Source organism: Oncorhynchus tshawytscha, linkage group LG22, assembly GCF_018296145.1.
Source record: "Oncorhynchus tshawytscha isolate Ot180627B linkage group LG22, Otsh_v2.0, whole genome shotgun sequence".
In the NCBI taxonomy this organism is placed as follows: Eukaryota; Metazoa; Chordata; class Actinopteri; order Salmoniformes; family Salmonidae; genus Oncorhynchus; species Oncorhynchus tshawytscha.
Window position 1 is genome coordinate 21175122 of NC_056450.1, and position 70509 is coordinate 21245630.

At 41.2% G+C, this 70509-nt stretch overlaps 6 protein-coding genes, 1 non-coding gene and 1 pseudogene across 7 annotated transcripts; 4 read left to right on the top strand and 4 right to left on the bottom strand.

Moving 5' to 3' along the window:
• Positions 1-1119: 1119 nt before the first annotated feature.
• On the bottom strand, positions 1120-7432 carry LOC112222045 (biglycan-like). Its single transcript, XM_024384606.2, has 8 exons — positions 7194-7432; positions 5260-5517; positions 4663-4775; positions 3380-3593; positions 3084-3194; positions 2845-2938; positions 1923-2061; positions 1120-1806 (listed from the first exon to the last, which is right to left on the bottom strand). Exons 2-8 carry the CDS (start codon positions 5507-5509, stop codon positions 1609-1611), a joined length of 1119 nt encoding a protein of 372 aa, XP_024240374.1. The 5' UTR covers positions 5510-5517; positions 7194-7432; the 3' UTR covers positions 1120-1608.
• Positions 7433-8246: 814 nt separating this feature from the next.
• LOC112222047 (extracellular matrix protein 2-like) lies at positions 8247-19502 on the bottom strand. The gene is made up of 10 exons (XM_024384607.2): positions 18816-19502; positions 18425-18550; positions 16505-16671; positions 15762-16305; positions 15360-15475; positions 12448-12583; positions 12032-12189; positions 10073-10212; positions 8943-9269; positions 8247-8475 (listed from the first exon to the last, which is right to left on the bottom strand). The coding sequence occupies exons 1-10, from the start codon at positions 18985-18987 to the stop codon at positions 8283-8285; spliced, it is 2079 nt and encodes a 692-aa protein (XP_024240375.1). The 5' UTR covers positions 18988-19502; the 3' UTR covers positions 8247-8282.
• A 9517-nt stretch (positions 19503-29019) lies between these two features.
• LOC112222048 (troponin C, slow skeletal and cardiac muscles) lies at positions 29020-32485 on the top strand. Its single transcript, XM_024384608.2, has 6 exons — positions 29020-29167; positions 30889-30919; positions 31025-31171; positions 31463-31577; positions 31721-31857; positions 32064-32485. Exons 1-6 carry the CDS (start codon positions 29144-29146, stop codon positions 32093-32095), a joined length of 486 nt encoding a protein of 161 aa, XP_024240376.1. The 5' UTR covers positions 29020-29143; the 3' UTR covers positions 32096-32485.
• Positions 32486-34127: 1642 nt separating this feature from the next.
• Positions 34128-39358, top strand: LOC112221546 (annotated as a pseudogene).
• Positions 39359-40364: 1006 nt separating this feature from the next.
• LOC112222049 (rho-related GTP-binding protein RhoA-C) lies at positions 40365-48164 on the bottom strand. Its single transcript, XM_024384609.1, has 5 exons — positions 48057-48164; positions 42592-42747; positions 42294-42414; positions 42056-42186; positions 40365-41728 (listed from the first exon to the last, which is right to left on the bottom strand). Exons 2-5 carry the CDS (start codon positions 42745-42747, stop codon positions 41555-41557), a joined length of 582 nt encoding a protein of 193 aa, XP_024240377.1. The 5' UTR covers positions 48057-48164; the 3' UTR covers positions 40365-41554.
• A 1441-nt stretch (positions 48165-49605) lies between these two features.
• Positions 49606-54517, bottom strand: LOC112222050 (NADH dehydrogenase [ubiquinone] 1 beta subcomplex subunit 11, mitochondrial). Its single transcript, XM_024384611.2, has 3 exons — positions 54257-54517; positions 53894-54024; positions 49606-49822 (listed from the first exon to the last, which is right to left on the bottom strand). The coding sequence occupies exons 1-3, from the start codon at positions 54440-54442 to the stop codon at positions 49693-49695; spliced, it is 447 nt and encodes a 148-aa protein (XP_024240379.1). The 5' UTR covers positions 54443-54517; the 3' UTR covers positions 49606-49692.
• A 1463-nt stretch (positions 54518-55980) lies between these two features.
• cfp (complement factor properdin) lies at positions 55981-59607 on the top strand. Its single transcript, XM_024384612.2, has 10 exons — positions 55981-56187; positions 56395-56533; positions 56614-56795; positions 56895-57065; positions 57181-57375; positions 57520-57693; positions 58434-58622; positions 58795-58906; positions 59144-59270; positions 59372-59607. The coding sequence occupies exons 1-9, from the start codon at positions 56133-56135 to the stop codon at positions 59268-59270; spliced, it is 1344 nt and encodes a 447-aa protein (XP_024240380.1). The 5' UTR covers positions 55981-56132; the 3' UTR covers positions 59372-59607.
• A 4707-nt stretch (positions 59608-64314) lies between these two features.
• Positions 64315-64387, top strand: trnaf-gaa. Its single transcript has one exon. It is a non-coding gene; the product is annotated as a tRNA-Phe (tRNA).
• Positions 64388-70509: the final 6122 nt, after the last annotated feature.

Here is a 70509-nt window from a genome sequence, read left to right on the forward strand (position 1 = left end):
AGCATCTCAAAGCCATACCAACCATAACCACTTTTTAAAAGAATGTCAAAAGCTGGCTAATGTGTGAACAATATAACCTTTTTTTTGTCTGTATCTACAGTATGTAATTGTATTTATGTAAAAAATAAGGACCACAATAGAAATAAGTCCCCGATTTTTTTTGTGCAATCCCGGTCACTTTTAAAAATCTTTGTACCGTGTAGATATATGAATGTTTTTAAACTGACAAATCAAATCAATCAATCCAAACTGCAGCGGCCATTTGATGAATGGAAAGAGGCATCTATTACAAAACACCAAAAAGTTGAATGACATTCGGAGATTGTCAAGTCAAGCCTTCGATACTGGGTAAGCATACAAGGTAGGGAGGGATGTATTTTCCATTAGTCGAGATTTACATAGCCTATTTATTGTGGTGTTGAAAACGCAAACCATGATATTGAAGCGCCCAAAGTCGGTATGCTTTGTTTATTGGTTGTGTGAAAAATGTGTTGCATATATTTTATATAATTATAAATATGCCATCAAAATGTTGAAAATCTGATGTCTCCCTAGCCTAGCTGATCATTGTCTGTAGCCGGCTCTGATCGTAATGTAGGCCTAATGAAACAGGGAGAGTGAGAAATAAGACCCCTCTTATGACTGTGATGGAACATTTTATTGGTTGTGCTTTTCTAATAACCAATTTCTGTGTTCATGCATGTGACTGATTGAACGAATCCTCATTATCAGTATCTGCAATTTGGCAGTAGGCCCAGAACCTTGTTTTGAGAAAGGGATATCTCAGTTTAAAGGTCTCAGCTTGGAGAGAAGAAGCCTTGTGAGGTATTGGTTTGGTCACATGAATGAACCAAACATTAATTATGAATTAATTATGAATGATGAATAAGCTAAATCATGCAAATATAACTTGTCTGTAAGTATATAAGTGATCTAATGGGACTGCCCCAGCGGAGCTCACTTCAGGCCGATATTTTATGCATCTAAGTTTGACTGTGACCTCTCCAGCATGCTGTTAATAAAACAAGGATTAATTTAAGATTGACTTTGAGTGTCCCTGTGTAGAATCTCCACGACATGACATTAATTTTGTTCAATTTCAATAAAGGGTATGCAAAATATATTCTAAATAATCTTCAATATTCTGCAAACACATCATGACAAAAACATTTTTTCAACAACATTTATAAGACAGATTCTTCTGAAGGTGCTTTCAACTGTCAGTTTGTATTGTTCTTCTATATCAAATATTTGAGATCAGTTGTCAGGTCAGAGTTAATTTGAGATAAAACACAAACAAAAAAACAAAATCACAGAGAATCCCAAATTGCTATGATCCAGCTGAATTGAAAGTAACAAATATTTCAAAAACAATTGTATTAAAATACATTTGATTGGTTGATTGAAATTATGTGGATGATGAATTTCTTTCCAATAAACAATATCATCCACTCCATGCATGCAAAACAAACTTCAGTTATGTTTTAGTCATTTATCTTTTACCATCAGGCTCTTTCTATCAATACATTGTTTTTTAACTGTGTAACAAAGTTATTTATTTTGTATCTGAGTTGCATGTATTACCCTACAGCTGGTGCCTCTCATGTACTACTTTTTGTGGTTGCCAAACTGTACAGCCATCCTGTTGCTGACACAGCGGAAGGTGGCCGGCACCACCTCCCAGTAGTTGATTGGGTTATCAAAGAGACTGATCCCGTTGTAGTAAGTCTTCTTGACACCAAAGCCGTTAGGGCAGAAATCATTCACGTCAACCTGGCTGATGTTGTTGGAGTGAAGGTAGACCACCTATTTAAAAACATTACATATATCAACTGTTATCATCATAAAAACATAAGTTAACAAGTGAAATCACCAAAGTCGATGTGATTGATGCTGCTTCACAAACCCCCTCCACACTTTACCTGCAGGTACTTCATTCCAGCAAGGCCTCCAGGGACATTGGGGATCCGGTTGTTATCTAGATGCAGCTCTCTCAGGTTTTGCAGGTAGTACAGGCTGCCATGCTCAATGTGACGAATGTGATTGTGGCCTAGACCCAACCTAACACACACACAAACACACACACACACACACACACATCGAAATCGAGTGATTGATGAAACAATGAAGGGTAAACCCACTAGAGGGTGCTACTATCACAATGATACCAGACGTTATTTATTTTGTGCAACTCGGACAATGACTCTTCCTTTATGCTGTTGTTACTTAAATGCTTTTTATTTATTTTTTGTATTTTATTCCCTTTTTCTCCCCAATTTCAATCTTGTCTTATCGCTGCAACTCCCCAACTGGCTCGGGAGACAAAGGTCGAGTCATGCGTCCTCCGAAACATGACCCGCCAAACTGAGCTTCTCAACACCCGCCCACTTAACCCGGAAGCCAGCCGCACCAATATATCAGAGGAAACAGTTCACCTGATGACAAAAGTCAGCCTGCAGGTGCCTGGCCTGCAGGCTGAGGTGCTTGAGTGCGATGAGCCAAGAAAAGCCCCCCAGCCAAACCGTCCCCTAGCCCAAACGACACTGGGCCAATTGTGCGCCGCCCTATGGGACTCCCGATCATGGCCGGTAGTGATACAGCCCGGGATCGAACCCAGGTCTGTAGTGACGCCTCTAGCACTGCGATGCAGTGCCTTAGACATCTGCGCCACCTGGTAGGCCGCTGTTTATTTTCTACATGTTTTTTTTTTTTTACATTTGAAGATAAGTAGTGAACATCTACAGCATTCATCTACAGCATTCATCTACAGCATTCATAAATTCATAATTTAAATACGTTTTAGAAACTCTCCGACATTGAACACCCTCTTGTAAAGCTACGTACCTGTGCAAACTCTCATATTGTCTTAGGTCTTCTAGTTCAATGGCTTGAATTTGATTGTGATCCAAATGCAACTCATGTAGACCCTCAGGGAGATCTAGATGGAGAGGGAAAACAGGTGCCGCTTGATTCAAAGGACTTTCAGTGGAAATATGTGGCAAGTAGCAATGAAACAAATATTGCCCTGCAGCTTCGCAGAACACTCCAAAGAAAATGATTATAAAGGTTGTCATGTTTTCTACCTTTAGGGATGCCTGTGAGTTTTGCCTCAGAAATGCGAAGGAAGGTAAGTTTAAGTCCATCAAAGGCTCCGGGCTCAAAACCACTGTTCTGAATAGGATTCCTCCCCATCTCTTAGGAAGAAAAATATGTGTTTTAAGTCAATGCCACAACCTGCTCCAGTACTCAAGCGGCTAGATTTACACTTCAAAGACATTAAGATGTTAGATGTGTTATGGTGTTTCCAAACAGAATAAATCTGGTGCTAACACAGTAAATCTGGCATAAGGTCTTTTATAACTATAGCTTGCCATCTCACCAATGCAGTTCATGCTGCCCAGGCCAGAGAAAGCCCCAGATGCCACCCTCTTGATATGGTTGTCGTGGATGCGCAGCTCCACCAGGGAAGAGGGCAGGTTCTTGGGCACGGCCGTCAGCTGGTTGTGGGAGAAGTAGAGCTTGTGCATCCTTTTGAGGGGCATGAAGGCCCGAGGGTGCACCCTGGAGATCTTGTTATTCACCAACACCAAAGCCTGAGAAAGGAGGCATAGGTCATGAGGAGACCAGCCACCCCTACCCAAAATAAATCTGTTATCTACAGTTAATTCTTGAATTGCGGTGGCATTTAGGCATGGAATTTTGGAAAATATAAACTTTTTATTTAAACGTATTTGTGTACATCTTTTCATTCTAAATCAGCCAATATGGCAGCTTAATTACTTTAAATATGTTTTACCATTAGGATACCATTGTGCCACCAATAGGAGTAGTAACACCAATGATGCTAACACCAATGAGACGTTTTTGTTTATTGAGGATTTTCTTAAATGGAGGCCACAGATCCTCAAATATAAGGTCATTAACCCTTTAAAAAACAATTTACTAAAATGATATGATTAATCATTTTGCTCACAGTGTTATTTCCCTTCATTTGAATCGAGTAACACCAGTGACACTTTTGATTTAGACACCCCAAATTATCAATGGAATCCTTAAATTTGTGACATAGTGAAAGGGTGTGATTAGCTAATAATTTTCTTTAATATATGTACCCCTTCCCCGGTAGCAGTTTGACATTATACGAGTAAAAAAGTATTTGAATAGCCTTCTTTGTTTGCATTGATCTATTCAATAGTATTAAATAATTTTGTTCACTTTCTATTTTTGAAAATAACAGATGGATATCTCTAAATTCCCCAAACATGTCACCACAACTCTGCACATCACTACTGGGACAAACCAATTTGCTTACCCTAAGTACTTTAAACAATGCATGAACATAAGGTTTTGCAGTATAAAGGACTTGCATTATGTTTAATATAAATATATTAGTTCAATATAAACAAAAACATGTATGATGTGTAACTCTTTGTCATTTGAAAGTGCTTTTCATGGTTGCAAATGCAAGGGACGCAAATGCCACCGCAATTCAAGAACAACCCCTATATTATACAATGTATCATTTGAAGACACGTCATTAAAAGTATGCCTCTTTTTTAGTTAGGATACGATGAAGAAAGCAAAGACAGATAAGTGATGTTTCCTTCTATTGAAATGCCAGAACTCTCTTCCACCATTTGTGTTTTGACTGTTGGTGCTCACATAGAGGTTACTGAGTCCCTTGAAGTCACCCTCTCTTATTTCAGTGATCTGGTTGCTTTGAAGGTCCAGGAGCCTGGTCTCTGGGGGGATGTCATATGGCACATAATGTAAACCTGCGGATAGAAACTACGAGATTAACTTACCTGCTTTATTTTATACACTTTACCACATTTTGTCAGTTCACAATGATAAGAAATCAGTTGCAATATAATATATTGTGTTATTGCTTCTTTACATTTTTATAAAAATCTATGAATCATGACAATATCAGACACACACAGTGTGTTCTCACTCTTAAGGTTATATGAGGATAAATCCACAAGTTAGAATTTATCATCATGCTGTAATTTGGTCAATGCTGAGTAATGCTCTGGGCTGTGGTTTGTACCCATACAGTATATTGTTGTTTATGTGTGAGCTCAGCTGTCACCATATAATTAAGAAGAAACCAGATGGCCATGACTCCACGTAGCACTAAAAAGCAACGTGCAGATGTGCGACTGCTGGCTACACATTAACAATTGTATGTTCAGCGTAAAGAATCATTTGGAGACAATATGATATTATAATATTGTGACATTGTATCTCTTCACCCACCCAAGTCAGAGCACTGCACAACATTCTGGTTACACTGACAGCCGAATGGGCACGTAGGCTGTTCTGGTTTATAGTATTCCTCAACCGCTGAGCCTTCCTCTTCATCGTTCATCATCATCATCATCAGCCCCTCTACATCGATGCTCTTCCCAAAGTCCAATAAGCCCTTCTGCTCAAAGGGCAGGGCCACAGAGGCGGTGGGACGAGGGGTGGCACACAGCAGGAGAAGGACAACAGAGAAGGGAAGCATGGCTAGGCCTTTAGTTGAAGAGAAATTACAAGGGGAAGACAAAATAGCACACAGTAATGAGCAGCAGTCAATTAAGTGCCACAGTTATGAATTCAGCAACTATCTAGCTATAATTCCTGTAGCCTACAATTGGAGAGTTGCCCACACACACACGCTATGCTGCCCTACAAATGCAAAACACAGTAACTACGTAACTTCAATGTTTCTGATACTCCATGATATATTCTGATCAACTGGCTTGTTCTTGTGTCAGGAAACTAAATACCACATTATTCAGATAATATACCTGGCCATTACAACAGATCAAATACTTTTGACCAAATTCGTAGTTACTGTGTTTTGCCTTTGTAGGGCAGTATAACTAGCATTGTGTTCCAGTTCACTCCTCCAGGACAGAGTAATCTCATTGTCAAAATTGCCACTCCAAAGCAAAAGCCAGTCCAAAAGCAATTGTAGCCAGTGACAAAGCATGAAATACACTCTGGGTTTCATACATCTATTTGTTAGGTTTCAATCCCAAGATGTGATCTATCGTATCTGTCATAGGCGTTCTCTCTTAAAAGCCAATCTTATTCTTCCCATCAATTTTGTGGTTGGTACAAGAGGCAGTAAAATCATGGACCATGGATACTATGTGGTCTTTGAGTCTGTAACTATGACATCTGCTCTCATTAATTATTTGCTTTTAGCTGAGGCTGTGGCTTCTTTGATTTATGCATTAAAATGGTAAAATCTCAGATCCAGTAACATATAGCAAAAGACAATTCCGGCATTACATATAAGTCTGTGTAATATAGTACAATATAGTACAATATAGTACAGTGTGTGTGATCTGTCAATATTTCTTAGCAGGATTGTAATGCAAACTATCAATAGATGCCCTAAGGTAATTTGGGATAATCTCAGATAAACCTTTAGCTAGAGGATTCTTGATGAAAATAAGAACATTGAAATGTTTTTTTATTCAAAGAGGGTTTTCCATGTGAGCAAAGAGCCGTTGCTGTGGAACTGGCATTTCCTTGCCTTTGCCACGTGTTGTGAAAGGCCTACTCCCTCCCTTAGCACTCCCACATCCTTTACCACAGTAAGGCCCCAGAAGCCACATAACTGGCTGGTCTCAGGCAAGGTTTTTTATAGACCCACTCTGTCATAGCACTCTTTCCCCCAAACATGATCTATATCAGCAGTGTCAAATCTCTAAATACATATACATGAGAATCTCTAAATACATTGAATGAGATGTATGATGTACACAATAATGACTTATTTGCTTAGTCGATAATTTTGTAATAGACTTGTTTCCCTGCAGCGAGGCCTTTAACTACAGTATGGGGTGGCTATGAGTTTTTAATGTTTGTGATATTATCCTCATCTTTGTTCTGTCACAAGATCCATTTATTAAATATGGCCAATAAAAGGAATATAGAATGTGTAGACAAGGTAGGGTTGTGTAGCCCCCAGAAGGCTTAAACAAATCATTGAAAGCTAAATAGTCCATTTCAAATGTCAAATATTACTTAAACAATCAATCTTTTTTTCACATGCAGAATGTTAAACCAACTGTGGAACTGTATAATAAAGCTGTAGATTATAGTCCTCTTATTGTAAACCATACTGAATATACTATTATCTGTAGGTCAAGAAACTCAAATAGAAGCTCAAATATATTTACTAGGACACTTACCGTTTCAGTTCTTGGAAAAACTAAAAATTATTTACAAAATAAATGAAAGATACAAATAAATGAATTCAACCTCAAAGTGATATACAGGATACGTGTTTTATTCCATGTGATGATCCTTTATCTGTGAGTCCGTCTGCCAGCAGAGTCAGAGCTCTGCACAGTACCTGTTAAAAACCACAGAAGTAGTTACCAAAAGGAAAAAAACAAGTATTTTAAGCCATAACCCAAAATTGGTCCAGTCCCCTTTTCATTGCTGCTTCATTGTGTGTTTATGCGTGTGTCTGACAGAAAGAGAGAGAGAGAGAGAGAGAAAGAGATTTTAGTTATTTTAAACTTATTTTGATTCAACGTTTGAGATCTATTTACAAACATTTTTATTTAAGCTACTGTATAAGGCCAACATAAAATAAAAAGTACTATCACAGCAGTAATAGGGCAAATACAGAATCCACTAAGAATAAAATACCCCGCTACACTCTACCCAGTGCTACATAGGCAGATTATTGGAGGTACTAAGACTATTTATAGTTACCATAGACAATGACCAGCAATTATCGAAGATTTTTTTATTTTCACAATTTTTCATTACACAAGTTTGTCACAAAGTTGAAACAGTTGTACAAACAACAAAACAGTGAGTTTAGTATAGAGGGCACCTGGACATCTTTGGCTCTCACTCCTGTCAAGTAGCTACCTGGGTTTCCCTTGGTAACCACACATTATTTTTCTTTCAATACATGCTACTGTATCAAGCAAGGTCAAAGTCACAAGTAAAACCTAGAACTGCTTTACAGAGTGAGGCTTTAAAACAGGAAAAACACACACAATCGTTCTCATTCATTGTGATAATAAAGCCCACTGACAAAGGGCTGGTTGCATAAACATTGCCCTAGAATTATGGTCAGACTTAGGATAGAAGTCTAATTTCATCTGTTGCTTAACGCTTGGGTGTCATAAGTCTGACTAAGCTAATCACAATAAGAGACGGACTCAGAGGAAATTATGTAATGAGAAAAGCAGACAAGGTGTAACCCAGGACAAACTGACGGGGGGGGTGAAAAGGAAGGAGGGAGGTGAGGAAGGGGGGTACTAGTAATCTTCATGGTGGTAATCTTCCTCGTAACTCTGGGGCCGTAGTATGATGCTGTGGTAGGTCTTGATGCAGGATAGGGCGGTGGGCGGGATGAGACGCCTGTCAATCAGGTTGTACTCCAGGTGAACGGAGACTAGGGGCGAGTCGTCACTCTGGCGCATGTCACACAGAGAGTTCAGAGGAACGTATCTGCAGGGAGGAAAGAAAAAGACGGACATTCAGTTACCACCGACAGAAAGACAGATACTCAGACAAGACAGAATAACCTTTGATCCGGCTAAAGGAAATAACGACTGAGAGAGAAACATAAATTACACGTTGAGATTCACAATAGCAATTTCAGATCTGAATGTGCCATTATGGTTAGTGGCAACTGTGCTCTTCTCAAAGTTGTTTCATCTCCAAATGGGAGGAAGAGGACTGTATCAAGCAAGATTAAAGACACAAGTAAAACCTAGAACTGCTTTATAGAGTGAAGTTAGTTACGTTAGATAATGTTGCCCCCGAGTTACCTGACAACGTTGCGGCTGAGTTACTTGATAACATTGTGGTTGATCTACCTGACAACATTGCGGTTGACCTACCTGATAGCATTGCGGTTGACCTACCTGATAACGTTTTGGTTGAGTTACCTGATAACGTTTTGGTTGAGTTACCTGATAACGTTGTGGTTGAGGCGGAGGAGCTGCAGGCTCTTGAGCTTCAGTAGCCCCCTGGGGATGGAGCGAAGCTGGTTGTGGTCCAGCAGGAGTTCAGTCAGGGAGTTGTAAAGGCCCAGGAAGGACACATCATCAATGCCGTCGTTGGCCAGCCTGTTGTGGGACAGGTGAAGGAGGTCCAGTCCTGGTTTAATGTGGCCAAACACGTAGCCAGGGATCCGCTCAATCTGGTTGTGGTGCAGGTGGAGCTGCTGTAGACCCACAGGGAGGAAGGAGGGAACATGCACCAGCGTATTGTGCGACAGGTCCAACGACTCCAACTTTCTGAAATGGTGGGGAAAATACAGGGAGATCTTTTGCTCAATATGTGAAAAGTTTCGAAGACATGAAGAGATAGAAGGTAATGTACTGTATTATGTCTCCAGTTAAAAGGGGACTTTTTCAATCTTAGGACTATATTTTGAGTCCACCTTTTCTTTAGAAGGCTGGTTCAATGTTTTCCCTTTTCTCCATCTTTGACCAGAGGGTTCCATCATATCCATCACATTTGTCTCACAACATTGTAGGAGTTTCAAACCACTAAGAGCCTTAGCACAAAGGCAGTTGGCCAGCAGTCCCTCCCTTTGGGCTTGACTCTCTACAACCTATCATAAAGCTGGACTGTGTCTGCTGCGCCGCTGTCTAGCCAGCCACATCAGCATGCCCCAAAACAATGTCCTCCGTGGCTTTGCCCTCTATTCTCTTGTTTTTCCTGTTCTCCTTTTTCTTCTAAGATGCAATTAAAATGATATTTTCCTCTCGTTATTGCCAGGAAACTGGGAGACTAACACATGTACAGAGTGTCAGATGAATTACACCATTTAAACTTTTGCTTAAGAATCCTGTATGCAATAATGTTGATGTTCATGCATTTTACAAAAACTTTTGTTACACAAAAATTATATTCAATGCATTCAAAAAATAAATACTGAGGTCACTTTTCTGCAAGATCAGAAATAGGAATAAAATGTGTTCCAACATTCCCTTCAAGGTGGAGCTCAAAACCAGAGTAACAGTAATCTTTACACTGGACAATAACCTCCTAAATGCTGCAAAAGCAAGAACGGAGAAAGGTTGTTGGGACTTACAACAAGTGTATCCAGGCCCTTGGGGCTATGCGGTCCTCCCGGATCCTATTATGACTGAGATCCAGAAACCTGAGGTTGATGGTCTTGTTGAGGATCCCCTCATGCACCTCTTCTATTCTGTTATCCGACAGGTGAAGTGCCTGAGAATACAAACCGCAAACCCTTTGAGTATTCGTGTTGTTAGGGGGGTGAGGGGGACCTACCTAGTCTACACACTACAGATTGGGAGTTAATAATATAAAGTACATTCGGAAAGTATTCATACCCCTTCACTTTTTCCACATTTTGTTACGTTATTAGCCTTATTCTAAAATGTATTAAATTGTTTTTCCCCCACATCAATTGACACAATACCCCATAATGATAAAGTAAAAACAGTTTTTTAGAAATTATAGATTTTTTTTTTTAAATACAAAAACAACAACATCTTGGGTATGATGCTACAAGTTTGGCACACCTGTATTTGAGGAGTTTCTCTGCAGAAGCTGTCAGGTTCAATGGGGAGGGTCGCTGCACAGCTATTTTCAGGTCTCTCCAGAGATGTTCAATCGGGTATAAGTCCGGGCTCTGGCTGGGCCACTCAAGGACATTCAGAGACTTGTCCCGAAGCCACTCCTGCATTGTCTTGGCTGTGTGCGTAGGTTTGTTGTCCTGTTGGAAGGTGAACCTTCGCTCCAGTCTGAGGTCCTGAGCACTCTGGAGCAGGTTTTCATCAAGGATCTCTGTACTTTGCTCCGTTCATCTTCCACTCGATCCTGACTAATCTTCCAGTCTCTCCTGCTGAAAAACATCCCCACAGCATGATGCTGCCACCACCATGCTTCACCATAGGGATGGTGTAAGGTTTCCACCAGACGTGATGCTTGGCATTCAGGACAAAGAGTTCAGTCTTGGTTTCATCAGACCAAAGAATCTTGTATCTCATGGTCTGAGAGTCCTTTAGGTGCCTTTTGGCAAACTCCAAGAGGGCTGTCGTGCCTTTTACTGAGGAATGGCTTCCGCCTGGCCACTCTACCATAAAGGCCTGGTTGGTGGAGTGCTGCAGAGATAGTTGTCCTTCTGGAAGGTTCTCCCATCTCCACCGAGGAACTCTGGAGCTCTGTCAGAGTGACCATCGGTCACTTCGCTGACCAAGGCCCTTCTCTCCCGATTGTTCAGTTTGTACGGCGACCAGCTCTAGGAAGAGTCTTGGTGGAAAAAAACGTATTCCATTTAAGAATGATGGCGTCCACTGTGTTCTTGGGGACTTTCAATGCTGCAGACATTTTTTGGTACCCTTTCCCAGATCTGTGCCTCGACGCAATCCTTTCTCGGAGCTCTACGGACAATTCCTTCAACCTTAGTTTTAGTTTTTAGGCTTAGTTATTGCTTAGTTTTTGCTCTGACATGCATTGTCAACTGTGGGACCTTATATAGACAGGTATGTGCTTTTCCAAATCATGTCTAATCAATTGAATTTACCACAGGTGGACTCCAATCAAGTTGTAAAAACATCTAAAGGATGATAAATGGAAACAAGATGCACCTAAGCTCAATTTCGAGTCTCATAGAAAAGGGTCTGAATACTTACGTAAATAAGGTATTTCAGTTTTTTAAATGTGTATAAATATGCAAAAAAATCTAAAAACCTGTTTTCACGTTGTCATTATGGGGTATTGTGTAGATTGATGAGGGAAAATTAATTTAATCATTTTTAGAGTAAGGCTGTAACGTAACAAAATGTGAAAAAGTCAGAATGCACTGTATGTGCACCTAGCTCGCAATTACCAAAAATAATTTGTTTAGTCAAACATCTGAAACCTCTCATAGTCTGTGGACTATCCCAAAACTTATTTCAAATAAGGTGATGTTTCAAATGTCTGAGAGCTATGCTCCTTTGTATGACTGAGACTACTGCATATCAGTGGCTCCTGCATGCTCACTACAGTGACATCACAGGCACCTCGTCCAATCACTGACCTGCAGGGTCACAGGAAGCCCAGAGGGGATGGCCCGGAACTTGTTGTCCTCCAGTCGCAAATAGATGAGTTTCTTGAGGGGCCGGAAGGTCAACGGTGACACATTCCCATCGTGGAATTGGTTGTCCTCAAGCTCCAGTGTCAGCAATTTGGACAAACCTGAGGAGAGACACATTTTCAAATCCCAACATGACAATATCAACATATAATATCAACATACAATAATCCAATGTAATTTGACTTGTTTTGCTGATTTTCGTTGCTAAATGAGCTACGCCAACAATGCTAATGTGCTAATCTGAACATCCTATCTGAGGTCACTTGAAATAGTACTGTAGGTGCTCAGATGCAAGCTAAGCTTGAACAAATAAAACTTTGTACATATACTCTCTCTCTGTAAACTCCACCTTCCTATACCTTTAAAGCTGCTAGGTGTGAGGCCCAGGATCTTGTTGTCATTTATCTTAAGCTCCACCAGGGACGGCGGTAGAATCGAAGGGACTTTGGTCAGATTGTTGCCATCTAAATTCAACCTCCTCAGCTGGGTCAGGTTCTGAAACAAGCCAAGAATCTCCACACATTAGAACATTAGAATGCTAAGCGTGATTTAACCAGTGTCTCTCTCTCTCTCTCACGTCCAAGCTCAAGAACTGCAATGTTACCTTACGCCTATGACATTATACCAGTATAACCTGCGTAACTACCAGTTGAATAATCAACGCAAGTATTATACCCTGTAACAGGCCAGTAGGCTTAGTACACAATAGTATTTTTCAATGGTGCAATAATATGATTTTTCCCAGCAATGGCAGTTCTCCCAGTGGTGATTTGATTGAATTCCACTCTTTGTCTTATTCATGAAGTGCTTTTCGTGATGTGTTTTGTTATCAAGTCTGTCCAACTCTGAGATGTACTGCAAGCGAAGTAGTTAATAAACACTAATGCTCTCTCAAGGGAATTTTTAGTATGTTGAGCTCCTGACATCAGGAACTCTGACACCTTAGTGGGAACAAGTACATTTAAAAAAAATATATTTTATTTACCTAGGCAAGTAAGTTAATTACAAATTCTTATTTACAATGATGGTCTACCCCGACCAAACCCTAATGACGCTGGGCCAATTGTGCGCCACCCTATGGGCCGGTTGTGCGCCACCTTACGGCCGGTTGTGATACAGCCTGGAATTGAACCAGCGTCTGTAGTAATGCCTCTAGCACTGAGATGCAGTGCCTTAGACCGCTCCGCCACTAAAGAGACCGCTGCGCCACTTAGGATGCCTTGCCAAAAATGACTGATCTGTTTTTAGTTGTGGCTTGTCTGTTGACCGACAATATTCCCAGGGTCATTGCAACAACTAATTGACATTCGCCTCGATGGGGCCAGTTAAAACTTCTGTTCTTATGCGCTACCCGGGAGACAGCAAAAGTTCTAGCAGTCCAATTACAAGATGGATCATTTTGTTTAAACATTAGGCACTACCTATAACTTAAATGACTGTGACATGCACATACCTGTACTATTCTGTAACACCACACTGTGACATAATATTACAGTGGGGCAAAAAACTATTTAGTCAGCCACCAATTGTGCAAGTTCTCCCACTTCAAAAGATGAGAGAGGCCTGTAATTTTCATCATAGGTACACTTCAACTATGACAGACAAAATGAGAAAAAAATTCCAGAAAATCACATTGTAGGATTTTTAATGAATTTATTTGCAAATTATGCTGGAAAATAAGTATTTGGTCACCTACAAACAAGCAAGATTTCTGGCTCTCACAGACCTGTAACTTCTTCTTTAAGAGGCTCCTCTGTCCTCCACTCGTTATCTGTACTAATGGCACCTGTTTGAACTTATCAGTATAAAAGACACCTGTCCACAACCTCAAACAGTCACACTCCAAACTCCACTATGGCCAAGACCAAAGAGCTGTCAAAGGACACCAGAAACAAAATTGTAGACCTGCACCAGGCTGGGAAGACTGAATCTGCAATAGGTAAGGAGCTTGGTTTGAAGAAATCAACTGTGGGAGCAATTATTAGGAAATGGAAGACATACAAGACCACTGATAATCTTCCTCGATCTGGGGCTCCACGCAAGATCTCACCCTGTGGGGTCAAAATGATCACAAGAACGGTGAGTAAAAATCCCAGAAACACACGGGGGGACCTAGTGAATGACCTGCAGAGAGCTGGGACCAAAGTAACAAAGCCTACCATCAGTAACACACTACGCCGCCAGGGACTCAAATCCTGCAGTGCCAGACGTGTCCCCCTGCTTAAGCCAGTACATGTCCAGGCCCGTCTGAAGTTTGCTAGAGAGCATTTGGATGATCCAGAAGAAGATTGGGAGAATGTCATATGGTCAGATGAAACCAAAATATAACTTTTTGGTAAAAACTCAACTCGTCGTGTTTGGAGGACAAAGAATGCTGAGTTGCATCCAAAGAACACCATACCTACTGTGAAGCATGGGGGTGGAAACATCATGCTTTGGGGCTGTTTTTCTGCAAAGGGACCAGGACAACTGATCCGTGTAAAGGAAAGAATGAATGGGGCCATGTATCGTGAGATTTTGTGTGAAAACCTCCTTCCATCAGCAAGGGCATTGAAGATGAAACGTGTCTGGGTCTTTCAGCATGACAATGATCCCAAACACACCGCCCGGGCAAAGAAGGAGTGGCTTCGTAAGAAGCATTTCAAGGTCCTGGAGTGGCCTAGCCAGTCTCTAGATCTCAACCCCATAGAAAATCTTTGGAGGGAGTTGAAAGTCCGTGTTGCCCAGCAACAGCCCCAAAACATCACTGCTCTAGAGGAGATCTGCATGGAGGAATGGGCCAAAATATCAGCAACAGTGTGTGAAAACCTTGTGAGGACATACAGAAAACGTTTGACCTCTGTCATTGCCAACAAAGGGTATATAACAAAGTATTGAGATCAACTTTTGTAGGTGACCAAATACTTATTTTCCACCATAATTTGCAAATAAATTCATTAAAAATCCTACAATGTGATTTTCTGGATTCTTTTTTCTCATTTTGTCTGTCATAGTTCAAGTGTACCTATGATGAAAATTACAGGCCTCTCATCTTTTTAAGTAGGAGAACTTGCACAATTGGTGGCTGACTAAATACTTTTTTGCCCCACTGTACATGTTTAAATTCTATCATTACAGGCTGAGAAGAATCCAGGTAATGCAGCATGATAATGGTCAATAGAGCCCTGAAGTAACTTGAGGCTGAGATGTGTAGGTGGGTCTGGGAGCGCAGTAGAGGTCCAACTGGAACTAAAGCCAAATGTGTTGACATGAATGATGCTCTCAGACTCACCTGGAACAGGTCAGGGCTGATGGAGGAGTCGTCCAGCTTGTTCTTGCTCAGGTCCAGCCACTCCAGGTTGGGCAGCCCAGCCAGCGCCCGGGGAGGGATCTTATTGATCTTATTGTCTGATAAAAGAATAGAACACAAGCTGACCCAGTTTCCTCAAACAGAGAAAGGCCTGGGTTCACATGCCATTGCACCTGCCTTAATGTTTATGCAGTACAAAATATGTTTATATATGCAACTGTGTTAACACCGCAAAGGACATTTGATTGCATTGACGCACACAACGTAAAACCTTTGCCTTCCCAAAATTCCAACTTATTAAACATAGTTACCTATTTTAGTAAGCCTGAACTCAGATTCTTGTCCCCCCTCTTGACTCTGCTAATTGTCCCTGTATATCCTCACCTGCCAGATAGAGGGTCTTGACCCCCTGGTCTGAGAGGATGGGGATGTGGACCATGCCAGTGCTGCCACAGGCGATCAGAGACTCCGAGAGCAGGCAGCCAGCAGGGAGAGACTCCATGATGCTGTGTCTCCTGGGGAATGTGACCACAGCACGTCCCGGCCCCCTCACCATGGGTCTCCTAGTGGTGGTAGTAGCCAGTCGGCCAGTCGCCATGGTGACTGGTCTCCCCATTGGTGCCAACCTCATGGTGGGTTTTCCGGTGGCCCTGATGATATAATCATCATCGTCGTCATTGTCGTCATGCTCGCTGTGGTCATGGTCATCGTGATCGTCATCATCGTAGGGAAGGTATGGAAGGCCGTCTTTGTTTATCTTCGGGTCACGCCTCTTGGCCACAGGGACCTCGGTCTTCCTGACTTTTGTTTTCACAACCATTTCCTGTTTCTTCACAGCCACTTTTTGTTTCTTCACAGCCACTTCCTGTTTCTTCACTGCTACTTCTTGTTTTTTGTTCTGGGTGGCCATGGATTTCACAACAGCAACCTATACAATATAGACATCACACACAAAATATATTAAATGATATATATTAAATTCCTCCAAAAATCCCTGTCAGTCAATACTCAGTCATAGGCAAAACATTAATACAATAGTCAAAGCATTGTTAGTTCATCTGCTGTGCAGTTCCTATAGAATTGCCCTCTTCATTTTCCCATGGGCACCATTTCCCATGGGCACCCACCACTTTCACTGGAGTAACATGCCGCTCCTCCTTCTTCTGACGTCCTGCTCCTCCTTCTTCTGATGTCCTTTGGAGACTCTTCTTCTGCTTTGGAATCCCCTCTTTCTTCTCTGCATTAGAGGAGGGTTTCTTGGCTTTGGGAGCCACTGTCTGCTGGTTATTTGAACCTGAGGAAGAGGGCAATATATGTTACATTCATATTTATACAGTATATAACAGTAACAGTCAAAAGTTTGGACATACAGGGTTTCTCTTTATTTTTTACTATTTTCTACATTGTAGAATAGTAAAGACACCAAAACGATGAAATAACACTTGAAATCATTTAGAAACCAAAAAAATGTTAAACAAATCAAAATATATTTTATATTTGCCTTGATGACAGCTTTGCACACTCTTGGCATTCTCTCAACCAGCTTCATGGGGTAGTCAACTGGAAATCATTTCAATTAACAAATGTGCCTTATTAAAAGTTAATTTTGTCACAGTTTCTGTGTTATTTGATTGTTGTTTCCTTAGGTTACCGCTGGAGGGCACCCTTACCCTGTTTTCTAGTTTCCAGGTTACCCTGATTGTTACTTATTGGATTCCCCTGTGTTTAATTACCTTCTCTGTTCACTTGGTTGCCTTGTTATTTAGGTTCCTCAGGTAGTCTGTATCTTTGCTTAGGTTTAATGTTTAATTTGTATGCACTTGTACTGCTGCCTTGTTTCTGTTAAGACTCTAAGCAAATGTTCTGGATTTACCCTTACCTATGCTTGCTGTGTTTCTCTGCGCCTGGGTTCGAGTTCGTACTAGCATCAGACCAAGTCCATATTATGGCAAGAACAACTCAAATAAGCAAAGAGAAATGACAGTCCATCATTACTTTAAGACATGAAGGACAGTCAATACAGAAACGTTCAAGAACTTTACAAGTTTCTCAACTGTTCAGAGGAGACCGCGTGAATCAGGCCTTCATGGTCGAATTGCTGCAAAGAAACCACTAATAAAGGACACCAATAACAAGAAGAGACTTGCTTGGGCCAAGAAACACGGGCAATGGACATTAGACTGGTGGAAATCTGTCCTTTGGTCTGATGTGTCCAAATTTGAGATTTTTGATTCCAACCGCATTGTCTTTGTGAGATGCAGAGTAGGTGAACGGATGACCTCCACATGGGCAGTTCCCACCGTGAAGCATGGATGTGTGATGGTGTGGGGGTGCTTTGCTGGTGACACTGGCTGTGATTTATTTAGAATTCAAGGCACACTTAACCAGCATGGCTATCACAGCATTTTGCAGCGATACTTCATCACATCTGGTTTACGCTTAGTGGGACTATCATTTGTTTTTCAACAGGACAATGACCCAACACACCTCCAGGCTGTGTAAGGGCTATTTGACCAAGAAGGAGATTGATGGAGTGCTGCATCAGATGACCTGGCCTCCAGAATCACCTGACCTCAACCAAATTGAGATGATTTGGGATGTGAAGGAAAAGCAGCCAACAAGTGCTCAGTATATGTGGGAACTCCTTCAAAACTGTTCAAAAAGCATTCCAGGTGAAGCTGGTAGAGAGAATGCCAAGAGTATGCAAAGCTGTCATCAAGGCAAAGGCTGGCTACTTTGAAGCATCTCAAATATATTTTGATTTGTTTAACACTTTTTTGGTTACTACATGATTCCATGTGTTATTTCATAGTTTTGATGTCTTCACTATTTATTCTACAATGTAGAAAATGGTCAAAATAAAGAAACCGTTGAATGAGCAGGAGTGTCCAAACTTTTGACTGGTACTGTATGTACACAATTCCATGCCCTGATCAGTCTGTACACTTAGTCAGCATGGACATTTCAACTAAAAAGCTGCCATTAAATATAATAACCACAAATAAGATTACAATCCTTCCATAACAATCTACAACTTGAATGCCTACCGCCGCAGGGGACAGGGTGACAGCTGACAGTTCCCTTCTGACACTGGCACACGGAGCAGGGCTGAGGCGACCACATGGCCCTGTCAAACAGGAACATCCCATTCACCGAGCACTGCCCGCTGCCACCTGCAAGGCAGACAGAACAACAGACACACACAAACACACCATTACTCACCCAAACTACACATGATCCACAGATAAAGTCTACATGAAACTGATGCTAAATAAAACTATATGCACCACACTCTGTCTTTGAAAACTCAGTGCAGTTCTTTCTGAAGGATGGTGGACCACCCTTGACTTGGGAGAACACACTGTAATCACAAAAACTAGAAGCACTGGGAAGTATGCATGCATGTTGCCCCCACCATCCTTTTCCAAGAAAACTTACCAGGGCGGAGAGTATCATCTGTGTTATCCGGATCAGGTAAGTCAGCTGCTACCACGGGTTTGGAGCTCCTGGGCTTCTCTGTTCTCTGGCTGGGCTTCCCATCAATTAGTGAGGCTGTTGCATATAAGCAGAAAAATAGGAGCGCTAATCTGTTCATGGTCAGCTCTGCCATGGACTCTCCTGGTCAGCCTCCTTTTGGACAGAAACCTTTTCAAAGTGAGGAATCTCAACTCCTGAATGGCTTTTATAGACTCTCATCCCCAGGACATGATTTTTGGCCACAAACCCCAGAAAACCCCCAAAAGGTGAGAGGATAGAGGAGTGGTGAGAGGAAGCAGGGGAGTGGGTAAAAAAAATAAAAGTTTAAAAAATTCAGGACAAAGACCCCCTTTCATTCATCTTTAAGAAACCACCTACCTCTCCTCTCCACCCACAGCCCATGGTATACCTAACAAACCAATAGAGGAGGTCCAGTCAGAGACTGCATATTGGAGGTGTCAAATAATTACTGTGATGTCAACCAGCGGAGTGCTTTCTGACAGCCCAAACAGACAGTTTATCTAAGGCCCATTCCCATTGGCTACGGGCCAGAAGAGGTATAGCCTACTGTGCTGTGTGGCCAGAAAGAAAGAAAAAAAACCTCTCCAAGCTCTCCAATCGGAGTCCAGCTAGAATGAAAGGTTGCTTTGTGTCCAACACCTCCCTAGCCCACCCCACCACCAACCACTACCAGCCAGCAGGACAGCGAGACACAGAGACCACACTCCTGAGAAATTCTTGGACTTTTTCCTCTGCTTTTCGACCCTGCTTGGTTTTCCTCTGCTTTTCGACCCTGCATGGTTTTCCCCCTGTAGTGTCACCAGGGCCTTGCATCTCTCTTTACACACACTTTTCTTGTAACTAAGACAACCATAATATATGTCGACACTGTCGATTCATGTATCCTGATATAGTAAGTTTAGTATACATAAAAACTTAACCTTATCTTTGAGTGGAGTGTGATATGATTGCAGCAACACTTACTGCATTCTGGACCACCTCTGTCACTGTCCGTCTGTACTATTTATTCCAGTATGACCCCTGGTTGCATTTCATGTCTAATTTCTCAAAACCACATAAAATTATCCTACTCCTACTTCCTTGTGATGTCCAAATCCTGTTTGTGAGATTTAAAAAGGTGTGCCAGACACCAACCGCTCAGAGTGAGTAAATACCAAACACTCCTACATCATCCTGCTTATAGAAACAGACACCTGCAGACCTGCTGCATGGCCAACCAAGAGCAAAACAGACTGTCATCTCAGCATAAGCCCTAGACACTTATAGGATCAGATTTACTCAATGATTGCATTAGCTCAACGTTTGAACCTGGACCCGTATTCATTATCAAGGATGAAGATAAGACCCAGATGCAGACCACGTCGAATAAACAATCGTTTAATAATCCAAAAGGGGCTGGCAATAGACAGGTCAAGGCAGGCAGTGGTCAGTAACCAGAGGTGGGGCAACGGTACCTGATGGCAGGCAGGCTCAGGGTATGCAGAGGTCAATAATCCAGAGGGGGGCAAAGGTACAGGTCAGCAGGGAGGCTCAGGGTCAGGCAGGCAGGCTTGAAATCAGGATAGGCAAGGGTCAAAACCAGGAGGGCGAGAAAAAGAGAGACTAGAAAAAGCAGGAGCTGAGACACAAAACGCTGGTTGACTTGACACACTGACAACGGATAAACAGGAAACAGGAGACAAAGGGCTGTGAGACATAGGTTTGACTCTGGACACATGAAAGGTGGGATGTATACGAAGGGTACGGGGCAACAGAAGATGAACAGCAGAGGGGCCATACCATACCTTCTGCCCAAGACGATACCGGGGTCTGATGGTGATCCACTTGTCGTCGATACCTGGAGGTGGTCTTGAGGAGGGCCGACCGCGCTCTCCTCCAGGTACGACGACAGCGGCGGACAAACATCTGGCCAGAAGGTATACCGACCTCCACCTGCTCGGGGAAGAGCGGGGGCTGATACCCCAGAGCCTGGAACACAACTGGGGAGTTGGTAAGGCAAAATGGCATGGCCAGATACTCGTAGTGACCGCTGGCCACGTTAAAGGCGGTCTTCCACTCGTCCCCTTCCCGTATCCGCACCAGATTGTAGGCGTTCTGTAGATCCAGCAAAGGTACAGGTCGGCAGGCTCAGGGTCAGGGGCAGGCAGAGAGTCAGCCAGGTGGGCTCGGGGTCAGGATAGCTAAGGGTCAAAACCAGGAGGGTGAGAAAAAAAGAGACTGGAAAAAGCAGGAGCTGAGACACAAAACTCTGGTTGACTTGACAAACAAGACGAACTGGCAATGAACAAACAGAGAACACAGGTATAAATACACAGGGGATAATGGTGAAGATGGGCAACAACTGGAGAGGGGTGGAGACAATCACAAGGACAGGTGAAACAGATCAGGGTGTGACATTCATAAAGAATCTTAGGAGTGCTGATCTAGGATCAAGTCCCCCCTGTCTAAAAGGCTAAACTGATCAGTGCTATTACTTTGGGACGATTATTGAATATGGGCCCAGATATTTACTGGTCAATGAAAGATTGTGAGAAGGAAAAGCCGGACAGCTAGTATAGAAAACATGGGTTAGCTTTGTTATAACAATAGGTGCAAACAATTAATAAATCTGTCCTTACACCTTCAAATGTACTACATGGTCTGAGAATTCTGAAATATTTAATATTTTCACAGTGCCTTTTTACTAAGCAGGTGATTGGCTAAGAGGATGACCTCAATTGAACCTTGACAGCGAAACACAGAAAGGTTATTTGAGTCCATGTGAGATTCAAGTCTGGTTTGCAACACAATTAACTTAATATTTTTTGTTTTACTTTTACCATCTCTCACTGTTATAGAACGTTTGTCTCCATATATATGTTTTAAGTACCCAAACCTATGTGCAGTATCTGTTGCCACAATAAGGGAATAATTCCAGACACAAAATAACATGTGGTTATTTTTTAAATTTAACCTTTATTTAACTAGGCAAGTCAGTTAAGAACAAATTCTTATTTACAATGACGGCCTACCAAAAGGCAAAAGGCCTCCTGCGGGGATGGGGGCTGGGATTAAAAATAAATATAAATATAGGACAAAACACACATCACGATAAGAGAGACAACACAACACTACATAAAGAGAGACCTAAGACAACAACATAGCAAGGCAGCAACACATGACAACACAGCATGGTAGCAACACAACATGACAACAACATGGTAGCAGTACAAAACATGGAACAAACATTATTGGGCACAGACAACAGCACAAAGGGCAAGAAGGTAGAGACAACAATACATCACACAAAGCAGCCACAACTGTCAGTAAGAGTGTCCATGATTGAGTATCAACCAGTGGGTCTTTCGACAGGTATACAGAGATGACCAGTTTACAGAGGAGTATAGAGTGCAGTGATGTGTCCTATAAGGAGCATTGGTGGCAAATCTAATGGCCGAATGGTAAAGAACATCTAGCCACTCGAGAGCATCCTTACCTGCCGATCTATGAATTATGTCTAGCATGCGTAGGATGGTAATCTGAATCAGGGTTAGATTGGCAGCTGGGGTGAAAGAGGAGCGATTACGATATAGAGGAAACCAAGTCTAAATTTAACTTTAGCCTGCAGCTTTGATATGTGCTGAGAGAAGGGCAGTGTACCATCTGGCCATACTCCCAAGTACTTGTATGAGGTGACTACCTCAAGCTCTAAACCCTCAGAGGTAGTAATCACACCTGTGGGGAGAGGGGAATTCTTCTTACCAAACCACATGACCTTTGTTTTGGAGGTGTTCAGAACAAGGTTAAGGATAGAGAGAGCTTGTTGGAAACTAAGAAAGCTTTGTTGTAGAGCATTTAACACAAAATCCGGGGAGGGGCCAGCTGAGTATAAGACTGTATCATCTGCATATAAATGGATGAGAGAGCTTCCTACTGCCTGAGCTATGTTGTTGATGTAAATTGAGAAGAGTGTGGGGCCTAGGATTGAGACTTGGGGTACTCCCTTGGTGACAGGCAGTGGCTGAGACAGCAGATTTTCTGACTTTACACACTGCACACTTTGAGGTAGTTAGCCAACCAGACCAAAGACCCCTAAGAGACACGAATACGCCTTAGCTGGCCCACAAGAATGGAATGGTCTACCGTATCAAAAGCTTTGGCCAAGTCAATAAAAATAGCAGCACAACATTTCATAGAATCAAGGGCAATGGTGACATCATTGAGGACCTTTAAAGTTGTAGTGACACATCCGTAACCTGAGCGGAAACCAGATTGGATACAAGAGAGAATACTATAGACATCAAGAAAGCCAGTCAGTTGATTATTGACAAGTTTGTCCAACACTTTTGATAAACAGGGCAAAAAATAAATATTCCTATAACAGTTAGGATCAGCTGGATCTACCCCTTTAAATAAATGACAAACAGTGGCTGCCTTCCAAGCAATGGGAACCTCCCCATAAAGGAGAGACAGGATAAAAAGGTCAGAGATAGGCTTGTAACTGAATCCAGTAACTGAATCCATCCATCCTCATTATAATTAGTCACATTTGCCACACACCTTTCAAAACAGTATTTTTACTCAAGGCCTGGCATAGCACTTTCAGAAATGTTTTACCATTTATGACAAGAGTTACAATAAATACAGCCATATGAAGCTTATCTTGGCTCAAGACACAAAGAAACCTGAAACCTCACTACATTCAAATAAATTATGATCACATCAAACATATATTCACACACATGTTATGTGAAGAAACTGACATAACCAGTTTGCCTCAGTGCAGTTTGTGGTCACTTATCTCCAGAAATATAACAATCATTTACAGTCTATATATTTTCGGTCAGAATAAGAAATTTGACATTTGACCTGTAATCCAGCTGGCAGACAATAGCAGATTTATCACCATACCATATGCTCTCTCTCTCTCTCTCTCCCTCTCTCTCTCTGACAGCTGAAATGTTGGTGCAGGCGCACTATTTCCAGTCAAGGACACAAAGCATCCAAAATAGATTTATCTATGTACAGTATCTGTTGTCATAATGACACCACCTGCCTCTTTCTTTGCTGATTTTACCAGTTCGCTGTATATATGTCATAAACATATTATACATCTATATAGGATTATCAAGAATCTAGGGAACGTACAGACCTATACACTCCAATGTTAATATGATTGCTTTAAAAAAAATCTTTGACGATTACAGAATATGAAGAGTTTAAACAATTAAAATGAAATGTATATTTGATGCCTCTGTGTTGACATGGTGTATTTTGAGGACATTAATACAGGTTACGATAGGCAGGGCTTCACTGTTGCACCACTCAACTTATAGTTAATAATTATTACCCGATGAGGGACTCAAACAGAACAAGTCAACCGCACAACCACTCTGCCACTTGACAGGCAGTGGCTGAGACAGCAGATTTTCTGACTTTACACACTGCACACTTTGAGAGAGGTAGTTAGCCAACCAGACCAAAGACCCCTAAGAGACACCAATACGCCTTAGCTGGCCCACAAGAATGGAATGGTCTACCATAAAACACTAGGAAAACCATAAGACACTAGTAAAACTAGTCTACTACACTGCCTTGTCAAGGCAGAATTGTGGGTTAAAAACCTGCGTGTCTTTCTTTCCGGTCCTTTCGTACCAAGAAACATTTCATAGATCGAAACTGGCCTTCAGAAAGTATTCACAGCCCTTGACTTTTTCCACATTTTGTTGTGCTACAGCCTGAATTTAAAATGGATTCAATTTCAAAAATTTTTTGTCACTGGCCTACACACAATACCCCATAATGTCAAAGTGGATTTATTTTTACTAATTCATTTCAAATGAAAAGTGGAAATGTTTTGAGTCAACAAGTATTCAACCACTTTGTTTTGGCAAGTCCACATAACTTCAGGGGTAAACATTTGCTTAACAAGTCACATAATAAGTTGCATGGACTCACTCTGTGTGCAATAATAATGTTTAACATGATTTTTGAATGACTATCTCATTTCTGTACCCCACATATACAATTATCTGTAAGGTCCCTGTAAGAACCGACGCTGGAGATGAGAAGCAGGTACAGGGAGTTGAACATTTAATGAACGGACAAGTGACAGAACAGGAACAGCGTCAGAACAGAGGGAACCAAGCGACAATAATACTGAAGCAGGGAACAACCTAGGGAAGAAACAGATATAGGGGAGGTAATGAAAGCAGGTGATTGAGTCCAGTTGAGTCCAATGAATCACTGATGCACGTGAAGAGGGAAACAGGTGTGCGTAATGATGGTGGAAGGAGTGGGTAGTGCAGGGCAGCCTGGCGCCCTCGAGAGCCAGGGCGGGAGAGCGGGAGCAGGTGTGACAGTCCCTCAGTCGAGCAGTGAATTTCAAACACAGATTCAACCACAAAGACCAGGGAGGTTTTCCAATGCCTTGCAAAGAAGGACAACTATTGGTTGATGGGTAAAAATAACAAAAGCAGACATTAAATATCCCTTTGAGCATGGTGAAGTTATTAATTACAAGTTGGATGGTGTAATTAATCCAGTCACGACAAAGATACAGGTGTCCTTCCTAACTCAGTTGCTGGAGAGGAAGGAAACCACTCAGGGATGTCCCCATCAGGCCAATAGTGACTTTAAACAGTTTTAGAGGGAAATGACTGTAACAGGAGAAAACTGAAGACTACAACATTGTAGTTACTCCACAATTACTAACCTAATTGACAGAGTGAAAAGAAGAAAGCCTGTACAGAATAAAATTATTCCAAAACATGCCTCCTCTTTGCAACAAGGACCTAAAGTAACACTGCATTAAAATTGGCCAATCCAATACAACACATTATTGTGTACCACTCTCCATATTTTCAAGCATAGTGGTGGCTGCATCATGTTATGAGTATGCTGTTAATCGTTAAGTACTGGGGAGTTTTTCAGGATAAAAAACAAATGGAATGGAGCTAAGCACAGGCAAAATCCTAGAGGAAAACCTGGTTCAGTCTGCTTTCCAACAGACACTGGGAGATGAAATAAGGATAATAACCAAAAACCTAAAACACAAGGCCAAATCTTCTTACCAGAAGACAGTGAATGTTCCTGAGTTGCCAAGTTACAGTTTTGACTTAAATCTGGCAAGACCTGAATATGGTTGTCTAGCAATGATAAACAACAATTTTGATAGAGCTTTAAGAAATGTGAAAAAAAATAATGGGCAAATGTTGAACAATCCAGGTATGGACAGCTCTTAGAGACTTGCCCAGAAAGACTCACAGGTGTCATTGCTGCCAAAGGTGTTTCTACAAAGTTTTGACTTAGGGGTGTGAATACTTATCTAAATGAGATATTCTTGTATTTTATTTTCTAAAAATGTGCTACATTTCCAAAAAACATGTTTTACTTTGCTCTTATGGAGTATTGTGTGTAGATGGCTGAGAAAAATATATATAATTTATTCAATTTTCAATTCAGGCTATAACACAAAAAAATGTGGAATAAGTCAAGGGGTATGAATTCTTTGTAAAGGCACCATGGGAACCCATTGAATAACACATTCATATATGGCTAAACAAACATTAAAAAAAGAAATCATTACGAATAAGGTTTTGAAGAAAATATAACAAAGCTCAGGAAATATATACAGTTGAAGTCGGAAGTTTACATACACCTTAGCCAAATACATTTAAATTCAGTTTTTTTTCACAATTCCTGACATTTAATCTGAGTAAAAATTCCCTGTCTTAGGTCAGTTAGGATCACCACTTTATTTTAGAAATGTGAAATGTCAGAATAATGATTTATTATTTCAGCTTTTATTTCAGCTTTAATTTCTTTCATCACATTCCCAGTGGGTCAGAAGTGTACATACACTCAAGTAGTATTTGGTAGCATTGCCTTTAAATTGTTTAACTTGGGACAAACATTTCGGGTAGCCTTCCACAAGCTTCCCACAATAAGTTGGGTGAATTTTGTCCCATTCCTCCTGACAGAGCTGGTGTAACTGAGTCAGGTTTGTAGGCCACCTTGCTCTCACATGCTTTTTCAGTTCTGCCCACAAATGTTCTATAGGATTGAGGTCAGGGCTTTGTGATGGCCACTCCAATACTTTGACTTTGTTGTCCTTAAGCCATTTTGCCACAACTTTGGAAGTATGCTTGGGGTCATTGTCCATTTGGAAGACCCATTTGCGACAAAGCTTTAACTTCCTGACTGATGTCTTGAGATGTTGCTTCAATATATCCACATAATTTTCCTGCCTCATGATTCCATCTATTTTGTGAAGTGCACCAGCACCTCCTGCAGCAAAGCACCCCCACAACATCATGCTGCCACCCCCGTGCTTCACGGTTGGGATGGTGTTCTTCGGCTTGTAAGCCTCCCCCTTTTTCCTCCAAACATAACAATGGTCATTATGGCCAAACAGTTCTATTTCATCAGACCAGAGGACATTTCTCCAAAAAGTATGATCTTTGTCCCCATGTGCAGTTACAAACCGTAGTTTGTCTTTTTCTTGGGGGCGGTTTTGGAGCAGTGGCTTCTTCCATGCTGAGCAGCCTTTCAGGTTATGTCGATATAGGACTCATTTTACTGTGTATATAGATACTTTTGTACCTGTTTCCTCCAGCATCTTCACAAGATCCTTATCTGTTGTTCTGGGATTGATTTGCACTTTTCACACCAAAGTATGTTCATCTCCAGGAGACAGAACCTGTCTCCTTCCTGAGTGGTATGACGGCTGTGTGGTCCCATGGTGTTTATACTTGCGTACTCTTATTTGTACAGATGAACATGGTACCTTCAGGCATCTGGAAATTGCTCCCAAGGATGAACCAGACTTGTGGAGGTCTACAATTTTTATCCTGAGGTCTTGGCTGATTTCTTTTGATTTTCCCATGATGTCAAGCAATGAGGCACTGAGTTCGAAGGTAGGCCTTGAAATACAGCCACAGCTACACCTCCAATTGACTCAAATGATGTCAATCAGCCTATGAGAAGCTTCTAAAGAATTTTCCAAGCTGTTTAAAGGCACAGTCAACTTAGTGTATGTAAACTTCTAACCCACTGGAATTGTGATACAGTGATTTATAATGCACAAAGTAGATGTCCTAACAGACTTGCCAAAACTATAGTTTGTTAACAAGACATTTGTTGAGTGGTTGATTATTATTCTTTTTTTTTCATTTGAATTTTTCTCCCCAATTTCGTGGTATCCAATTGTTTAGTAGCTACTATCTTGTCTCGTCGCTACAACTCCCGTACGGGCTCGGGAGAGACGAAGGTTGAAAGTCATGCGTCCTCCGATACACAACCCAACCAAGCCGCACTGCTTCTTAACACAGCGCACATCCAACCCGGAATCCAGCCGCACCAATGTGTCGGAGGAAACACCGTGCACCTGGCAACCTTGGTTAGCGCGCACTACGCCCGGCCCGCCACAGGGGTCGCTGGTGTGCAATGAGACAAGGATATCCCTACCGGCCAACCCCTCCCTAACCCGGACGATGCTAGGCCAATTGTGCGTCGCCCCACGGACCTCCCGGTCGCGGCCGGTTACGACAGAGCCTGGGCGCGAACCCAGAGTCTCTGGTGGCACAGCTGGCGCTGCAGTACAGCGCCCTTAAGAGTGGTTGGTTTTTAATGACTCCAACCTAAGTGTATGTAAATTTTCGACTTCAACTGTATATTTTTATGACACATATTTAACCCCTTTTTTGTTGGCACAAAACTTCATACACTATTATCTCCATAGCCGAATGAGAGATAAAGGTACAGGTACAACACATAAGAAGTACAGGATCCCTGCTGGAAGACACTGATTCTTTCCCCACAGACCACAGTGTAGAAAGGCCACCAAATCCCCAACAAACACAAAATCTTGTCTGTGAAATATCATTATTTTTCACCAAAAAAATGCTTTTATGTCTAGAACAACCGCAGGGGGAAATACAAAGAAGTATAATTGATTTGATATCCTTAAAATAAACTTTTGCTCTGTTTGCTCCAGATCTAGCTTGGAGACAATAAATATCACCAATTTAGGTGCTGTGGCCTAGGCTCTCCTATTGTTGGACCATCTCGGTTCGTCCTCTATTTATAGTTCTCACTCTCTCTCTCTTCTGATGAGAACAGTGGGATGACGCAGAGAGAGGGTCAGAAGTTTTTTTAAACACCACACGCCCCTAACAATAAAGGCTGGGGCAGGTGTTGCTTCTATCCTTTGTCCTGTGTCTGAGGCGTTTGTGGGAGCGTCAGTGTGTTCCAGTGACTGAGACAGAGACAAAGGCAGGCCAGCAGCCATGGATGATGTATACAAGGCAGCGGTGAGTACAGACACAGGGACAAAAACCTGCAGGTTGGGGGTCAGTTGACACAGGAGGATGCCAGATGGTTTTTGTCTGGGATAATAGACCGTCTTTTTCACCGCACATTCACATTACAGTTAGAATCAATTGGCTGAGGTCAGCTAGGAGTCTTCATCTGATATACTAGGGAGGAAGGAGGGACTAATGATCTCAATCTTCATTCATTGGCGTACCTGGGTGTACTGCGGCTGAGTAAAAATCAAGGCACTGTTATGAAATCACGTGCCTTTTCTTGCCGGTTTGTTGGCTCAGGTTGTGGACGGGGGTATATCTGTTGAGGCACAAGGTCAACATGAATATGTGAAAATAACAGCCCGTCATGACTGTGGTGTTATGTTTAACACATTTCACACAATGGCTATATGCTCCAGCTCACATTATATTTACAGTACACACTCTCTGGACACAAGCCAGAGGTGATTAGAGGTTAATGGGCCCTGAGGAAAGTCATCTCTAGGTGTTCAACTGAATTAGACGTTGATGATGTCAAAAAGCCCTAATCCGCGTTCAAGAGCTGTGAGAAGCGAGAAATGGTTTTACCAGTCAACCTCAATTCAAGATATATTTCATGAGAGCTACCGAGTTGTTAATTATGATTTCAGTATACCCAAGGTACCTTTGACAAACCAAGTACTCGTCAAAGGAAAGGGATTGGTAGTCACATAGACATGTTCCCACCTTGACGTTGATTGGTCAAAGTAAGTGCAGTGATATTGAGTGTCAAGACCCAACTAAACACGGTCATATGATGGGAAAGCAACTCATGTGAAAGTGTCATTCAACACCATCTTTTTATAGAGGAGAGTAATCAAGAAGGGCCAGCAGAACTTTTCTGAATGTGTTGACCATTATTGTCCCTCTGAGAAAAGGTCATTGTCCTTCTAAAATTAGAGTTCACAGTGTATGAATAAATGATCTCACCAAGAGAGTTGTAAAGTCAATGGAAATTCAACATTGTATCTTTTGAATGAACAACTAACAAGTGCCAAGATTCATCAAGGTTAAACACAAAGTTGGCCATGTTCTATGAGGACAGCTATTCTGAAAAGGTTGATTAAATGTGAACTGCACAACAAAAAGCTCATTGCCATGACATTATGAACATTTGAGCTCAGCATTATCTTTTCTGAGTACCCAGATGATGTAATGTGAGGTTAGATGGGATTTCTGGCATTTCTCTGCCTGACAACATAGAACAAAGGACAGTTAGGAAGAGGAAGAGAGTAGACAGCTGTCGGCTCAAACAAATGTCTGTCAGCAGAATCTGTGCCAGAGCCCCCCTCGCCACAATACAAGAATAGGAGGTGAAGAAAGCAGCGTGACATTTCAGTCAGACTGCACCATGGGTAGGGGGCTGTGCTCCACAGGTTTTGGGCTGAGTTCAACAAGAGGGAGAAGGGGCTGGGGTACTGATGGAATATATTACACACTGTGAGGGCTCAGGGCTGACTGCATACCAAGGTGAAGAGAGACAAGACAATGAGGAAATGGCCACCAATGGCCTCCAGTGTGGTCCAACTATGAGTCGTCAATTTGTCAAACAAATGTCAAAGAGGCAAACCAATCTGCATAATTTAGGCACATAAAGTAGACTAAGATGAGTTCAAAAGTACTATACCATGTCTATCAACATGAGTAAATTGCATACAATATGTAACTTTCCCTACTGTTCCCTTCAGGTTGAGAACTTAACAGAAGAGCAGAAAAATGGTGAGTCTTGGTTTTTATAATTTTGCATCATTCATGTCTGTGGAGAAGCACTAGTAATACCCATAAGATCCATTTAATCTGCTTCTCACCACTATGTCCCCACAGAGTTTAAGGCAGCCTTTGACATTGCATGTCAGGGTGCAGAGGACGGCTGCATCAGCACCAAGGAGTTGGGGAAAGTGATGAGAATGCTGGGGCAGAACCCCACCCCAGAGGAGCTGCAGGAGATGATAGATGAGGTGGATGAGGATGGTGCGTCACCATGGATACAAACATATCAACACACAATACTACATCCTCTCACTTCAATATGAATTAACCTTAGGCAAAGTCATTAGGTCAGGTAGCCTGAGGAGTGGTTCCTACATAGTTTTCAGACTGGTATGAAATGTTAATTTTGAAGTCATCACATTACTATGTTTCAGCATTAAGACACTGTGTGTGTGTGTGTGTGTGTGTGTGTGTGTGTGTGTGTGTGTGTGTGTGTGTGTGTGTGTGTGTGTGTGTGTGTGTGTGTGTGTGTGTGTGTTGGGGGTGTTACAGGTAGCGGGACAGTAGACTTTGATGAGTTCCTGGTGATGATGGTGCGCTGCATGAAGGAGGAGAGCAAAGGAAAATCAGAGGAAGAGTTGGCTGAACTTTTCCGCATGTTCGACAAGTAAGGCTAATATCAAGCAAAGTGGCTGCCAAAAAACATTTGTGCTTACTCTGCCAAGAACCTATAAAGACAAAAATCTAGAAAACTAAAAAAGTAATGCCAATGTTGTCAGGGATATGTGCACTCATTAATGCTGCTTACAGAAACGGAGATGGCTACATTGATTTGGAGGAGCTGAAAACCATGCTGGAGTCAACTGGAGAGGCCATCACTGAGGATGACATCGAAGAGCTCATGAAGGATGGAGACAAAAATAATGACGGAAAGATTGATTATGATGGTAAGACAAGAGGTCCAACAGTAATAATTTTAGACAAAAGATCAGGCTGGGACTTCCAGAATGTGTAATTGTTAGTTTGTTTTTGTCAGCTACATGTACCAACGACACTCGTCTAGGTAATCCATTCAAAACATTTCACAGTTCAAATCCAGGCAGTCAATAAGAAATTGTCCATCATGAGCTGTGGGTGTCATTCTCTTCCACAGAGTTTCTGGAATTCATGAAGGGGGTTGAGTAAAGGACTCCAAAGATTCATGGACTCTCAGCCCGGGAAAATACTCATACCTCCTCTTAGCCCTGACCATCACATTATTGCCTGAATACGTTGGACAACATTGAAATAAAAACCTCTTTCTGCTTGGCTCCATCTACCACTAAACATGTGTTATATCCTCAATGTGTATCGGCCTTGGTTGACATCTTGAATGTGGTCTAGTTTTTATCCATAGCATTATTAAGGGACCTTAAAGATAATAGGTCTTGTTATGTCCTTGAAGTGAATTTATGAACTACAAATTGATTTAACCCCCCATAATCCTATAATATTTTATTTGAAATTTTAACCTAGGGGAGAAAACACTCTTCTCCACAATACTGTATATTTTCAATAAAGAAAGATTTTCAGTAATCCAGATGAGTCTTCAATTCAAACAAATTGATATCAACAGGATTGCTTATCACCATTGTATTGTATGTTATTATATTGAATTGCATTGTATTGTAGAACAAAGGAATAGCGACGGAGGCCATCGCCCCTCCCTTCCAAACGGCGTTCGCCCATCTCTTAGGACCGACTGACCCATGTTCAACTGCTGTTCACATGGAACCCTTCTCCACTTCGGCCTTCAAAGTTATCGTTTGAATATTTGCTACTACCACCAAGATCCCATAGCACAATGGGTCATTGTATAAAGGACACAATATAGGCCTGGTAAGGCTCTTGAGATAAGTGACAAATTCCAAGATTTGCAGGGGTTAACACCAGGTATCACTTTACCATTGTGTGAAACACACACACACACACAGATTAAATATCTCACATTAGTACGAGCCCTGAATGCTGATTGGCTGACAGCGGTGGTATATCAGACCTTATACCATGGGTATGAGAAAACATTTATTTTTACTGTTCTAATTACGTTGGTAACCAGTTTATAATAGCAATAAGGCACCTCGGGGGTTTCTGGTATATGGCCAATATACACTCCGCGATGCTTCATGCATAAGAACAGCCCTTAGCCGTGCTATATTGGCCCTATACCACACCCCTCGTGCCTTATTGCTTAAATATGTTATGGAAAATTTTAAGTATCTTCATTTCTTGGGTGGGTTTACAGGACAGAGCCCATGTGAAAAAGTCAAAATAACAAGAGGGCATCCGAAAACGCATCTGCTACAGAAGCTGGTTTCAACCAATGGAGATGTATCGAATCATGCGCGTCTTTTGCACAATGTTTATATTCGTCACTGGTTTTGTGCCAAATCAATGCGCTGATGAGATAATATATGACGTAGGCAACATCAGATTCACCACACTGAAAATATTACTATCTAATGAAATCATAACATATTGTTGTCTAAATTGTACCATTCGTAATAGCATTGGACTCGTGGAAGCAACCAAGGTAAAAAGAAATCATGACTACCTGGAATGATCAAATGCTCCAGGTGCTTCGTGGAATGAATAACTTTTATTCGCCAGTTTAGAGTTAAACTATTGTGGTATATGGGAGGGAATGACAAGCTGTGGCTAGCTATGTGTGTTTAATAGCGAATTTACTATTAGTTATCATTCTAGCCTATACTACAACGCATCTCTCTAGAAGGCAACATTTGATTGTGTTACCCAGGCTCCAGTCGCACCACTTTCCTTCGGTTTGGGGTGGGAGGAGAGCAAGTTGGTCGGGTGCCTTGCAAAAGTGGCGTCCATTTTGAGTACATTTCCAACCTCTTCAATCCACCACACGGCGGCGCTATTAGTCTGTGCCAAAAATTTGACTCCTTTAGGAGGTCAGAGGCTGTAGATTCTGTCACTTCGGAGGGAAGGCTCACTGACCGTCTTGAAAGGATGGAGAGATAAGATGAGAGGGAAAGTGCACTATAATATACTCTGAGAATTAAACCAAACTCAGAAATGTGATAGGATGGAGTGATGAGATGAGAGGGAATGTGTACTATAATATACTCTGAGAATTAAACCAAACTCAGAAATTTGACATTTATACACTTAAAATTATATATTTGTGCCTCTTCTATAGATTTATGAAGTAATGCCCAGAGTCTGCGACACTCCACTAATGTGTATGGAGCGATCTCAAATCAAACTTTATTTGCCACATGTGCCGAATACAGCAAGTGTAGACTTTACCGTAAAAATGCTTAATTACAAGCCCTTAACCAACAGTGCAGTTCAAGAAGAAGAAAATATTTACCAAGTAGGCTAAGATAAAAAGTAATAATAAAAAGTAACACAATAAGAATAACAATAATGAGGCTATTTACAGGGGGCACCGGTACCAAGTCAGTGTGCAGGGGTACAGGCTAGTTGAGGTAATCTGTACATGTATGTGTGGGCGAAGTGACTATGCATAGGGTAACAAACAAACAGCAAGTAGCAGCAGTGTACAAGTGGGGGGGGGGGTCAATGTAAATTGTCCGGTGACGATTTTTATGAATGGTTCAGCAGTCTAATGGCTTGGGGTAGAAGCTGTTGAGGAGCCTTTTGGTCCTAGACTTGGCGCTACAGTACCGCTTGCTGTGCAGTAGCAAAGAAAACAGTCTATAACTTGGGTGACTGGAGTCTCTGACAATTGTCTGGGCTTTCCTCTGACACTGCCTATTATATAGGTCCTGGATGGCAGGAAGCTTGGCCCCAGTGATGTCCTGGGCCATTTGTACTAGCCTCTGTAGCGCCTTACGGTCAGATGCCGAGCAGTTGCCATACCAGGCGGGGATGCAACCGGTCAGGATGCTCTCGATTATGCAGCTGTAGAACCTTTTGAGGATCTGGGGGCCCATGCCAAATATTTTCAGTCTGCTGAGGGGGAAAAGGTTTTGTCTTCATGACTGTGTTGGTATGTTTGGACCATGATAGTTCGTTGGTGATGTGGACACCAAGGAACTTGAAACTCTCGATCTGCTCCACTACAGCCCATAATAGTTTTCAAGCCCTGCCACATCCGACGAGCGTCAGAGCTGGTGTAGTAGGATTCAATCTTAATCCTGTATTGACGCTTTGCTTGTTTGATGGTTCGTCTGAGGGCATAGCAGGATTTCTTATAAGCCTCAGGATTAGTCTCCCGCTCCTTGAAAGCGGCAGCTCTAGCCTTTAGCTCGATGCGTATGTTGCCTGTAACCAATGGCTTCTGGTTGGGATATGTACAGTTGAAGTGGGAAGTTTACATACACTTAGGTTGGAGTCATTAAAACTCATTTTTTCAACCATTCCACAAATTTCTTGTTAACAAACTATAGTTTTGGCAAGTCGGTTTGGACATCTACTATGTGCATGACACAAGTCATTTTTACAACAATTGTTTACAGACAGATTATTTCACTTATAATTTACTGTATCCCAATTCCAGTGGGGTCACAAGTTTACATACACTAAGTTGACTGTGCCTTTAAACAGCATGGAAAATTCCAGAAAATTATGTCATGGCTTTAGAAGCTTCAGATAGGCTAATTGACACCATTTGAGTCAATTGGAGGTGTACCTGTGTATGTATACCAAGGCCAACCTTCAAACTCAGTGCCTCTTTGCTTGACATCATGGGAAAATCAAAAGAATCAGCCAAGACCTCAGAATAAAAATTGTAGACCTCCACAAGTCTGGTTCATCCTTGGGAGCAATTTCCAAACGCCTGAATGTACCACGTTCATCTGTACAAAAAAGAGTATGCAAGTATAAACACCATGGGACCACACAGCCGCCATACCACTCAGGAAGGAGACACGTTCTGTCTCCTGGAGATGAACATACTTTGGTGTGAAAAGTGCAAATCAGTCCCAGAACAACAGCAAAGGATCTTGTGAAGATGCTGGAGGAAACGGGTACAAAAGTATCTATCCACAGTAAAATAAGTCCTATATCTACATAACCTGAAAGGCTGCTCAGCATGGAAGAAGCCACTGCTCCATAAAAAAGCCAGACTACGGTTTGCAACTGCACATGGGGACAAAGATCATACTTTTTGGAGAAATGTCCTCTGGAAACTGTTTGGTCATAATGACCGTTGTTATGTTTGGAGGAAAAAGGGGGAGGCTTACAAGCCGAAGAACATCATCCCAACCGTGAAGCACGGGGGTGGTAGCATCATGTTGTGGGGGTGCTTTGCTGCAGGAGGGACTGGTGCATTTCAGAAAATAGATAGCGTCATGAGGCAGGAAAATTATGACATTTGATTTGATTTGATTTGAGGCAGGAAAATTATGTGGATATATTGAAGCAACATCTCAAGACATCAGTCAAAAAGTTAGAGCTTGGTCGCAAATGGGTCTACCAAATTCGCAATGACCACAAGCGTACTTCCAAAGTTGTGGCACAATGGCTTAAGGACAACAAAGTTGACCTCAATCCTAAAGAAAATCTGTGGGCAGAACTGAAAAAGCGTGTGCGAGCAAGTAGGCCTACAAACCTGACTCAGTTACACCAGTTCTGTCAGGAGGAATGGGCCAAAATTCACCCAACTTATTGTGGGAAGCTTGTGGAAGGCTGCCTGAAACGAGTCTAGTTAAACGACAAGTTAAACAATTTAAAGGCAATGCTATCAAATACTAATTGAGTGTATATAAACTTCTGACCCACTAGGAACGTGATGAAAGAAATAAAAGCTGAAATAAATCAGTCTCTCTACTATTATTCTGACATTTCACATTCTTAAAATAAAGTGGTGATCCTAACTGACCTAAGACAGGGAATTATTACTAGGAGTAAATGTCAGGAATTGTGAAAGACTGAGTTTAAATGTATTTGGCTGTATGTACAGTTACTGTGGGGACAGTCACTGCGACACTTCATTAATGTGTATGTAGATATTGGCCACAAGTAAGGCCTTGCCTAGACAATAACAATAGAAAACAATCCTAGTGTTTTCCCTGCCATTGCATGCCCCATTAACATTGTCTTTGTATGCCTTTTTGGAGTGAAACGGTATGGAGTCCATATTAATGGGTACTGTCAGGATAAAAATGGGGAACTCAGGAGGTGGGTGGGATGATGATCCTTGACCAAGCATACCTACCCTGTAAAAACTGGACATCCTGGTCAGCACTTGTTGATTTGATATTTTACATATTTTCAGTGAATGGCAAACTGTGGCTTATAATGCTCATCCACCATATTTTCATGCAGCTGGGGGTCTAGTAGCAGGTATCGGTGTGAAAACACCCTTATCAAGGAGTGTGAGCAGGAGGCCTGCATCCCAGCAGACATACCAGAAACTGCGTGCCATGTGAGCAGTGAGGTGATTGATGCCTCAACAGGAGTGGCAAGCACTCTGCAGTGTCTCATTGAGAATGCTGTCTCTTTGCATGCTTTTACATAGGCCTACATTCTAATCCACAGTATTTCAATCTCCCCTGTGTCTTCTCTCATAGCTATACTTATGAGGATGGGGGGGTGTTTCCAGAAAGCCCTTTTGTGTTTGACTAGGCCACTACCTCCTGAGTTCAAGCTTAGGATGGGGGAGGTACAAGAGTTCTACCTCTACTCCATGGACAAGGTCAACCACTACTTTTGAGCACCTCAAGTCCTGCATGATGGTTCTTATGTCTGGCCCATAAAGAAGGAATTCAAGTAGGCCTACAATGTGTTGTTTTCAGGTGAAAGAAGTGCTGGTCAGTGATGACTTCAAGCCCAACTGTGCCATGGTGGTCCTAGACTTCATCGGACACTCCTTCATACAACCCGACACAGGTTTGTATCAGTATATAAATGACACAGGATAACATACACTGAACAAAAATATGCGTGCAGTTGGCATGCTGACTGCAGGAATGTCCACCAGAGCGGTTGCCAGATAATTTCATGTTAATTTCTCTACTATAAGATGCCTTCAAAGTTGTTATAGAGAATTTGGCAGTATATCCAACCGGCCTCACAAACGCAGGCCACGTGTATGGCGTCGTGTGGGCGAGTGGTTTGCTGATGTCATTGTGAACAGACTGCCCCATGGTGGCAGTGGGGTTATGGGTTGGGCAGGCATAAGCTACGAACAAACACAATCAATGGCAATTTGGATGTGCAGAGATACCATGACGAGATCCTGAGGTCCATTCATCCGCAGCCATCACCTCATGTTTCAGCATGATAATGGACATCCCCATGTATCTGTACACAATTCGTGGAAGGTGAAAATGTCCCAGTTTTTCCATGGCCTGCATACTCACCAGACGTCACCCATTGAGCATGTTTGGGATGCTCTGGATCTAAGTGTATGACAGCGTGTGTCAGTTTCGCCAATATCCAGCAACTTCGCACAGCCATTAAAGATGAGTGTGACAACATTCCACAGGACACTGTCGTGTCTTTGGCTATGCCGGATTAAGTGATATGACATGCTATTCTATAAAATCCTTTCTCTGTAATTAATATTACCTGATTGAGCTAATCATGTAAATGTAATTAACTAGAAAGTCGGGGCACCACGAAAGAGTGTTTATAGAGCTCTTATCTTCCGAATAAACCCTGAAAGACCTAGTAATATTTTACATCAATAGCAGTCAATATTAATCGGCACCTTATTTCAGTCTCATCTGAAAGTTGTAAATTCTTGGTTATCTTCACGAACCCTGGCTAACAAGTTGACTCAGCAATACAAAATTGGGTTTAATCATCTATTTTCTAAATACCTAACTAATCACACAGAATTACATATACACAGAATGCAAATTATGTCATACAGAAAACGTCCCTGGAGCCGACATGACGGCTGGTTACACAAAGGAAAGGGGGTTGGGTTTGAGTGAAAGAGCGGGAAGACTGAGGAACAAAGGGAGAAGCCATGCTTTCGTAAATACAGTATCTTATGCATTCTAAATTACCACCTATTTGGAAATGGAAAATGCAATAAATATTTATTCTGAGCTGTGCTTCGGTAGGTTGGTCGTAGATGCTGGCCAACAAAGATCTTCCTATCCTCGGAATATTGTCTCTGGTGGTAAATTGGATATGTTGTATCTTCGTTGTGTGTTAGACTGGATACGTTGTCCTCCCTTTCCTAGCCCACGTTTACAGCTGCTGTTGCTAACTCAACGGCTAGGATGTCTCACTTCTTTAGTGAATAAGAATTCAAAGTTCATACCATTCACAACCAAAGCTCACACTGAGGTTGGCTTAGTTCTGTAGTTGACATGTTAGTCCTTTTTAATGTATGGACCGTCGTCCTATTGTCCTCGGAACAGAAGGTTACATTTTCGTCAAGGGCTTATATAGTGGAGGGAGAGAAGGGTGTGTTTCATACTTTATAACCTATGTCTCTTCACAGGGGCGGGCCACTGATTGAGCAGAGCTCCAACTTATGAAGACCCAATTCTCTCATTTGGAAGCTAAAATTACATTTAATCTTTTCACAAATAGTTTCATATTCAAACATTTCAATTGCACAATTCCATGTGAATCTGATAACTAGAATGTGTAGATTTTCCCAGATATGTCGTCCTGTCATCAGTCATGTCTCAGATGACAACCGAACTGACATCCTATTCATTAAGTACCAACACATATTTTCAACTGGTTCTATTACCGAAATATGGTTCCTTTCCCCTCACCGTTTGATGTTCCCAGATTCTCTGTTCAAAGGCTATTCAAGAGTTCTTCAGGAGAGTCAAGAGACAGGAGAAAGGTATTTATGGGGGGGGGGTTCATAAACCTTACCCACAGGCCAACTTCATGACACCACAAACAAAAGCCTGATCAACTCTATGCGAAGGAGATACCGACTGGTTTTCTGATCCACGGCCCTACTTTTTTTTAAGGTATCTGTGACCAGCAGATGCATGTGTTCCCAGTCATTTGAAATCCATAGATTAGGGCCTAATTTATTTAAATTGACTGATTGCCGTATATGAACTGTTACTCAGTAAAATCTTAAGTTGTTGCATTTATATTTTTGTTCAGTATAGTTCTAAAGATTAACAGTAGTACAATTGTCAATTCTTTAAACACCAACAAGAACAGCAGAGGATTCAAGACAAATGTCTTTTTTTTTCCAGAGCCCTATTAAGGAGTTTGTTACCGGACTACACCACACTTTGTAAAAACTATGCAATGGTGACATGGTCAGGAAACCCACTCTTTTCCTAGATGCCTTGATCTATATTCTGTGAAATGTTTTGTAAGTCTTACATTTTCTTGTGATTGTGTCGAGGCATGAAACATGAAAGAACGATACAACCAATCATTCCCTATAACAATGTATTTTCTTAGAGTACATTTAAAAGGACTGAGGAAATGTGAGGATGCATTTGTATACAACACCCCTCCCCCCTCACAAATGACCGAGATCTTTTTAAAGTTACTTGTATTTAATAGTTTGACATCTTATTCTTATTCATGAATTACTTTTAAGCATTTTGCATTTTATTCTTAAACTTTCATTCTAAAGTTACTAGATTTGCTAAATATGCATAACTGATATAGGAAAAGCCATATGCCATCAACAGTTGTTAGAAAGACATGGAGTGTGGGGTGGACTGGAGGGAGTGAGATAGGTCAACACTTAAAACTCACTCCCAATAACAGCCTGGCATGCAGGCAAAAACAATCTGCAAGCAGAAAATACTACATTTGCAAAACCCAAAATTTGCTAAACTTAGTATCACTTAATACAAAAGTCATACTCCCCTTTCAAACCCGTGTCTGACAGTCCACATCAAATGTACATCTTTATCTGACTTGAGCCCAACTTGTGACAAAACCAAATTCTAAAATGATTTCTCATTACAATTTATGAACAGGCTTATAAAACTAACAAATCAGTTGGTATCATTATTGTATGCATTTTAATATGAATTCTATAGTCAAAGGCAAATAAAAACATTTAGCTATTTAAATAAATCAAAATTGCTTGTATCAAGTGAACAATGTGATTGGACCAATAATATGATAGGAGGTGCTGGTCCACACAAGGATAGGGTTAGTCTATCCATAGGGAGAACAAAGAAAATAAACACCTATGGTATGGCTGGACAGAAATTAAAGACAAGCACTGACACACTGCAAGCCAAGGAGGTCACCGAGAGTCAGAACATACATTCATTCTGATGTAATGAATCCCCCCTTTTCTCTGATGATGCTCCGCTCTATGAACCAGGCCAATAGCGCTGGGGTTTCTGACCCGATCAAGAACACCAATCTTATCCTGTCCCTCAGAGATCACTACCACGCTCAGACATAAGTTTACCAGAGATAGTGTTTTTTGGTCTACCCTTCTAGTCATCCAAGACCCAATAAAAAAATCTTAACCATACGATAATCTTATACTGAAAGCCGTTGACGGCCACCTTGGCCTTAAAAATGTAAACTCCCCTTTTCATTACATTTGACCTTCTCCATTTCCTTAGGCCTTGTTAATGATCTTTTTCTCCCCTGCACACCTCGAACCTCCCCCACCCTTCCACAGATGGAGACAGAGTGGTGCAGCATTTTCCTTGGCCTGATTTATTTACCCCTCCCCTCCCGTCTTTCCCCAGCTCTCTATAGCAGGAGACAGGCATTCTTCTTGCCACGTTTCTTGGCCTGCAGTGCCGCCCTGGTGGCCATCTCAAACACCTCCCTCACACCGTCTTTCGTCTTGGCTGAGCACTCCAAGTAGCCAAACGCGTTGATGCGGTTAGCCATGTCCCGGCCCTCCTCTGGCTTCACTGGTTCCTGTGTCAGAGTTGGAAACGTGTTCAGAGGCATTCTATGGTTGGCATCCTTTGTGACAACTAAACCACCAATCATTACAACAAGCCAAACAAAAACGTAACTAGCATGTTGGATTAACCAACTGAACAAAACAAAAACCTCAACAGGTGTATAATTAGACAACAGTACACTAAGTGAAGGTAGCTTATAAGGCAGCACAACCACTTTAAAACAAATGCACATAGTTTGTTCAATTTCAATGTTAAATAAAACAATATCCTCAATGGATCAGGGCAATGAATCTACTTGATGAAATTACATAATAAGAATTCATAATGCATCCTGTACCTGCTTCATTTTTGCTAACTCCCGACGTGTGTGCTCATCATTCCGCAAGTCCTTCTTATTACCCACAAGAATGATGGGCACATTTGGACAGAAGTGCTTTACTTCAGGGGTCCACTTCTCTGGGATATTCTCTGTTTCAGACACAGGATCATTTTAGGAAACTGCTGCAAGTGATACGATAATTTGTTGCATTTACCATGTATGACAAATATGAATATTACAGTCACCAAGGTCTTACCCAAGCTGTCAGGACTATCTATGGAAAAGCACATGAGGATGACATCAGTGTCAGGGTAGGAGAGAGGCCTTAGTCTGTCATAGTCCTCCTGTCCGGCTGTGTCCCAGAGGGCCAGTTCTACCTAGAACTCACAAGGGAGAGCAGATATTCACAGTTACACTGCTGTTTGGCCAAACTGCAATTGTCTCTGAATAAATTATTACCTATCAAAATGTGTAAACCACAGGACATCCACATAAAAGGGGTGCTTCAAAGTGTGTCTTGATGGCAAACTGTGTAACTAAACGTACAATCTCACCTGCTTACTGTCCACCTCAATATCTGCCACATAGTTCTCAAACACTGTAGGTACGTAGACCTCAGGGAACTGGTCTTTACTGAAGACTATCAACAGACAGGTCTTCCCACAAGCACCATCTCCCACGATCACCAGCTTCTTACGGATCGCAGCCATCTGCAAGACAATGTAAAAATCCAGCAAAAAAAGTGGCAAATATGTTATTGAAAAACTATTGTATTTCACAGTGATAATATAGCAACACAACCAAGCAAATCAAAATTTGTAGAAAAAAAAAAATGACATTAATATGTAGTAATACAATATCCCAGACATTTTCCAGAAGCACAACAAGCTTATTTCTCTCAAATGCGGTGCACAAATTGGTTTACATGCCTAGTTTAAATAAATAAATAAAAACAGGTTAGTCAGTTAAGAAATTCCTATTTACAATGACGGCCTACCGGGGAACAGTGGGTTAACTGCCTTGTTTAGGGGCAGACCGACAGATTTTTACCTTGCCAGCTCGGGATTCAATCCAGCAACCTTTCAGTTACTGGCCCAACGCTCTAATCATTACCTGCCACGCCTGTTAGCATTTATCCACCTGACAGGTGTAGCATATCAAGAAGCTGATTAAACAGCATGACCATTACACAGGTGCACCTTGTGCTGGGAACAATAAAAGGCCACTAAAATGTGCAGTTTTGTCACACAACGCCACAGATGCCCCACGTTTTGATGAAGCGTGCAATTGGCATGCTGACTGCAGGACAGAGCTGTTGCCATAGAATTTGATGTTAATTTCTCTACCATAAGCCACCTCCAACGTCAATTCAAAGAATTTGGCAGTACGTCCAACCGGCCTCACAACCGCAGACCACATGTAAAGCATCACCGGGGGCAAAAAAAGATAATCAAGTACAACAACCACCCTCGCCACTGCCTGTTCACCCCGCTACCATCCAGAAGGCAAGGTCAGTACAGGTGCATCAAAGCTGGGACTGAGAGACTGAAAAACAGCTTCTCAAGGCCATCAGACTGTTAAACAGCCAGCAGAGGCTGCTGCCTACATAGACTTGAAATCATTGGCCACTTTAATAAATGGAACACTAGTCACTTGAGTAATGTAAGATATGTAAACATTATTAATCTGATATGTATATACTGTATTCTATACTATCTATTGCATCTTAGCCTATGCCGCTCTGACATTGCTCATCCATACATTTATATATTCTTATTACATTCCTTTACTTAGATGTGTGTATTAGGTATTTGTTGTGGAATTGTTACATATAACTTGTTAGATATTGCTGCACTGTCGGAACTAGAAGCGCAAGCATTTCGCTACAGTCGCAATAACATCTGCTAAACATGTGTATGTGACCAATACAATTTGATTTGAAATTTGGACACACTTACTCATTCCAGGGTTTTTTTGTACTATTTTCTACATTGTAGAATAAGTGAAGACATCAAAACTATAAAATAACACATGGAATCATGTAACCAAAAAAGTTATGCAAATCAAAATATTGAGATTCTTCAAAGTAGCCGCCCTTTGCCTTGATGACAGCTTTGCACACTCTTGGCATTCTCTCAACCAGCTTCATGAGGTAGTCACCTGGAATGCATTTCAATTAACAGGTGTGCCTTAGTTAATTTGTGGAATTTCTTTCCTTCTTAATGCGTTTGAGCCAATGTCCATATTATAGCAATAACAGCTCAAATAAGCAAAGAGAAAAGACAGTCCATCATTACTTTAAGACATGAAGGTCAATCGATATGGAACATTAAGAACTTTGAAAGTTTCTTCAAGTGCAGTCGCAAAAACGATCAAGTGCTATGATGAAATTGGCTCTCATGAGGACCGTCACAGGAAAGGAAGCCCCAGAGTTACCTCTGCTGCAGAGGATAAATTCATTAGAGTTACCAGCCTCAGATTGCAACCAAAATAAATGTGTCAGAGTTCAAGTAGCAGACATCAACATTAACTGTTCAGAGGAGAATGCATGAATCAGGCCTTCATGGTAAAAAATGTGTATTTATTATGGATCCCCATTAGCTCTTCCTGGGATCAGGCAAAATTAAGGCAGTTTATATCATTTTAAAAACATCATAATACATTCACAGACCATGTGCCCTCAGGCCCCTACTCCACCACATGTATACAGTACAGAATCCATATGTACGTGTATGTATAGTGCGTATGCTATCGTGTGTGTGTGTGTGCGCGTGTGTATATGTTTGTGTTGCTTCAAGGTCCCCACTGTTCCATAAGGTGTTTTTTAAAATGTAATATTACTGCTTGCACGAGCTACTTGATGTGGAATAGAGTTCCTTGTAGTCACGGCTCTATTTAGTACTGTGCACCTTCCCTAGTCTGTTCTAGACTTGGGGGCTGTGAAGAGTCCTCGTGGCATGTCTTGTGGGGTATGCATGGGTGTCCGAGTTGTGTGCCAGTAGTTTAGACAGACAGCTCGGTGCATTCAACATGTCAATACATCTCATAAATACAAGCAGTGATGAAGTCAATGTCTCCTCCACTTTGAGCCAGGAGAGATTGACATGCATATTATTAATCACAGCTCTCTGTGTACATCCAAGGGCCAGCTGTGCTGTGCTGCCCTGTTCTGAACCAATTGCAATTTTGTTTTGTGGCACCTGACCACACGACTGAACAGTAGACAAAACTAGGGCCTGTAGGACCTGCCTTGTTGACAGTGCTGTCAAGAAGGTAGAGCAGCACCTTATCATGGACATACTTCTCCCCATCAGCTACTGTTGTATCAATACGTTTTAACCATGACCGTTTACAATCCAGGGTAACTCCAAGCAGTTTACTCTAGAGGTCGACCGATTATGATTTTTCAACGCCGATACCGATAATTGGAGGACCAAAAAAGACGATACCGATTAATCGGATGATTTAAAAAAAAAAATGTATTTGTAATAATGACAATTACAAGAATACTGAATGAACATTTATTTTAACTTAATATAATACATCAATAAAATCAATTTAGCCTCAAATAAACATGTTCAACTTGGTTTAAATTATGCAAAAACAAAGTGTTGGAAAAGAAAGTAAAAGTGCAATATGTGCCATGTAAGAAAGCTAACGTTTAAGTTCCTTGCTCAGAACATGAGAACATATGAAAGCTGGTGGTTCATGACTCTTCAATATTCCCAGGTAAGACGTTTTAGGTTGTAGTTATTATAGGACTATTTCTCTCTATACCATTTGTATTTCATTAACCTTTGACCGTGTGGTTCTGGGATTTTTGCTCACCGTTCTTGTGATCATTTTGACCCCACGGGGTGAGATCTTGCGTGGAGCCCCAGATCGAGGGAGATTATCAGTGGTCTTGTATGTCTTCCATTTCCTAATAATTGCTCCCACAGTTGATTTCTTCAAACCAAGCTGCTTACCTATTGCAGATTCAGTCTTCCCAGCCTGGTGCAGGTCTACAATTTTGTTTCTGGTGTCCTTTGACAGCTCTTTGGTCTTGGCCATAGTGGAGTTTGGAGTGTGACTGTTTGAGGTTGTGGACAGGTGTCTTTTATACTGATAACAAGTTCAAACAGGTGCCATTAATACAGGTAACGAGTGGAGGACAGAGGAGCCTCTTAAAGAAGAAGTTACAGGTCTGTGAGACAGAAATCTTGCTGGTTTGTAGGTGACCAAATACTTATTTTCCACCATAATTTGCAAATAAATTCATTAAAAATCCTACAATGTGATTTTCTGGATTTTTTTTCTAATTTTGTCTGTCATAGTTGAAGTGTACCTATGATGAAAATTACAGTCCTCTCTCATCTTTTTAAGTGGGAGAACTTGCACAATTGGTGGCTGACTAGATACTTTTTTGCCCCACTGTAGCCCTTTGCTCCAGGAGACCTGTACACAGTGAGCTACCGTCACTGAAGGCTACATCCCATATCCCCCAAAACATATTTACCAGTCCTCTTGGTTGACCCATTTCCTAAAAACAAAAATGTCACTGAAGTAAGATCTATAAACCGGAATACCTTACCAGTCGGTATGGGTTATACAATGTGTTTACTACTTTGGTAAAATAAGTTTAAAACCACATTTCCCGAAGCTCACCTCCTAGTCCCTTCAGTCCGTAATAGTTGCTATGCAAGATCCCAGCGTGATCCCATTGCACCTTTAGGGAAATATGGAATGAATTTGGTAAGCTCTGGAAAACATTGTATAACCATTGTAAGGCATTCCGAATTAGGCTATAGATTTGCCTTCGGTGACGGGAAATTTCTTGAAAATAGGTAAAGGGCTGATGAATATGTTTTCGGGGATAAGGGATGTAGCCTTCAGCGATGGGAGCCCAATGTGTACAAGTCTCCTGGAGCGAAGAGGCTACATTGCCTCTACGAATCAGAGTGTAGAAGCTTCCATTCAATACCAAACAGTCCCTTTACAAGTCAGAATGTTGAATAATCTTCATTTGAACTTACTCTACCCTTTGTGCGCTGATTTTGTCCTTCTACCTTTAAAATGGACAAACTATTCACAGGAAAGTATTATTAAACCGACATCAAAACGTGGATCTGGATTGTTTTCTCTTCACCTGAAGCATGGGCACAAGACAGAAGGACATGCCTGCAAAGCATGCATACTACCTTAAGTCTTGCAGGTGTTTACATGGTTGTCGGTTTAATTATACCTAACCTTAATTATTTCGCAAATAACCAATACTCAAATTCAGATAAAAACGCCAATACTGGCCATCTTTCTAGGCCTAACTACTGAATTTCAGTAAAATACACGTATGGACTTTTTTGTTCCATGTTCACATGACATTAGCCATAAGACCTAGTGACACAATCACAACTATCCAAGAGAAGTCTACCTGCAGAAGACACTGCTTGCCACCACCTGGATGGCCTCAACAACAAAACGCCGCACCCAAACTACTAACTAGCTAATTGGACAAACAAAAAGCTAGTTACAACGATTTTCCCATTTTAAACACCCAAGTGTAACATGTGCTGGGTCGGTGGACGACGGTTATGAAAATTAAGTCACTTGTCTGTGGTGGCTAGCAAGTTGGCTAGAAAGCTAGAGATCTTGCCCAGGAAAGCAAGAGATCTTGCCCAGGCACTGGCAAGTGCGAAGAGTTGCTAGCTTCCAGACCAGTGTGTTGCTAACTTCACAACGGTGATGATAGCACTGTATACCTGCCTATGATGACCTGATAGCTTTTCCTGACCAGCTCTGGCTGATGGTGTCTGAAACGAGGAGTCTTTTCACTTCAATTGTTCGTCCGTTTCCGTCATTAATGCTAGCTAGTGTAGCTATCTAATGTTAGCTAATAGCGGTCTCTCGTATTATAGCCTCATGTCATCTTGCCTACAGAAAACAAATTTAAAGCCTCATTCAAATATTTACTAAATAAATGATATATTTTCAAGGTGAGCAAACAAAGTTATAAATAGGTTACATTTCCTCGTTTTAGTACCGTTTTCGTTACAGATGTCCTCGCCTTCCCTCTCTTCCTGTCCGACCCTTCAATCCGGCCCCAACAGTGTGCCACGCCGATAACATCCGCCTAAGCCCGTGATCTCCAGCCAATAGGAAACCTCAAATTAATGAGTGACAGATATTTAAGCCAACAACTCGATAAACGTATACCGGTGAATGGAAAAACGGAAGTGAAGAGTGGGTAATTTTCCCCCAACCATATGGTTTCAACAATAAGTAAGGATATTTTGGGGTCAAAGCAAAATTGTATACGGCAGTAAATCAATAATAGGCGTTTTGACGTTAAGTGATTGTAGTATAAACGTTATTGCTTGCTTGTGCTCTGTAGAGACAGCATCATGAAGGTCAATGGGAATATTATGGTTGAAATAGGGACAGAGATGTTTCTCATGCTAATTGAAAAGCCTTCAACATTGCACACGCATGCCAGATCTTACAACGCCTGGATAGGTATTGAACCAATCAGCTAACCACATCATGGTCGTGTTCCCCTGCTCAGACGTTGCATGCATCAACCAATGGTTGCGTGTCACGTCATCGACTGTGCCGTCGTGCACCAGATTGCTATAACGTATGTGGTTAGTTGATAAGTTAAACACCTAACCAGGCATCATTGTAAGATCTGGCATGCATCAGCAATGTTCGAACAGGGGAACATGACCATAGCGATCTGATGCGCACGACTGCACAGTCGATGACATGGAACACAAACATTGGTTGATACAATGCAACACCTGAACGTCATAACATCTCCCTAACAGGGGTAGAGAACTCTTGCGCTGAGTCATATAACGAACATCTTTCATGGGACTTAGTCATGCGTGCACATATTTAAATCGTTTTTGTAACACAATCTTTACAAATTGTAATGGCTCTCTTAATCTACTAAATGTTAAACCAGCAACATGAAAATATGTTGTGGACTAGATTTGGTCCCTGTCCCCCATTTGAGAATCAGGGGTGGAACTTTTGACGTTTTAGGTAGATTCATAATAGAGTTTAACTGAAGCCTATCCTTGAATGTGTTGTGATAAGGTGCTGTGGACAAATTTGAGCATCCTTGAAGACTGACAATCAGGTTTAATACAGAATGCTTCAGCGTGGACATACTGCACAACAGCTGTCAGTGAGGCTTTGATTCATCACAGTTACGTGCATTATCTTGCTTAGTTACCAGTAGGTACTTAGAGCCATGTCTTTTTCTTTCAAAATGGTGATTAGACCAAATTAAAGTTTGTCAATAACCAGCACATTGCTGATGACTACTGTGCACCCATGCCATCATTGTGTTGTTTATGTATTCCAGACTTCCTGGAGATGGTATCGCCTACTGTAATATTCTTTGCAGGTGGTGCATGATGTTACACTTTCACTGCTGTGGTGTCATCCATTGGAGATATAGCCCAGGGCAGGTACAAGGGGCTCGCAGAGCAATTACTGCAGTAGTTTGACTATCATACTATTTCATTGTCATCACTAGTCAGTTGCTACCTAGGGCTATTCAGTTTGACTACAAAATAATGATCAATGGTGTGGAAGACATTTATTACATTTTACTGACAAGAAAAAAAGTTTGAAATAAACATTCAGTGAACAGCTTCTTATAGTACATCCTACTCCTCTCCGGCTCCTGGTAGCACAATCTTGCTTGGGTCATAGTAGTTCTCCTCCATAAGAAGAAGACCTGCAGCCTCCCTCTGTGTGATCAACCTTTCTGCTTCCCTCCTGGCCCACTGCCTCATACTGGTGAGAAAAAGACCGGTCAAAAAGACTAATCAAATAGTGTTTGATGATCAATTCAATATAGCACAGTTGTTTGCCGTAGTGCACATTGCTCTCCATTATACAAAAAAATGAATCCCATTAGCACAGTATACATGATCCCCATTTTAGCTCCAAGATGCCATCAATTTGAAAAAAGGAAAAAGTAGACGGTGCCGATTTATCAGTGCATTGAACCCTGTCACGAGCCATTGTTTTAAAAACTAGATTGTTTTAGCACGAAGACGTCCTGTCGGAATTCCGACATCTATATGCACCGGTGTCATTTTTGGAGTCCAGGAACGCAGCATTGACTTGTGGAATTGAGTGGTCTACTATCCAAAGTTCCATCAATCCATTGTAACACAGCTTATTGTCCAATGTAGCTCCATTGGTAGCGCATGGTGCTTGCGACGCCAGAGTTTTGCGTTTGATTCCCACGGGGGACCAGTTCGAAAAAAATATATGCAGTCACTACTGTAAGAGCGTCTGCTAAATGACTAAAATGTCCATTTGAAATCCTATTATTCAAAAATACTTTTCCAAAAGAAAATGTGAATTTGTGCTATGATAAGTATGCTCCTTTACCACACATCAACTGGATACTGAAATAAAAAGAACCCAAAAGTTGTACATAAGCTTTTTGTGCATATTTCAATCAAATTGTGCACATTTGTTTACTTCCCTTTTAGTGAGCATTTCTCCTTTGGCAAGATAATATATCCACCTGACAGGTTCGCATATCAAGAAGCTGAATAAACAGCATGATCATTACACATGTGCACCTTGTGCTGGGTACAATAAAAGGACACAAATGTGCAGTTGTCACACAACACAATGCCACAGATGTCTCAAGTTCTTAGGGAGCGTGCAGTTTGCATGCTGACTGCAGGAACGTCCACCAGAGCTATTGCCAGATAATTATATATTCATTTTTTTCCCCGTAAGCCATCTCCATTGATTTAAGGAATTTGGCAGTATGTCCAACCGGCCTCACAAACGCAGAACACGTAACCACACGAGCCCATTGTCATGCTATTCATCCGCCACAATCACCTCATGTTTCAGCATGATAATGCACGGACCCATGTCTAAGATCTGCACACAATTCCTGGATGTGCAAAATGTTCCAGTTCTTCCATGGCCTGCATACTCACCAGACATGTCACCCATTGAGCATGTTCGGGAAGCTCTGGATCGGTGTACGACAGTGTGTTCCAGTTCCCACCAATATCTAGCAACTTCACACAGACATTGAAGAGGAGTGGGACAACATTCCACAGGCCACAATCAACAACCTGATCAACTCTATGCGAAGGAGATGTCGTGCTGCATGGTTCTCTCCAACTGGTTCCTTTTTAAAAATGTTTTATTTACGTATCTGTGACCAACAAATGCATATCTTTATTCCCAGTTATGTGAAGTGCATAGATTAGGGCCTAATTCATTTCAATTAACTGATTTCCTTACATGAACTGTAACTCAGTAAAACCTATGAAATTGTTGTACAATTTGCCCAATAAAATTGTATTTTTGTTCAGGCATTGCCTAGATCGGCCCATTTCTTCCAAACAGCATGTGTCAAAGCTATCTTGTAAGTATTCCCTCCCCCCCAGGAACATCTGATTTGCATAAAGTTGGGCCTCATTACACTCTGGTCACATCGCCAACTGTCGTATGGTAAGTCTCCTCACATCAGGAAAGGGCCTTTTTTTAAAGTGTCAGCTTCATATTCATCTCCAGCACCACCCCAACATCAACATACAGTTGAAGTCAGAAGTTTACATACACCTTAGCCAAATACATTTAATCCCAGTTTCACAATTCCTGACATTTAATCCTAATAAAAACATTCCCTGTCTTAGGTCAGTTAGGATCACCACTTTATTTTAAGAATGTGAAATGTCAGAATAATAAGAGAGAACGATTTATTTCAGCTTTTTTCATTCATCACATTCCCAGTGGGTCAGAAGTTTACATACACTCAATTAGTATTTGGTAGCATTGCCTTTAAATTGTTTAACTTGGGTCAAATGTTTCAGGTAGCCTTCCACAAGCTTCCCACAATAAGTTGGTTGAATTTTGGCCCATCCTTCCTGACAGAGCTGGTGTAACTGAGTCAGGTTTGTAGGCCTCCTTGCTCGCACATGCTTTTTCAGTTCTGCCCACAAATTTTATATAGGCTTGAGGTCAGGGCTTTGTGATGGCCACTCTAATACCTTGACTTTGTTGTCCTTAAGCCATTTTGCCACAACTTTGGAAGTGTGCTTGGGGTCATTGTCCATTTGGAAGACCCATTTGCGACCAAGCTTTAACTTCCTGACTGATGTCTTGAGATGTTGCTTCAATATATCCACATAATTTTCCTGCCTCATGATGCCATCTATTTTGTGAAGTGCACCAGTCCCTCCTGCAGCAAAGCACCCCCACAACATGATGCTGCCACCCCCGTGTTTCACAGTTGGGATGGTGTTCTTAGGCTTGCAAGCCTCCCCCTTTTTCCTCTAAACATATCAATGGTCTTTATGGCCAAACAGTTCTATTTTTGTTTCATCATACGAGAGGACATTTCTCCAAAAAGTACAATCTTGGTCCCCATGTGCAGTTGAAAACCGTAGTCTGGCTTTTTTAATGGCGGTTTTGGAGCAGTGGCTTCTTCCATGCTGAGCGGCCTTTCAGGTTATGTCGATATAAGACTCATTTTACTGTGGCTATAGATACTTTTGTACCTGTTTCCTCCAGCCTCGTCACAAGGTCCTTTGCTGTTGTTCTGGGATTGATTTGCACTTTTCGTACCAAAGTACGTTCATCTCGAGGAGACAGAACGTGTAACCTTAGTGGTATGACAGCTGCGTGGTCCCATGGTGTTTATACTTGCGTACTATTGTTTGTACAGATGAACATGGTACCTTCAGGCGTTTGGAAATTGCTCCCAAGGATGAACCAGACATGTGGAGGTCTACAATTTTTTTCTAAGGTCTTGGCTGATTTCTTTTCATTTTCCCATGATGTCAAGCAAATAGGCACTGAGTTTAAAGGTAGGCCTTGAAATACATCCACAGGTAAACTGCAAATTGACTCATGATGTCAATTAGCCTATCAGAAGCTTCTAAAGCCATGACATCACTTTCTAGAATTTTCCAAGCTGTTTAAAAGGCACAGTCAACATAGTGTATGTAAACTTCTGACCCACTGGAATTGTGATAGTGAAATAATCTGTAAACAATTGTTGGAAAAATTACTTTGGCCATGCATAAAGTAGATGTTCTAACCGACTTGCCAAAACTATAGTTTGTTAACAAGACATTTGTGGAGTGGTTGAAAAAACGAGTTTTAATGACTCCAACATTAGTGTATGTAAACTTCCAACTTCAACTATATGTGAAAACTGCAAATTTCTATGTTTTGTAGTAACATCAGTATTTTATTTTAATTTTACCTTTATTTGACCAGGCAAGTCAGTTAAGAACAAATTCTTATTTTCAATGACGACCTAGGAACAGTGGGTTAACTGCCTGTTCAGGGGCAGAACAACAGATTTGTACCTTGTCAGCTCGGGGATTCGAACTTGCAACCTTTCGGTTACTAGTCCAACGCTCTAACCACTAGGCTACCCTGCCGCCCCGTGTGCATTGCATAATAATTGGTTGATGATGTTACTACAAAACATAGAAATTTGCAGTTTTCACATATGTTGAGGTTGTGCTGGAGATGATGAATATGAAGCGGACACTTAAAAGTCCCTAGACTTATCTTCCCCTATGTTTTTTTTTTTACTACAAAACATAGAAACGTGCAATATTCACATGTTTATGTGGTGGTGGTTTTGATGATGAATATGAAGTAGAGCAATTTTGGAATGTCCCTTTAACCGAAAATAGTGTGTTATAATAGCTATAGCTATAATAGCTGTTATAATGTAATAGCAGTGTTATATTTTTACTGTAGCTCGGCTTTTCAGTTGTCACTTACTCATTGTGCACCTACTTGCATCATTGTGCAAGTGATGAAGATCAAGCCACAAAGAGGGATGTGCAGTGTGCTTAAACATACCCATGGTCTGGTAAATAGTGGATGAAGGTACCCCCAACCACAATAGCCATGGAGATGCCAAAGAAGAAGGCCATCCTCATGTTCCACTCGTCAACGACAGGATCCTGAGAGAACCCATGATAATCTCGATTCTGTAGAGATTTGAGATATTGTTATTATGCTTTCATGCTACACTGGATTGTTTGCTAGCTAGTATTTACTACACCTGAGTGCAGTTAGTAAAGTATTTAGGCACTATGTTTGACTGAAGGAATGTGTATCGTTAAGTCAAACTATATTGAATGTGTAATATTGTCAATAATACCAGATATGAGCTGGCTAGCAAGAGTAGGGTATTTCCGTTTAGATTCAGAACCAACTCACCTTCTCGAACGCGCTGACCTCTGCGTGTCCATGACTTTCCGTGGCACGTGAGGGCTGCAAATCCGATACAGTGGCCGAACCAGCAGCACCCGAGGGTGCAGATTGCGATACGAACCGAGCCCCAAACGCCGGATTTGTGCGAAAACGGGCCAAGGCAGGCCTAAACCGTGACAACCGGGCGAGCATTTTGACAGGGCAACACTGTCGTGTCGACCCGGCACCGGAATTTTTTGCCCTTTTCTTCAGCTTGTGGAACTGAAGCAGATCATTTCAAAAGAGGTTATTGATCGCCGCCTACTGGGCGGGATGTGTCTGCTGTCAGTGGATGTCACCTACCACGAGCACAGCCTACTGGAAATAATGAGATAAGGCAGTTAGTTGCGAAAATATATTTCTTATGAGGTGCAATGTTTGTTGAGCAAATATTGAATCAAATTCAAGATTTCAACGAATTAAAAAAATACGTGAAAAAACGAGCTCCCTTGCCTTTCTAGCACTAACACCCGCACTTTTATTTTCTTACTAGCACTGACTTTGCTGATAGAGGCTTTGAGAAGTTTAACTTATTATGGCTATGATTTGTGGTTTTCTCGACTAGCAACCTTTTAGATGATCTGTAAATCGCTCTGGTAAAGAGCGTCTGCTAAATTACAATTATTTTTTTTAAAGGCAAACGTTATGCACTTTTATTGGGCAAATTGCCAAAATTGCTTCATATATTTCCAAATTGCTTCATTCATACAGTGATTAGAATGACTGTCTTCAAAATGTATGGTAATCAGGCATCCAAGATCTTAAACTGTATCTCTAATACACTGCCTGTCGCTTTTATACTATTTGATTACATATTTTTTATTTCACTTTCATCTTTTATATTGCCTAAAGTCTTTAAGTCTTCTATGTTTAAAACCTCTACAGGATCGGTGGGTCCCCGTGGGACGGTTGAGCTAACGTAGGCTAATGCGATTAGCATGAGGTTGTAAGTAATAAGACAATTTCCCAGGACATAGACATATCTGATATTGGCAGAAATTATTGTTAATCTAACTGCACTGTCCAATTTACAGTAGCTATGAAAGTGAAAGAATACCATGCTATTGTTTGAGAGTGCACAGTTTTAAACTTGAAAAGTTATTAATAAACCAATTAGGCACATTTGGGCAGTCTTGATACATTTTGAACAGAAATGCAATGGTTCATTGGATCAGTCTAAAACGTTGCACATGCACTGCTGTCATCTAGTGGCCAACATTTAAATTGCACCTGGGCTGGAATAATACATTATGGCCTTTCTCTTGCATTTCAAAGATGATATATATATATATATATATATTTGTATTATCTTTTACCAGATCTAATGTCTTATATTCTCCTACATTCATTTCACATTTCTACAAACTTCAAAGGGTTTCCTTTCAAATGGTATCAAGAATATGCATGTCCTGAGCTACAGGCAGTTAGATTTGGGTGGATCCTTAAACATAGTGCATCTGGCATTTTGTGCAACAATTGCGTAACAATGCTGCAAAAAGGTCATGATGGTCAGGGGGAGGTATGAGTTTATTAACCTTACGGGAATGGGAAGCATGCCCTTTCCTATTTGTTTCCAAATTCCAATAAAGTGAAACATAAACCAGAGGGAAGAGGTGAAGTGAGAGGGCCCACTCCTGTGAGAATACAGCAATAAGTAGACCAATCATAGAGAGACTAATATGCAGAGCAGATCACCTGCCTTATTCGCCTTTGGGACGACTCCCATTGTTAGGGCAGAGACAATACCATCTCGTCATTATATACAGTATCTCTGGAGAAGCCTGCTAGGTGAGAGTGGACAGAGAGCTAGAGTAAGAAATACTAGGCATAGACCGACAGAGAAATGGTACAGGTGTTGTGGACTTCATTGGTTTTGCTGATCACCTTCAGGGAATCAGGTCAGTGACTTTATTATTGTTGTTTAAAAATAAATATTTATTTTCAACCTCATAACATCAGTAAACTAAATGTGATATTTAGTATATTGAGTTGTGAATACAACACTTCACTATTATGTTAGACACATCACGTTACTTTTTAATAATATGATAAAATGCTAGAAAAAAGGATTGTTCTAGTCACTGCTTCAATCTATATGTTTCCAGTATCACAGGAGGTGAAATGTTACAGCAGGTTTGATAATGGGGATTGTGGCGATCTCCTGGGAGAGGTGACAATTGAAGACTGTTGTCTTAACCCTCACTATGGCTACATTGGAGCAGATGGAAAATGCAAGTTTTGTGGGTGAGTCTCAATTGGTTTCAGATTTGGACGACAATGTCCCAGTGCAGGATGTGATATGGTGTGTTTTATGTCACCTGTAGCCCAGCTTCGTGGTCTGAATGGACTCCTTGGGGCCGCTGCTCTGTCCCCTGTAAGGAGGGAGTTTCGCAGAGACGGCGAGAATGCCAGGGACGTGGAAAATGTACTCTGAACAGTAGCCTTGAAGAGCTTCAGAAACTAACGTTAGAGACCAAAGTTTGCATTGAGCCAGACTGTTGTCCAGGTACAGATCCCTTCTAACAGTCAGGGAACATACATTCAATAATATCTGAAGTCAAGGTATTTTGTGCCTCTTTTAATGATCTTGCTGAAAATTGTACAGAACATGGACAATGGAGCAAGTGGGGTGAGTGGCAGCCCTGTTCAGCAACTTGTGAGAAGGGCATGAGAAAGAGAATGAGGACATGCACCGAACCACCACCTAGATGTGGAAGCAGCTGCGAAGGTCCAAGTGAAGAGGAGGAACACTGCTTGGTTGATCGCGTCTGTCCAAGTAAAGACCATCATGATTTAGACACACTCTATTCCTTCACGTAATGCAATAACCATCTCCATACATGATACAAGTTTGACGTGTTTTCACCACTCACCTCCTATTTCAACTGTAGCCCATGGTGGTTGGTCAAACTGGGAGAGTTGGCAGCCATGCTCAGGCACTTGTGCAAGGGAGGATTTACCCAGACCTACACAGCGGCGCTACAGATCATGCTCCAATCCACCACCATCCTCAGTGCCCCCTGGTGATGAATGCCCTGGGTTAGGGAGCGAAACTAGGACCTGTGATGAGCTTCCTTCATGTCCTGGTAAATGACATGGCAAAGCATTAAAATTTTCCTCTGAGGTTCTGACTGATATCCTAAAGCTATTGCTTGTATTCATACACAGAATGTAGCAATAACATGTACTCATAGTGTATGTCAAACAAACCTCCCGATTATCCTCAACAGTGAATGGTAACTGGGGACCGTGGGGCCCCCCCAGCTCCTGCTCCGTTACCTGTGGGGTTGGGGTTAATGAAATGCTCAGACAGTGTGACAACCCAGCCACTAAACATGGAGGTCTGCCCTGCTCTGGATCTAATAAAGACACACAAATCTGCAATACCAAAAACCATTGCCCAGGTAAAATACTGACAGCCAGAGAATAACCCATTCCCTCTGCCCATTTCATCAGTTATTAACCTCTGAGCAAATGTTGTTTTTAGTGAATGAGTCATTTGATCAAACTTAGCCTCTCTTGAGAGGATTATAGCGTTCACACAACTGAGGTCAGATGTTTATTTTAGTCACTGTAATTATAATATTATATACTTTAACAGTAATACTATTACTGTTGTTATGATATGGGCGTAGTTTAGTGTTCGCAAAAGATAGACAGCACCCTTCTACACCACATCTCTAGGTGTCAACGGTAACGGGGTCCAAGTATTGTGCGAGGCCTTGATAAGCACACAGGTACGGCCTGCCAGTGTTTGTTTTGCGTTACCTTTTTAGTTTTGTTTTTTTGTTCTTTTCTTTTTGTATATAATTATTTTCGTCACCATAAACTGAACAAATGGCTGGCCAACCTGGGGTTCAAGACGGTGCTGGCCCTGGACCGAGTTAAGGTTGCTGTCCCCTGGGGCACATGCTGTCCGCATACTTTTACTTTTCACATAAATGCACAGATTAAATCAGGTTACAGACCATTTAGCTAGTCCTAGGATCCCTAGACATAGCGAGTGTATCAACATCTGTAGGCTAGCTAGTTGGTTTCGTAACACTGTATATGGTATTCAGTAGTGAAACCATTTTATCCTTCAAGCCCTCCTAAGAACTGAAAGACTTCCCATGGGGATAATAGTTATTTCTTTGTTCCACAGTGGATGGTCAGTGGTCGCAGTGGGGGACATGGGAAGAATGTAAATCTAATAGAGGAAACATTAAATGTCGAAAAATTGGTGGACAGCAAAGACGCCAAAGATGGTGTGAACACACAGGTTTTGGTGGGTTGACGTGTGAAGGAAAGATCACAGACTACAGGCCCTGCTTTGACATTAAATCTTGCTACTGTGAGTTCATTTTTTTTCCATTGATTGAGCTGTGTTTGATTTGATGCCTCTTTCAACTTTAATTCAATCCAAGTGTTGCATTGTTTTTCAGTGATAGTTGAATACAAATCAGATTTCATGACCAGTAGGCTAAGAAGTTATGTTCCTCACATAATGCTTCGCTTGTGTTTAGTTGATAGTAAGTTGAGTGAATGGAGTGAGTGGAGTCATTGTGAGCCCCCCTGTGGAGAAGGAGTCAAAAGGACCAGAGAACGCAAGTGCATACCTAATCTCTCAGAATACCCGTAAGGAGACTGTATAGTATACTGTTATTACACACTGATTAACCAAGTAATTTGTGTGTATCTACTCTTATGCCTCTCAATAAGTAGGCTAAACATGATTTAGGCATTGCTTGGGCTCAGTGGCACATTCAATATTATCTGGTGCGGTGTGAAATCTGTGCACTCTGCTATTGTTTGGTGTGTCAGGTGTAAATTGGGTGAATCTAACTCTTTATTTGCTATTTGTTTCCATGCCAGGGAGGCAATAGGGTATCCTATTAAGGCTAAAGCATATTTTGAAGGGAAGCCAAAAGTGAACTGCACACTGTTGAAGGACACAAAAGAGACTCTGGCTTGTATAAAGGTTCCTCTATGTGACACATAGGTAATACCTTATCATTAACATTGATTTCACAGTTGCAATATCAATTTTAAATGGACTTTGGTCAGCTCTAATGCAATCTCTAAATGTCTGACTTTTTTCAGAGTCTTTTGATCAAAACACAAGCCTGGAGGGGGATAAGGATTGTCAACTTAGAAAATGACACATTGAATTGTCTAGCCATGTGATTTCACTGCTTTTGGTCACATATGTCTATGCAGCCTTCATGAACCAGTAGTAACACAGAGTAGTTTATTATGACTACACTTTTCATAATAATGTATTTTCCTAAAGAAATAAAAAGACATTAAAGCAATTCCTTGATAGGAAGTGAACAGTCTATGAAGTCTTTTAATTTCAAATGCAGTATTGCATTAACTGTAGTGATTATTGAAAACTTCATTCATGCATAACAAATTGTGTGGTGCCAGGACAACAACATCTCCCTCAATGTGAGCAAGACAAAGGAGCAGATCATGGACCACAGGAAAAGTTGTGCCGAACAGGCCCCCATTAACATTGATGGGGCTGTCATGGAGCGGGTTGAGAGTTTCAAGTTCCTTGGTGTCCCTATCACCAACAAACTATCATGGTCCAAACACACCAAGACAGTCGTGAAGAGGTCACGAGAATGAAAAATATTTGGCATGGGTCCCCAGATCCTCATAAAGTTATACAGCTGCACAATCGGGAGCATCCTGATCAGTTGCATCACCGTCCAGTATGGCAACTGCTAGGCATCTGACCGTAAGGCCCTACAGAGGGTAGTGCGTACGGCCCAATACATCATTGGGCCCAAGCTTCCTGCCATCCAGGACCTACACTAACATTCAAAAGTTTGGGGTCACTTAGAACAGTCCTTGTTTTGAAAGAAACTCTATTTTTTTTGTCTATTAAAATAACATCAAATTGATCAGAAATACAGTGTAGACATTGTTAATGTCGTAAATCACTACTGTAGCTGGAAACAGTTGATTTAAAAAAAAATGGAATATCTATATAAGCGTACAGAGGCCCATTATCAGCAACCATCACTCCTGTGTTCCAATGGCATGTTGTGTTAGCTAATCCAAGTTTATCATTTTAAAAGGCTAATTGATCATTAGAAAACCCTTTTGCAATTATATTAGCACAGCTGAAAACTGTTGTCCTGATTTAAAGAAGCAATAAAACTGGTCTTCTTTAGACTAGTTGAGTATCTGGAGCATCAGCATTTGTGGTTTCGATTACAGGCTCAAAATGGCTAGAAACAAATAACTTTCTTCTGAAACTCATCAGTCAATTCTTGTTCCGAGAAATGAAGGCTATTCCATGCGAGAAATTGCCAAGAAACTGAAGATCTCGTACAACGCTGTGTACTACTCCCTTCACAGTACAGCGCAAACTGGCCTAACCACAACTGAGCAAAAGGACAAGTACATTAGAGTGTCTAGTTTGAGAAACAGGCCTTACAAGTCCTCAACTGGCAGCTTCATTAAATAGTACCCGCAAAACACCAGTCTCAACGTCAACAGTGACTCTGGGATGCTGGCCTTCTGAATACTTATGTAAATAAGGTATTTTGTTTTTTACATTTTTAATACAATTCAAATATTTCTAAAAACCTTATTTTGCTTTGTCATGATGTGATATTGTGTGTTGTCACGTTGGTATGAGGGTGGGGAGACAGGCGCAGGAATGCGTAATAGGGTTTGTTATTACACCCAAATTACGGTGTGCCGTGTAAAGGCACCTGGACGAAGACCAAACAAACACTATACAAAACACATGGTTGAAACCCAAACAAAAGCGAGGAGTACCTTGAATAAATAACACAAGTGTGAGATGAGACGCGTAATCATCTGCAAAATCCACAATAGTACGAAAGCCAAAATACACAGCACAGGTACTCACATGAACCAACAGACATAGTAACAATAATCGACAGGACAATGGTAAACCAAAGACACACTTATACAATTACTAATCACTGGGAATAGGGGCCAGGTGTGATTAATGAAAGTTCCGGAGGATTCCGTGACATGTGTAGATTGATGAGGAACATGTTATTTAATCCATTTTAGAATAAGGCTGTAACGTAACAAAATGTGGAAAAAGCCACTGGGTCTGAATACTTTCCGAATGCACTGTATGCAAATACATACTAGCATGTGCCAAAAGGAGCTCTCTTGCCCATGCTTGGTTCTGTCCACCTCCTTGCTTGTTCTGCCCACAATTGGAAATGACAGGCTGTGGTCTATCTTTTTTATTTTACCTAGGCAAGTCAGTTAAGAACAAATTCTTATTTTCAATGACAGCCTAGGAACAGTGGGTTAACTGCCTGTTCAGGGGCAGAACAACAGACTTGCCAGTTTGGGAGTTTTGAACTTGCAACCTTCCGGTTGCTACTCTAACCACTAGGCTACCCTGCCGCCCCAGGTTAGTTCTAAAAATATTTAGTTGCGAGTACTAATCCCACATGGGGAAGATATTTTTTTTCTCCAAATACTTTATTTACAATATTCATCCCATGCCCACACACTTCTAATTCTGAAAAGGGAAAGTATACCTGTGAGAGGGGTCGCCCTGGTAGTAGTTGGAGGTTTTTATACACTACCCAAAACCAATCTGAGTTCATTTGACCATTGGAAAATGAGCTACTTCTTAAATACTGCAATGCGTGGTGGATTGAATTGAGCCACTCATTTTAATTTTCAAGGTGATGACTGCACTTTTCCTCCTAAATGTGAGCACACTTTTTTTCTTGCGCCCCATGGGGGATTCAAACGTATACCATAAGTGGCAATAGATAGAACTCTAAGCTTTACCATTGTGAGATAAAGGTAATTGTATTATCAGAGCGTGCCAGTGGACTTCTGTTAAGAATGCTTTAATGATAAAATGTTGGGATCATGTACAACTACGTTCATTTATAAATATTTATGAGCAATTCCCCCTACCCACAACTTCTCACCTGAGGTGTGTTCAGTTTGCTTGAATGTTTGCTACGTTTTGGAATGGTTTGTACTGAACGACACGTTTCCCAAAATCGTTCTTGTATGTGTTTGAAGACATTGAGGTACATTTGCTCCTGTTTGGGGGTGGCGAGGTGTGGCTTGAAGCGATGAGTGATGTATTTAAAGGGCAGTAGCCATGCTGACAGCGTTCCAAAACCAACCCCTTCCCGTTTTTCAACTGGTTGTTCAGTACAGCACCGTTTCCGTTCAATTGAAGATTCCAGAATGTGAAAGCTTACTGAACGCAGCCCAGAATGGATTTTTTGCAAATTTGAAGGGTTTTGGCAAAGGCTGAAGTAGGGGTTGAGAGTTAACCTTTAAGGCAGGCATGTCATACTCATTCCACGGAGGGCTTTTCAATTAAAACCTAGACACCCACGTGAGGGGAGTTCCTTACTAATTACACCGGTTCTTCGCAGCTAGCTAGTTGCTGCCAAGTGGCTATTGTGGCTAACGCCCTTGTCCAGAAGCATGCACCAGTTAGCCTCGAGCTAGGCCCATCTCCCGGCTAGCAAACGAAGTACACCACCTACAATACCTCTCTTGCCAATTGGCCTGGACCCTTTATTGACACGGAGCCTCGCCGATCCATCAAGACTGGTCTGCTGGCGTAATTCGGCCGATGTGCTCTCAACCGGCCTCTGCTTCGCAGATGTTGGTGATGATCCTTCTGCTAGACCCGGATTGCTAGCTTCCTGAATGCCGTGTCTCCCGCTCATCGTCATTTTACCCGTTGTTGTCCTAGCTGTTTACCCGTTGTTGTCTCACCCGTTGTTGTCTTAGCTCTTCCAATCAACACCTGTGATTGCTTTATGCCTTTCTCTAATGTCAATATGCCTTGTTTAGGGCAGCTCTCATTGTTTTATTTGACTGCGGAACCCCTAGTCCTGCTCAACATGCCTCAGATAGCCCCCTTCTCCCACCCCCCACACATGTGGAGACCGCATTTAGCTTAACTGGCGCCTCCAGAGATGCAACCTTTCTCATCGTCACTCAATGCCTAGGTTTACCCCCACTGTACTCGCACCCTACCATACCCTTTTCTGTACACTATGCCCTGAATATACCCCTACCACGCCCAGAAATTAGCTCCTTTTATTCTCTGCTCCCAAAGCACTAGACGACCAGTTCTTATAGTCTTTAGCCGTACCCTCATTCTACTCCTCCTCTGTTCCTCTGGTGATGTAGAGGTTAACCTAGGCCCTGTGTGTCCCCAGGCACTCTCATTTGTTGACTTCTGCAACCGTAAAAGCTTTGGGTTCTTGCATGGTAACATCAGAAGCCTCCTTCCTAAGTTTGCTTTATTCACTGCTTTAGCACACTCCGCCAACCCTGATGACCTAGCCGTGTCTGAATCCTGGATTAGGAATGCCACCAAAAATTCTGAAATGCAAGTTTTGTGGGTGAGTCTCAATTGGTCTACCCTATAGCCCGGTGCAGATGTTGTCTGTAATACATGGCTTCTGGTTGGGGTATGTACTTATGGTCACTTTTGGAAAGACATCATCAATGCACTTATTGATGCAGCTGGTGACTGATGTGGTATACTCAATCTATCTGCAATATTAAAGCTGATCTACCCCCTAAAAAATATGTTATAATTTTGTATTATTTTATTATGACCCCACACTTCTAAAACCAAAGTTGTGCCCCTGGGTACATTACCAAACTTTTTTTCGGTGTTTAATGGGAACTCCGCCATTCAAAAAATATCAGAGCGATGACTGTTTTGGTAAAACCCTTCAATTGTTTTGGTAAAAAGCTGATGCATGGGACTGGAGAAATGTATTCACTCTAAAATTCAAAGCCAGAGCCATGACATCAACATAAACCATGTTTTGAGGCTTTACATTGCTTGTTTACAATGACATTGTATACGAACAATTAAGTAAAAGAAGCTTATATTCTGGGTTCTGATGGTGTACGACAGTTGAACTAAGCTCATGGGGCACTTATAACGTATACTCTTCCAGGATCAGTGGGTATGTAACGGTAATGTATAATAACAGAAAGTCGATTTAGTCATGCCAGTTTTCTGTTTTTGTATAGTGGCCGAAATAGCTCAGTTGGGAGAGCGTTAGACTGAAGATCTAAAGGTCCCTGGTTCGATCCCTGGTTTCGGCAGTTAATTTTTCCTATGTAGCAGTCTCGCGGAACTGTCCTTTTACGGTACGTTACCTGATGGGTGTTTTGACTTTATTTTGCACTACCTGCGTTGATGCCAACTACATAGAAAGGTTGCCTCTCTCGTTCTGTTCTCACTTTATATTCACAACACCCGGCCCGTATATGGATGGAACAATGACGTTATAAACACAGAGTTTCTAAACCCAGAGACGCAACATCGCGAGATTTACGGGAACGCTTGTAGGCAAACTAAATAGACCAATCCGGGGATATTTATTTATTTAAATTTGTTGTATTTTTATTATTTTTTATTATTATATATTTTTTTAAATTAACAGCACATCCATACAGGAAGTACATGTTGGAACACAAGTATATATAAATAGTATACAAAGGACAATTGGGCTTGGGGGTACAATATCACATTACACAAGGACCTTAATAAGGGACATACATACACTTATAATTCTGACAGCTTTTTTGTTAGTAGAGTATTTAATTGTCTTGAAATATAGTTCAATTTATTTTTGTAAGGTAATAAAATGTGGTGTTTCGTTTGTAAATTTAAATTTGTGAATATGAGATTTGGCCAAAAGAATAATGAAATTAATTACTTGAATTGTTTCAGCTTTTTCTATTGTAGGTAAAGAATCCAAGTAGTACATCTCTCCACAATAGTGTAAAATCTTCATAAATGTGTTCAATTATAAATCTACTGATGTCTTGCCACAGTTTCCTTACATGAACACAATGCCAAAAAAGATGCAACACTGTTTCTGGGTTTTCATTACAAAAGGTACAATTTGAGTTTATGTTTTCCTTAAACATCTTCATTTAGTGGTTGGCAGGATAATATTTATGAACAATTTTAAAGGAAACTTCCTTAATTTTGTTAATAAATAAGCAACATCCAAACTTTTTTCCAACAGATATCATCAATCAAACCATTCCAATAAGGCATGACATAAGGTATAGAAACAAAATCCTGCTGAAACAAGGTTCGTATTGCTCTGTTGTTGAATGGACCAAAAGATAAACATCTTTCCTACTGATGAGTCAACAGGGTTAATGGAAGGTAGGCTCTGAGGGTCAGGTATTGACACATTCCTGAATAATAAAGCAATACCTGAGGGAATGGCAACTTTGTAAAGTGATAAGAATTCCTTATAAATAAGTTTTAAAAAACTCTGCATTTGCAAGTTGGCTCACCAATAGGATGTTATTTCAGAACCAATATTTAAAAAACAAATAAGTATCAATGGCTGTGCGAAGTTGCTGGATATTAGCTGGAACTGGAACACACTGTCGTTCACATCAATCCAGAGCATCCCAAACATGCTCTATGGGTGACATATCTGATGAGTATGTAGGCCATGGAAGAACTGGGATAATATCAGCTTCAAGGAATTGTGTACAGATCCTTGCGACATGGGGCTGTGGATTATCATGCTTAAACATGAGATGATGGAGGTGGAGGAATGGCACGACAATGGGCCTCAGGATCTCGTCACGGTATCTTTTTGCATTCAAATTGCCATCGATAAAATGCAATTGTGTTCATTGTCCATAGCTTATGCCTGCCCATACCATAACCCCACTGCAACCATGGGGCACTCACAAATTTGACATCAAACCGTTCACCCACACAATGCCATACACGTGGTCTGTGGTTGTGAGGCCGGTTGGACATACTGACAAATTCTCTAAAATGACGTTGGAGAGGTTTTATGATAGAGAAATTAACATTACCTCTCTCTCGCAACTGCTCTGGTGGACATTCCTGAAGTCAACATGCCAATTGCACGCTCCATCAAAACTTGAGACATCAGTGGCATTGTGTTGTGTGACAAAATGGCATATTTTAGTGACCTTTTATTATCCCCAGCACAAGGTGCACTTGTGTAATTATCATGCTGTTTAATCAGCTTTTTGATATGCCACACCTGTCAGGTGGATGGATTGTCTTAGCAAAGGAGAAATGCTCACTAACAGGGATGTAAACAAATTAGTTTACAAAAGTTGAGAAATAAGCTTTTGTGCGTATGGAACATTTCCGGGATCTTTTATTTCAGCTCATGAAACATGGGAACAACACTTTACATGTTGTGTTTATATTTTTGTTCAGTGTACATTTTCATCATAAAATAAGATGCTTTCTTCCATGGGACTAATCTAGATAGATACAGTACCTTCGAAAGTATTCACACCCCTTGACTTCTTCCACATTTTTTTGTTACAGCTTGAATTTAAAATGAACTAAATGTAGATTTTATTTTGTCACTGGCCCACACAATACCCTATAATATCAAAGTGGAATTATCTTTTTTGAAATGTATACATATTAATAAAAAATGAAAAGCTGAAATGTCTTGAGTCAATCAGTATTCAACCCCTTTGTTATAGCAAGGCTAAATAAATTCAGGAGTAAAAATGTGCTTAACAAATCACATAATAAATAGCATGGACTCACTGTGTGCAATAGTAGTGTGAGAAGATAGGTGAGAAAAAAAAATTGAATTCAGGATGTAACACAACAAAATCTGGAATAAGTCAAAGGGTATGAATACTTTCTGAAGGCACTGTATCAGGATTTTGTTGTCTGGTTCGTTAAAATATGCAGTATTTATTATTGTCCATGGCACCATCTACACTTGGTATTAATAAGATTTAAAATCGAAAATACAGTCAACATGATTACTTAGAATCTATGAAAATGTTTCCAGTATATTATGAGATTATGCTCTATTTCAAAATGTGTCCAGCATGCCTGCAGGACTTCACACTCACTGAAATGACTTATAGACAATACTTGTATACACAAATTCAACCCATTCTCTAGCCTGTCTTCCCTACACCTAAAGCTAAATGTACTACTTCACTTGATGAAGGCATTTTGTGCTGGGTATTGGCATTTCAAAATATTTTAACCCACATTCTCATTGTCCTTGTCCGATACATAGCACTTACAGTACCCTTAAAAAGAAATCAATCAACATTAATGGCTACACACAAGCTGTTCAATATGAAGATAATTAAGCCTTGTTGGTGGAGTAAATAAAGATGAGTATCAAGCTCACAAAAAAACTAACATAAATCAAGGCTACATGTACACAATTACTTCTGGTGATAAGGCACTTCACTGCAAAGAGGTTCCATATAGGCTTACTCTATACAACAAAATGAAGTAATGTCCTCTTCTTGTTACATGGTGTATCAGGACCACATTTCCAATGCTACTGCACATTAAACCATGATACCAACATTCAGTAGGCAAACGTTGCGGAACATTGCAGATAGAAATGTCATGAAAAGAGTTGACATGAAGAATTGGAAAGAGATCTCCAAAAATAAAAATAAATTCCTGAAGTGTACTTTTTGGAGACAAGGATTTTCCATGATGCCTATGTTATTTTACATGTCAGAGTCAGATTTGTTCTACATAATATACACTGAACAAAAATATAAACGCAACATGCAACAATTTCGAAGATTTTACTGAGTTACAGTTCATATAAGGAAATCAGTCATTTGAAATGAATTCATTAGGCCCTAATATAAGGATTTCACATGACTGGGAATACAGATATGCATCTGTTGGTCACAAATACCTTTTTTTAAAAAGGTAGGGGCGTGGATCAGTAAACCAGTCAGTATCTGGTGTGACCACTATTTTCCTCATGCAGTATATCTTCTTTGCATAGAGTTGATCAAGCTGTTGATTGTGGCCTGTGGAATGTTGTCCCACTCCTGTTCAATGGCTGTGCGAAGTGGCGGGACCTGGAACACAATGTCATACACATTGATCCAGAGCATCCCAAACAGGCTCAACGGGTGACATGTCTGGTGAGTATGCAGGCCATGGGAGAACTGGGACATTTTCAGCTTCCAGAAATTGTGTACAGATCCTTGCGACATGCATTATCATGCTGAAAAATGAGGGGATGGCGACAGATTAATGACACGACAATGGGTCTCAAGAACTCACCACGGTATCTCTGTGGATTCAAATTGCTTATGCCTGTCCATACCATAACCCTACTACCACCATGGGGCACTCTGTTCACAACGATGACCCACACAACGCTATATGGCTGAGGTTGTTAGGCCAGTTGGACATACAGCCAAATTCTCTAAAACAACATTGGAGGCGGCTAATGGTAGAGAAATTAAAATTAAATTATCTGGCAATAGCTCTGGTGGACATTCCTGCAGTCACCATGCCAATTGAAGGCTCCCTTCAAAACCTGAGACATCTGTGGCATTGTGTTGTAACAAAAGCGCACATTTTTGAGTGGTCTTTTATTGTCCCCAGCACAAGGTGTACCTTTGTAATGATCATGCTGTTTAATCAGCTTCTTGATATGCCACACCTGTCAGGTGGATGGATTATCTTTGCAAAGTTGAAGTGCTCATTAACAGGGATGTAAACAAATTTGTGCACAACATTTGAGAGAAATAAGCTTTTTGTGCATACATACAATTTCTGGAATCTTTTATTTCAGCTCATGAACCATGTGACCAACACTTTACATGTTGCGTTTATATTTTTGTTGAGTATATTTCTACCTGGATGTTACACAACGTTCTGTCCTGTTGAAAGTGGCCCATAAAATTCACAATGGAATGTTTCGCTTCAGAGGAAAACTTTGAACACTCAATCGAATATCTTACAGGAAAAGAGAATTCTCCCGCCATACAGTTCCAGACAAATATATTGGCACTCTTGCACTTTTCTTTAATTCCCTATTTCTTCTAAAATAAGTTGAAATTGAAAAAAAGCTTTAGGTCTCCACACCTGGTTATTGGATTGCCAACATTGCAGAACCAATTGATTTTTGTAAACTTTATTTTCTAAACTAAAATTGTAAACTTAAGACAAATGGCATGGACAACATTATTGGCACCCCAGAGCTATAGTACTTGGTGGCACAGACTTTTGCAAGACACAATGCCTTTGGAAAGTATTCAGAACTCTTGACGTTTCCACATTTTGTTATTCTAAAATTGATTCAATTGTTTTTTCCCCCCTCAAATCTACACACAATAGCCCATAATGACCAAACAAAAACAGGTTCAGAAATTTTCACAAATGTATATAAAATTTTTTTTTTTTTTTTAAATATATATATTATATATATATATATATATATGTATATATTACATTTACATAAGTATTCAGACTCTTTACTCAGTACTTTGTTGAAGCACCTTTGGCAGCGATTACAGCCTCAAGTCTTTTTGGGTATGACACTAGAAGCTTGGCACACCTGTATTTGGGGAGTTTCTCCCATTCCTCTCTGCAGATCCTCTGGATGGAGAGAGTCGCTGCATAGCTATTTTCAGTTCTCTCCAGAGATATTCGATCGGGTTCAAGTCCGGGCTCTGGCTGGGCCACTCAAGGACATTCACAGACTTGTCCCAAAGCCACTCCTGCGTTGTTTTTACTGTGTGCTTAGGGTCATCGTCCTGTTGTAAGGTGATCCTTCACCCCAGTCTGAGGTCCTGAGCGTTCTGGAGCAGTTTTTCATCAAGGATCTCTCTGTAGTTTGCGCCGTTCATCTTTCCCTCGATCCTGACTAGTCTCTCAGTCCCTGCCGCTGAAAAACATCCCCACAGCATGATGCTGCCACCACCATGCTTCATCGTAGGGAGGGTGCCAGGTTTCCTCCAGACGTGATGCTTGGCATTCAGGCCAAAGAGATCAATCTTGGTTTCATCAGATCAGAGAATGTTGTTTCTCATGGTCAGAGAGCCCCTTAGGTTCCTTCTGGCAAACTCCAAGCGGGCTGTCATGTGCCTTTTACTGAGGAGTGGCTTCCACCTGATTGGTGGAGTGCTGCAGAGATAGGAGAACCTTACAGAAGGACAACCATCTCCACAGAGGAACACTGGAGCTCTGTCAGAGTGACCATCGGGTTCTTGGTCACCTCTCTGACCAAGGCCCTTCTTCCCCGATTGCTCAGTTTGGCCTGGTGTACAGCTCTAGGAAGAGTCTTGGTGGTTCCAAAGTTGTTCCCTTTAAGAATGATGAGGCCACTGTGTTTTTGGGGACCTTCAATGAAAGGAGAAATAATTTGGTACCCTTCCCCAGATCTGTGACGACACAATCCTGTCTTGGA

Bases quoted from the DNA above. Each gene is read 5' to 3' on its own strand.
- cfp (XM_024384612.2), top strand. From the start codon at position 56,133: ATGGTACAGGTGTTGTGGACTTCATTGGTTTTGCTGATCACCTTCAGG. The intron at 57,066-57,180 runs GTAAAGACCATC...TTTCAACTGTAG, and splicing joins GGTTGATCGCGTCTGTCCAA to CCCATGGTGGTTGGTCAAAC. The intron at 57,694-58,433 runs GTAAAATACTGA...TTTGTTCCACAG, and splicing joins TACCAAAAACCATTGCCCAG to TGGATGGTCAGTGGTCGCAG.
- LOC112222045 (XM_024384606.2), bottom strand. From the start codon at position 5,509: ATGCTTCCCTTCTCTGTTGTCCTTCTCCTGCTGTGTGCCACCCCTCGT. The intron at 4,776-5,259 runs GTGGGTGAAGAG...TTCTATCCGCAG, and splicing joins TGTGCAGTGCTCTGACTTGG to GTTTACATTATGTGCCATAT. The intron at 2,062-2,844 runs GTACGTAGCTTT...TGTGTGTGTTAG, and splicing joins CAATATGAGAGTTTGCACAG to GTTGGGTCTAGGCCACAATC.
- LOC112222047 (XM_024384607.2), bottom strand. From the start codon at position 18,987: ATGGCAGAGCTGACCATGAACAGATTAGCGCTCCTATTTTTCTGCTTA. The intron at 12,190-12,447 runs GTATAGGAAGGT...GTCTCTCCTCAG, and splicing joins CACACCTAGCAGCTTTAAAG to GTTTGTCCAAATTGCTGACA. The intron at 10,213-12,031 runs GTCAGTGATTGG...TTGTATTCTCAG, and splicing joins GGCTTCCTGTGACCCTGCAG to GCACTTCACCTGTCGGATAA.
- LOC112222049 (XM_024384609.1), bottom strand. From the start codon at position 42,747: ATGGCTGCGATCCGTAAGAAGCTGGTGATCGTGGGAGATGGTGCTTGT. The intron at 42,415-42,591 runs GTGAGATTGTAC...TGTGAGTTCTAG, and splicing joins TTGAGGTGGACAGTAAGCAG to GTAGAACTGGCCCTCTGGGA. The intron at 41,729-42,055 runs GTACAGGATGCA...ACTCTGACACAG, and splicing joins AGTTAGCAAAAATGAAGCAG to GAACCAGTGAAGCCAGAGGA.
- LOC112222048 (XM_024384608.2), top strand. From the start codon at position 29,144: ATGGATGATGTATACAAGGCAGCG. The intron at 29,168-30,888 runs GTGAGTACAGAC...TGTTCCCTTCAG, and splicing joins ATGATGTATACAAGGCAGCG to GTTGAGAACTTAACAGAAGA. The intron at 31,172-31,462 runs GTGCGTCACCAT...GGGGTGTTACAG, and splicing joins AGATGAGGTGGATGAGGATG to GTAGCGGGACAGTAGACTTT.
- LOC112222050 (XM_024384611.2), bottom strand. From the start codon at position 54,442: ATGCTCGCCCGGTTGTCACGGTTTAGGCCTGCCTTGGCCCGTTTTCGC. The intron at 54,025-54,256 runs GTGAGTTGGTTC...AAATCTCTACAG, and splicing joins AGGTCAGCGCGTTCGAGAAG to AATCGAGATTATCATGGGTT. The intron at 49,823-53,893 runs GTATGTTTAAGC...TTTTCTCACCAG, and splicing joins CACTATTTACCAGACCATGG to TATGAGGCAGTGGGCCAGGA.